Source organism: Staurois parvus, unplaced genomic scaffold (assembly GCF_062004578.1).
Source record: "Staurois parvus isolate SC_StPar_1 unplaced genomic scaffold, SC_StPar_1.0 ptg000009l, whole genome shotgun sequence".
NCBI classification, from domain to species: Eukaryota; Metazoa; Chordata; class Amphibia; order Anura; family Ranidae; genus Staurois; species Staurois parvus.
In genome coordinates, this window is record NW_028317805.1 from 8842544 (window position 1) to 8914632 (window position 72089).

Genomic DNA, 72089 nt, shown 5'->3' on the forward strand with positions numbered 1-72089 from the left:
CCATATAGTAATTCATCCCCCATAGTAATTCATCCCCCATAGTAATTAATCCCCCATATAGTAATTCATCCCCCATAGTAATTAATCCCCCATATAGTAATTCATCCCCCATATAGTAATTCATCCCCCATAGTAATTCATCCCCCATATAGTAATTCATCCCCCATAGTGTAATTCATCCCCCATAGTGTAATTCATCCCCCATAGTAATTCATCCCCCATAGTAATTCATCCCCCATATAGTAATTCATCCCCCATATAGTAATTCATCCTCCATATAGTAATTCATCCCCCATAGTAATTCATCCCCCATATAGTAATTCATCCCCCATAGCAATTCATCCCCCGTATAGTATTTCATCCCTCGTATAGTATTTCATCCCCCGTATAGTATTTCATCCCCCGTATAGTATTTCATCCCCCATATAGTATTTCATCCCCCATATAGTATTTCATCCCTCATATAGTATTTCATCCCCCATATAGTAATTCATCCCTCATATAGTATTTCATCCCTCATATAGTATTTCATCCCCCCATATAGTATTTCATCCCTCATATAGTATTTCATCCCCCCATATAGTATTTCATCCCTCATATAGTATTTCATCCCTCATATAGTAATTCATCCCTCATATAGTATTTCATCCCCCCATATAGTAATTCATCCCTCATATAGTATTTCATCCCCCCATATAGTATTTCATCCCCCCATATAGTATTTCATCCCTCATATAGTAATTCATCCCTCATATAGTATTTCATCCCCCCATATAGTATTTCATCCCCCCATATAGTATTTCATCCCCCCATATAGTATTTCATCCCTCATATAGTAATTCATCCCTCATATAGTATTTCATCCCTCATATAGTATTTCATCCCTCATATAGTATTTCATCCCCCATATAGTATTTCATCCCCCCATATAGTATTTCATCCCCTCATATAGTATTTCATCCCTCATATAGTATTTCATCCCCCCATATAGTATTTCATCCCTCATACAGTAATTCATCCCTCATATAGTAATTCATCCCCCATATAGTATTTCATCCCTCATATAGTATTTCATCCCCCCATATAGTATTTCATCCCTCATATAGTAATTCATCCCCCCATATAGTATTTCATCCCCCCATATAGTATTTCATCCCCCCATATAGTATTTCATCCCTCATATAGTAATTCATCCCTGATATAGTAATTCATCCCTGATATAGTAATTCATCCCCCATATAGTATTTCATCCCCCCATATAGTATTTCATCCCTCATAAAGTAATTCATCCCTCATATAGTATTTCATCCCCCACAGTACTATTCCCCCCCCCCCCTTCTAGTAAGCCAAGTCCCCCGTGTCAATTCACTTACCTTTTGCGTTCCTCTCGCTGTCTTCCCGCGCCGTTCGGGTCTTCAGGGCGGACTGTGAGAGGAGCCTAGCTCCCCTCCCCTCACGTTCGGCACGCTGCCCCGCCTACACACATCCTGACAGCCACATCCGCAAGCCGGATTAAAAGGTCCGCGCGGACTTTTGGGGCTGCCAACCGAGAGGAGGCAGGGGAGCGGCCGACCGAGAGGAGGGAGGGGAGCAGGCGCCCGGCACACAGAAGAGCCGCATTAGACTGGGTAAAGAGCCGCATGTGGCTCGCGAGCCGCGGCTTGCCGACCACTGAATCATTAGATTCTAATGATTGGTCTATTTGTGAGCCGAAGCCACATGTTACAGATGAAATTGGAATTTTTCCCACGGCACACCAGACAATATCTCACGGCACACTAGTGTGCCGCGGCACAGTGGTTGAAAAACGCTGGCCTAAGGAACGCCAGCGCAGACGCTCCCAGAATCTGTGCCTGTACTGCGGCGAAGCTGGTCACATGGTGCGTTCCTGCCCGCAGAAACTGAGTAAGTTCACCTCATCTTCATTATCTGTTGGCAATATGAATCCGTCCCAGTACTTAGTTGTTCCCCTCTCCTTTCAGCTTTCAGAAAGGACCGTGGAGGTGACGGCCATAGTTGATTCGGGGGCATGCAGCTGTTTTGTGGATATCAATTTTGCTCACCAGCAGGGTATTCCCCTCCGCCCAAAGGAGAAGGGGTTTCACATCTTTTTGGCTGATGGTTCCCGGATAAAGTCAGGAGTAGTTAACCAGGAGACCCCTTCCATTGTGACTTCCATTGCCGGTCAGCACCGGGAACTCCTCCGCCTGGATGCTATTGCATCACCCCTTTCCCAGTCATTCTGGGGCTCCCTTGGTTGCGGGCCCATAACCCCCAAATTGACTGGGAGACTGGGGTTGTCTCGTTCCCTTCCCCATATTGTCGGGAACTGTGTCGAACTTCGGGCCCGGAGGTCCCCCAGGTCCTCCTGTGCTCTGAAGGGGATGACAGCCTAAAACAAGTGATTCCTGCAGCCTACCATAAGTTTCTTGATGTGTTCAGTGAACAGGGAGCAGATGCTCTACCCCCCCACCGCCCATATGACTGTCCTATTGATCTGTTGCCCGGTTCTGAAATTCCGTTCGGGCGAATTTTTCCCCTTTCTGAGCTAGAATTAGGGGCCCTGAAGGACTATATTGAGGATAGCCTCCGAAAGGGATTCATCCGTCCCTCCACTTCCCCAGCAGGTGCAGGGATCTTCTTTGTAGAAAAGAAGGACAAGACTTTGAGGCCATGCATTGACTATCGGGAGCTGAATAGGGTCACCATTAAAAATCGTTACCCATTACCACTGGTACCTGAATTATTCCAGAGCCTAAAAGCTGCAGTAGTGTTTACCAAGTTGGACTTGAGGGGAGCCTACAATTTGGTTCGCATAAGGGAGGGGGATGAGTGGAAGACGGCCTTCCGCACCCGTTTCGGCCATTTTGAATACCTAGTCATGCCTTTCGGGTTGTGCAATGCGCCAGCCACCTTCCAGCACTTTGTAAACGACATCTTTAGGGACTTCCTGGACATCTTTGTCATCGTCTACTTAGACGACATTTTGATTTTTTCATCCTCCCTGGGGGAGCACAGGGTACATGTAACAAAGGTGTTGGGGCGGTTGCGGCAGCACGGGTTGTACGCTAAAGCAGAGAAATGCTGCTTTGAGCAGGCTAGCGTTACATTTCTGGGTCTGATTATCTCCACCATGGGGGTCGCGATGGACCCTCAGAAGGTTTCAGCGATCCTAGATTGGCCTGAACCCACGGACAGGAAAGGTGTCCAACGTTTTATTGGGTTCGCAAATTTCTACCGGAAGTTCATCAAGAACTTCTCGGGTCTGGTCTCCCCCATCACTCAGTTAACCAAGCTTGGGACGCGATTCAGATGGACGCCCGAGGCACAGGAAGCTTTTGAAGCACTAAAAAGGTTATTTACCTCGGCACCCATTCTGGGTCATCCCGACGCCTCCCTGCCCTACATCTTAGAAGTAGATGCATCTGAAAACGCGGTTGGCTCCATCCTTTCCCAGCGGAAGGGCGCCAAGGAATTACTTCACCCAGTAGCATTCTTTTCACGGAAACTTACCCCTGCGGAGAGGAACTATGACATTGGGGATCGCGAGCTACTGGCTATCAAAACCGCCTTAGAAGAATGGAGGTACCTGCTGGAAGGTGCCTCCCATCCCATCCTGATATTCACGGACCACAAGAACCTGGAATATCTAAGGACGGCCAAACGTCTACGCCCACGACAAGCAAGATGGGCATTGTTTTTCTCGAGGTTCCAGTTCCACATCACATACAGGCCCGGCTCGAAAAACACGAAGCCTGACGCGTTGTCGCGCATGTACGAGGACACCAAGGAGATTCCAGTGCCCGACACTATTCTTCCTGCAGGAAATTTCTTGGCCCTTCAGACAAACCTTCGCTCGAGATCCTGAGAGCGTCCACAGCAATGTCCACCCCCGATGGGGCCCCCCTCCAGAACAAGGAGGGACTCCTATGGAGGGAGGACCGGATTGTGGTGCCGGAGGATGCCCGAACCTTAGTCTTGGGACATTGCCATGACCATCCACTGGCAGGACATTTCGGGCCGGTCAAGACCCTGGAACTTCTCCGACGTTCCTTCTGGTGGCCGGACATGGCCAAGGATTGTAAGAACTACGTGGGCTCCTGTGCCATCTGCCAGCGGAACAAGCCTTCAAGAAATAAGGCGTGGGGCCTGCTACGTCCATTGCCCATCCCTGAACGGCCCTGGCAGAAAATCTCCATGGACTTCATAGTCGAGCTTCCACCTTCACTGGACCACACAGCAATTCTCGTGGTCGTGGACCGCTTGTCCAAGATGGCCCATTTCATCCCTTTACGGAAGACTCCATCAGCAGCCGAGACGGCGCAAGTCTTTATTCGAGAGATCGTTAGACTGCATGGGGTTCCCGAAGACATCGTCTCGGACCGAGGGGTGCAGTTTACCTCGCGGTTTTGGAGGGCATTGTGCAAGGCCCTGGATATCAAGCTGTCCCTTTCCTCGGCATTTCACCCTCAGACCAATGGCCAGACCGAAAGGACCAATCAGACCCTGGAGCAATACCTTCGATGCTACACATCATTCTCTCAGGACGACTGGGTGCCACTCCTCCCTTTGGCAGAATTCGCGTACAACAACGCTTGCCATTCAGCAACTGGGCAGTCCCCGTTCTTCGCCAACTACGGGTTTCATCCTGTCTTCCTCCCGGACTTGGTCCCGGAATGCCCGATTCCAGCGACACAGGATGCACTGACCTTCTTCACCTCCAACAATAGGAAACTACAGGAAGCCATCCGTCAAGCCCAAGAAGACTACAAGAGGGCTTTTAATAGGAAGCGAAGAGGGGATCTGGTGTTGCAGCCCGGAGAGAAGGTTTGGCTGGCTACGTCAAACTTGAGGATGCTCTGCCCGTCAAAGAAGTTGGGACCTAAATTTATAGGCCCTTTTTGCATCAAACGGATGGTCAATGAGGTGGCCTATGAACTTGTTCTCCCTGAGACCCTCAAGATCCACCCGGTCTTCCACGTGTCCCTGTTGAAACCAGTAGTCCCTGATGCCTTCCCGGAACGGGAATCCAGGCCCCCGGAGGCCGTAACGGTTGAAGAGGAAGAAGAATTCGAGGTGGAGGCAATCTTGAAGTGCCGACGAAGGGGGGGCCAGACCCAATTTCTCATCAAGTGGAAGGGCTACGGCCCTGAGGACAATTCGTGGGAACCAGCCCATAATGTCCATGCACCTAGGCTTGTCCGGGGGTTTCTTTGTGATCACCCGTGGTGGAGAGATCGGGTGGGCATCCGGAGGTTGCCCGTAGGGGGGGGGCAATGTCAGGGATCTCCTCGATCCCCGCCGCGTTGGGCCCGGCGCAGGCGCACTGCTCCACCCAGTACACGGGCACTAGGTCCGGGCCGGCCGCGGCGTTCGAGTTCGCGCATGCGCAGTAGAAGCCGCGGCCGCCCGCTGGGCACCAATGGCAGCGCAGGGCGGGATATTTAAAGGTCCCTGAGCTGTCATTTCGTTGCCTTCTGGTCTTACCTGCTTCCTGTGTTCCTGTACCTGTGCCTAGTAAGTTATTGACCCGGATTACTCTTGACCTTGCTGATTTCTCCTGCCCAGACCCTTGCTTGCCTGACCTCTCTCCCTGGATGCCCCTTATTAGATCTGACCTCCTGTTGCTGACCTGGCGTGTGACCCGACGATTCTCTGCCTGCTCCCTTGTACCTTACCGTCCTCTACATTACCGACTCGGCCTGTCTGACTACGCACTTGCTCAGCCATCCATCCATCCATCCCATCGGGGTCACCCGACCTCCTCACATCTGGCTCTCCCTGGTTGGAACCCCTGGAGAACACCACTACCACTGACAGGTGTGCTCAGTAGAGGCGACCTGGTCTCGGGGTACTACAAGTCCATCCCCACCATCAGGGGCCCTGGTGAACAAGTACCCTGGGGCTTAGACTCCGCACTCTGGGCACGCCTGACCAGTGGAGTGCTAGTGGTGCCGCTCGGCGGTCCCTCACAATAGTCTATTCGGCGGACAGTTAGGTAGTCTATATACCACTGTCCACCAGTATCTCTCACTGTCTGTTTCCAGCTTCCAACTCCCCCCAGCGCTTGCTGACTGGCATTGAAAAATGAAGGTGGTAACAAGGGAAAGTTTTCAAATTAGACATTACAAATTTTGCAATACACATAATGGTGTTTTTGCTTTTTGTGCTAGAGTCAAGGAACATTATTGCGGTGAATAAAATGCCAATACTTCACAACCTTCCAATGTGTCTAAACGGTTTCTGGAAGTGCATGGCGGTAACATGGCCTTGTTACTTTTAGTGGTGTTGAGAAAGTGTTCTAGTCAGACAGAGGCAATGATTCTCATTGGAGACACCTGGATCGGGAGGTATACTGTATATTTAATTTATGCTCTAGGGTTCCCATTAGTTTGAATCATTGCTGAGATGTTAGTCTACATCTGAGTTGTGTCATTAATGGATTTTTTTACATCCTGCCTCAAAGTTTGCTATTGCTGTGATACATGGGGGAGATTTACTACAATTACTGCAGAATCTGGTCCAGCTGTACATAGAAATCAGCTTACAGGATTTTTTTAATCAAAGCTTATCTGAACAAGCTGACGTTAAAAGCTGGTTGGCAACCATGCAAAGCTGCACCAGATTCTGATAGTATGTGAACCTTGCACGGCTTCTTATGAAGTAAATACTTACCCCTCCCACATCTTGTCGGGTTGGGTTTATTAATGAGGGTTTGTGGCTACAGACACTACGGCTGTATAGGCTGAAACGCGTAAGTAGTTTGTCATGTTGGGAGTTTTGCGCTGTTTTAATAAACAAACTTTTGTAAGGATTTGCAGCTGAGTGGTGGTATTTTTCTACATTATTCCTAAATAGTCAAATGTTTTCCAATCAGAGCATTGTGATGTCTGTGTATACCCTCTGTATCAGCCTCTCTCAATGTTTTTACCTAGAGGAACCCTTGAAAAAACAGGTCACAGGGAACCCCTGTGAAGATTAGTCCATCAGAGGTCATTAGGAAAATGTATCTTATGTTCATAGTCAGTGGGAAGGATGTCTTCTTACAGTACTGCTAGAATGCAACCCTTGCTGTCAACTAAAACGATTATTGGTATTATGCTACTAGCTCTTCCAAGTGGTGATGATCCTAGCAATATGAAAGCACCATCAGATGGCAAGTCAATTTCCACAGGTCAAGGAGGTCCTAGCAACCTTTTAGGAAACCTAGGGCCCCACAGAATCCAGGGTGAGAATGACTGCTGTGTATCAAGTAAAAATTTGTAGCATAAAAGCTAGACAAGCTCTTGTGACCAGTACCTGGAGCAGTGGACTTGACAAAAGGCTGTTTTAGGAGCTTGGAGAATTTCAAAGGTACTAAAAATCTGTATCTTGTTTATTTGTAAACGTATCTTCAGGCCCCGCTCACATTAGGCGATTTGGAATTGGGAGCAGAAATGGCACAATTCTGCCAGTGATTCCAAATCACAGCAAAACACATGATGTGGGTTTGGGTGCCATTATTCTTAATGGCACCCCAACCATGGTGCAATTTTGCCAGAATTGTTGTGCTGAGAGGAAAAATTTGCCACAGCACAAGGTAAATCTATAAAAGGGTCCAACATTTTATGGAATGATCACATCACAGCATAGGATAGAGATGTCGGATCACAGCATAGGATAGACATGTGCAGGACCCCACATGTCTGATGAAGGTCACATGTCTGATGAAGGTCACATGTCTGATGATGGTCACATGCCTGATGAAGGGATCTTCATGGCTCCGAAACATCACTATCCAATGCTGTAATGTGATCATTCAATAAAATGTTGGGCCCTTTTATGGAGTTCTCTGGTGTGCTGGTGACATATTTTTTACCTTGAAGTCAATATGGTCTCCACCCAGTGGTCACTTCAGGACCCACCCACTCACGCACAACCAGCTATTTTCAGGAACATTGCTTTGGACTTATACCGTACAACAGAACACACAGCAATCATGGCAAAATGAGCATTTAAAATATGGACAAAGCTCATCACACAAAAATGTGCATGAGCTCATCTTGTGCAACAAACGCACATAGGACAGCCCATTTAAGTGAATGCCCTGCCATATAAGTGACATGTGGAATCGCATGAAAAATGTACACACAAAGTTGTGAGCAGGAACGCTCGTTCCTGGGTATACCCTCTATATCAGCCTCAGTCACTGCCTCTGAGTATGTGCAAGTACTTCACAGGATGAAAAGGCACTATATATCCACATAGGGAAATAGGCATGAAAGCTGAACGATAGGTGCTGTCTGTATTGTTCTGTCATGTCCATCGACCATGCCAGAGGAGATGACAAAAGGTACAGAGAATGGCCAATATATATTCATAGATACATTTGGATTTCTAAAGTCTAAGGCTGGCCATACATTTTACAATTTTCTTGAGATTTTTGGTTTAGATTTACCAAAAACCATATAATAGGAGGTAAAACCTAACAACACTTTCAATTGTATCCAATTAGGCAGGCCCTTGCACTACATAGTTGAAGGTAAATCTAAAGGAAATTGGGCAGAAATTGGACAGAAAATTGTATAGTGCAGGGGCGGACTGACCATTTGCCCAGGGTCAGTAGGGGGCCCCATGAGATGCCCCTGGTACCTTTTTCATAGGCTTTTTTAAATTTGGGCAAGGACACGGGCCCCATGATCCCCTATTGCCCGGGGGCCCCATGAGTTGTCAGTCCGCCCCTGGTATAGTGTATGGCCAGCCTAAAGTCAAAGCTGATAAAAAAAATTGGAAAGCTCCTTTACCATTCCCATAATGTTCAGTCCTTCCAGCATCCACTATACAGTCATCTACATTTTATATGTCAGTTCGTTTGTAATTACTTTTCAGAGTAAAAAAGGAAATATATAAATAAGAGTTCCAACACCGTTTGCGCCATTGAATTTCACCTATAGGAATTGAAAAAAAACGATCTTTTAGAATCCTTTAATTTGGTTTCCCAGAATACTCAATAAGCCACGCTACGCTGATTGTTTTATGCTAATTAATATTTTCAAACAGTCCCATAAGCTTCTTTTAAAAGCAGTCTTGCCTTTAGCTAATGATTTCTACATTGCAAGTTTAAAGATCAATGATCCTGCATTCCCCAAAACAACGGATAAAATGCTCTGCTGGTTCAGGCCTGGGAATCCTGAACAGTACCATGCAGATTATTAATAAGAGTAAATGAGCAGTACGGCATGCAGCAGTGATGATGAAGATAGAGGGCTTACCGTGGAACTCTGGAGCGTGCAGTCCTCCTGCCATTTACACAATCCCACTAAAGATTTGCCTTACTGACAGACTAGGGATGGTCCACACTATCCTAAAGTTAAAGAGATATTAAACCCTTTCTTGTATAAAGCACTTTCAGAAGCTGATTTAATCACTTGCTGAGCATGCAGTTTCTTTCTCTTTTAACCACTTGCCTACCGGGCACTTTTACCCCCTTCCTGCCCAGGCCAATATTCAGCTTTCAGCGCTGTCGCAATTTGAATGACAATTGCGCGGTCATGCAACATTGTACTCATATGAAATTTTTATCATTATTTTTACACAGAGCTTTCTTTTGGTGGTATTTAATTGTTTATTTTTGCACTATAAACAAAAAAAACAGCAAAAAAATGAAAAAAAAAAGGTTTTCTTTGTTGCTATTATAAAATTTAGCAAACTAGTAATTTTTCTCTTCCACTGATGTGCGTTGATGAGGCTGCACTGATATGCAGCACTGATGGGCACTGATAGGCAGCACTGATGAGGTGGTATGGATAGGCAGCACTGGTGGGCGACACTGATAGGCGGCACTGACTGGCGGCACTGCTGGATGGTACTGATGGGTGGTACTGATGGGCACTGTTGGGTGGCACTGGTGGGTGCCCTGATGATCAGTGCCAATCTGCTCTGTGACAGTTGCCGGTTATTGGCAGTACATTCCTCATGCTGTGACAGCGTGAGGAAAGTGCAGCTGATAACTGGCAACTGTATTTACTCGGTGATCTGCTGTGTCATTGGACACAGCTGATCACGTGGCAAAAGGCCACTGTGATTGGCCTTTTACCTCATCGATGGGTGCGTGACGCTGGGAGCGCACTGGAGGCCGCATTCCGGGAGGACGTCATAAGACACCCTCCCAGAACTGGACAACTGCGCTGTAGCTGTCATTCAGCTATAGCATGGTTGGCAAGATGTTAATCCTTGCCTATGTTCCTGTTTAGGTTGGTGCCATTAGTGCTGCACAAGGTTTCCTGTTTCAGGGTGAATTTTTTCTCTTGCAGCATCCTATGGAGTCACCTTTGCATGCAGGGACTAGTATTGCATCTGCCTTCACTGCGTTCATCAATAGAAACACACAGCCCCATAGCCTAGGATGGCAAGACACTCCCCCGCTTCTCCTTCCTACTCCCTTCTTCAAGTTAACAGACTAGCTGGAGAACGCACTGTTAGCTCTTCCCTGTGAATTTAAAGAAGTTTACTGGGAAATGTCTCTTTTATTGTGCTCAGAGAGTCAAGCTAAAAAAATGCTGAGAGTTTAATACCACTTTAAAGTGATATTAAACCCGAAAGCAAACATGTATTATATTGCAGCTTGCCAATTCTTAGATGTCATGGCTGCATTAGTTTTCTTTCTTAGTTTTCCTTTCTTTTATCTTCATCTGGTGATCTGGCCAGTAAGTCTGTTCTTTTTCTGAAGAACAAACTTTCTTGCAGATGTATCAGTTACAGGAATGAGACAAACCATTTACCACTGGCAGGGCTGCTTACAATGATCAGTTTTATTTATTTATGTAAAGCCTTTATACCAAAAGGAAAAAAGCTGTTTGCTGTAACTTATGTTATCTGGAAATTGGCTTTAAATTATTAGTGTATTTAAATCTGCTAGTACATCTAACACCTCCCCCAAGACTGACAATGCTGCTGCCCAAAGATGTCTCTGGTTGTTTGTATTTTTGGCAAGGCGGCAGTCATTGGGATTGTGTTTATGCGTGTTCTGTGACCGTCTTCATGCTATGCGCTTAGGGCAGCCCATGCGTTTCAGTGTGGGCTGCCTTATTCATGACACGTGTCAAAGTATTTAATGTACTTTTTTTACGCATTGAGCTATGCAAGTTTTTTAAACGCGTTTTAACACATTTGTTGCTAATGGCAAAAATGTGCATCTTCTTGCCATATTTGGGGAGCCATTAACAATGAATGATACTGCAAGCACGACATGCGTTTTCACGTGATTCATACATGTATGCAAAAACATGTAATTTTGTGCATGTTTATAAAACGCTCAGGTATAAAGGAGGTCAAAGACTGTTCTTTTTTGTATTTACTAATTATAGGTCTGTGATCTCCCACAGGTTATAGTAAATCACTGGTCAATGACCATTAGAGCCATAGAACACGCAGTGAGGGTGGAGGTCAGGTGAAGTAAAATAGGTCAGCATATGTGGCTGAAGATAACAATAATAAATGGATCTCTGCTGTGTAATACATCTTATATCCTATTATAGTCACCATATATATTATGATATGGTAGTTCTGCCACTTTTGAGTTTCTAGAATGCTGCATGGTATGAGCTGAATCTCCCCTTTACTAAGGCTGATTAGTTTGTACATTCACATAATGGGGACGGCTGCTTTCCCTATGTAAAGTACTCTATATACTGCTGATAATGGCCATCTCTGACTCTTTCACCTGTCATGTCACTAGATAAGGGGGTCATTAAGTGAACACACAATACTGTACATGACTTCAATACTGTTTGTTAGAATGGCACATAAATGATTCAACGTATCCATAGAAGAGCAATAACAATGTATCACTGACCGCATGGCCAGCCTATAGACTGCACAATCAGTTGCAAAAGAAGGAAATGAATCATTCTTGTGGCTGTGTGAGATTTTCTGCAAATAAATCACAGACCGGCACATATTTGGGGGAATTAGATGTATCCAAATGACCATCTTGGTGGAACTCGACAGTTGTAAATCTATAAAGCAAATATAAAATGTTAGCGATGCACTAAAAAAAAACCCACCACACAACAGTACACTGTGTGCACAATTATTAGGCAAGTGAGTATTTTTACCAAATCATCATTTTTATGCATATTGTCCAATTGCAAACTGTATAAACTTGATAGCTTATTGGATTAAAGCAGATCAGGTGATGTGTACTTGTGTAATGAGGGAGGGTGTGGCCTAAGGAGATTAACACCCTATATCAAGGTGGGCATAATTATTGGGCAGTTTCTTTTCCTCAGGCAAAATAGGCCAAAAAAGAGATTTGCCTGACTCTGAAAAAGGTCAAAAATTGAAAAAAGTCTTTCAGAGGGATGCAGCACTCTTGAAATTGCTAAGATATTGGGGCGTGATCGCAGAACCATCAAACATTTTGCTGCAAATAGTCAACAGGGTCGCAAGAAACATATTGAGAAAAAAAGATGCAAATTAACTGCCAAGGAGCTGAGAAGAATCAAACGTGAAGCCACCAGGAACCCATTATCCTCCAGTGCTGTCATATTCCAGAACTGCAACCTAGCTGGAGTGCCCAGAAGTACAAGGTGTTCATTGCACAGAGACATGGCCAAGGTAAGGAAGGCTGAAACCCGAACATCACCGAGCAAGACACATAAGTTGAAACGTCAAGACACCAAGAAATATCTGAAAACAGATTTTTCAAAGGTTTTATGGAATAGTGAGATAAGAGTGACTCTTGACGGACCAGATGATGGGCCCGTGGCTGGATCAGTAATGGGCACAGAGCTCCACTTCAACTCAGACACCGGCAAGGTGGTGGTGGGGTACCGGTATGGGCTGGTATTATTAAAGATGAGCTAGTTGAACTTTTTTGGGTTGAAGATGGACTCAAAATCAACTCCCAAACCTACTACCAGTTTTTAGAAGACACATTCTTCAAGCAGTTGTACAAGAAAAAGGCTGCTTCTTTCAAAAAGACCATGATATTTATGCAGGACAATGCTCCATCGCATGCATCAAAGTACTCACCAGTAAAGGCCCTAAAGATGAACGAATAATGACATGGCCCCCTTCCTCACCTGATCTAAACCCTATTGAGAACTTGTGGGCCCTTCCTAAATGGGAGATTTATGGTGAAGGAAAACAGTACACCTCTCTAAACAGTGGGAGGCTGTGGTTGCTGCTGCACAAAAAGGTAATCGTCAACAGATCAAGAAGCTGACAGACTTCATGAATGGAAGACTTATGACTGTTATTGAAAAGAGAGGTGGCTATATTGGTCACTGGTTTTTTTTTTTTTTTTGAAGTGTCAGACATGTTTATTTGTAAATTTTGAGCTGTTTGTTTATTATTCTCACTTTAACAGGTTAAAATAAACAAGTGAAAGTCCAGAATTTGCAGTGTTTTCTGTGCAGAATCGCACCCCGTTCATGTGAACCGCTGAGGGTGTGTACAGTATGTTAACAACACCCCAAAATCGGGCCGCAAAACACAGTGTGATGTGCTGAATCGGATCACATAGATGTGAATACCCATGCTATCCGATTCTAACCATGTGGAAGAAAAATATATTTCAAATATATTTTAAAAATATTCTTCCCAAATATATTGACATATATTTGAAACACTACAATTTTGGCCATATTCAATATATTTCAAAATTTATTTCAATAAATATATATATATATATATATATATATATATATATATATATATATATATACACTGTATGTTGAAATGCGTTTTTATTACAAAATATATGAAAAATATTTTTTAAAATAAATTTCAAATGTACTGTATGTCTTTAAAAATACAAATCTACATTTTTGGAATGCATTTACAAATATATGTAAAAATATATGTTAAAATGACTTTTTTATACGTTAAAAAAAATCTGAAGAATATATTTTAAAAAATACATTTTTCAAAAACTTCAGATTTTTTTCAACATATAAAAAAGTAATTAAAAAAGTAACATATATTTTTACATATATTTGTAAATGCATTCCAAAAATGTAGATTTGTATTTTTAAAGACACAGTATATTTGAAAATGTATTTTTAAAAATATTTTTCATATGTTTTGTAATAAAAAATGCATTTCAACATACACTATACATATATATTTATTTATTGCAATATATTGAATATGGCCAAAATTGTAGTATTTCAAATATATGTCAATATATTTGGGAAGAATATTTTAAAAATATATTTCAAATATATTTTTCTTCCATATGGGTAGAATTGGATCGCATGGGTATTCACATCTATGCGATCCGATTCTGCACATCGCACCGTGTTTTGCAGACTGATTTTGGGTGTTTTGGTGCGGCTGCGGTGCGACTTGAGCCATACATAATGTATGGCTCAAATCGCACCGCACACAATTTGCATGTGATTTGCACAGAAATGCGGTGCAGTTCCTGTGTGAATCACATGTGATGTACCACAACGCATAAGGTGTGAACCTAGCCTAATAGTTGCCCAATAATTGTGCACACAGAGATATTCTCCTAAGAAAGCCAAATCCTCACTTTTGCTTTCTTAAATATTCAGGTTTGAGGTTTATTAACCATTTAGATTGACCAAGAGCTCTGTAGTTGTTCAATAATGAAATGAATCCTTTCTATGGCACTGTCTTAATTAGTGCGATCTGAAGTAGCGCGATTTCATAAATAGTTCCTGCACTTCTTTTTTCCGATTTAATTGCAACTTGCATTGACTTCTGTTTAATGAAGTTGCGAGCCACAGTGAAATCGCAGGTACAAATCGCACTGATCTGCAGCTTTGAAATTGCACTACTTGAAGTGAAGTAGCGCGATTTCAAAGTTGCATTCGGTGTGAGCCAGGGCTTAGTGTGTGTATGGTAAAGTGGAAATGAACTCCAGCAGTGCGGTGGGGGCATCCATCGCTGGCTACTGTCATCTTCACCACGGCTACTGTCATCTTCTGCCGGGTTTTAACCCATTTTTTTTGGCTGGTGGGAATGATGTCATCCCATGCATGCACATCAGACTCAGTCATTCCAGCACAGCCAGAGTGTGCCAGGAATGCATGCAGAGCTGCGCATGCTCAGCTCAGTGTTTATTTAGTAGAAAACTAATAGCAAGAAGGTAAGTGGGTGTTTTTGCAGAAGAGGCAAAAAGAGCTGCCTGCTCCCATTTCTGGACTCCTGGAGCAGGTGGGTACTTTAAACCCTGTTGTGGGTCAAGGTTATGCTGGCGGTGAGCCAAATCTTTGTTTTGTACCACAGTTTATGGACTGTGTGTTTGTTTAAATCTGAAGATAAGCTGTTAAGTTTTTTTTTTAGAAATAAACACTGTTATTTTGCAAATACACGGCTGGCTAATTATTCCCACCCCCAAAATATCACACCACCTAATAGATGACTGCAGCAAAAAAAAAAGGTGACAGCTGAAAATCTGCATATTTGAAGACCTCTCCTCCCTCATTCTGCAGATTGGACAAGACCTCATCCACACTGGACATTATAAAACCGCCAGTAGCGTTAGCTGTAGAATGTCACCTTAAAAATGTGAGTTTTGTCACTTTTTTTGTGTTTTTTAGTGGTTATCAGCCTTTGCGTTTTTTAGCAAAACTATATTCCCACAAAAGCTTGAGACTCACAAACGCTCATAAACGCCGGAGAGCCGCGTTTTGCAGCGTGACAGTGTTTACACCTGAAAAGCTCCTCTTCAAACGCAGTAGTTGTTTTTTTTCCAGCCTGAAAATGCCCCTGCCAAATGCTGATAAAAGTGTGTGCATTGACACACAGGATAACATGATGGGGAGTTTACTGGCTGTAGAAAAAACTGCCTGATGCCCAAAACAGCAGCTGTAAAAACTCCCAGTGTGCTCCTCTGCATGTTCCCAGTGTTTTATTGATTGTGCAGAGTAATAAAGCTCTAACTGGCCCATAGAGTTGCTTGCCCACGTCCCATCTGAGTGCTGCTGTACAGATAATTACATTAAGTTAAAATACAAGGAAATTTGGGTTTTTATATAAGCTGTATTTTAACACATATTTACTGACAATAAAATTGTACTGGATAAAAAGCTGTTCATTTTTACATATTGGTACAGTTTAAAAAGTAACTTCATGTTTGCTGAGTAAAAAACATTCCCCTCTGGGTGACCAATATACATTGCAGGAATTTTAACAAGCTTTGTTGCAGATTCCTACCTGTTTCTGCTTTGAAGACAAAGCTGTTTGTTGTGTGCAGAGTATATCTGAATGGAAGCAACTTTTTCATTGTTAATCATCTAATGCACTTGCAGTGGTCTAATTAGGAAAGCTGCAGGGTCTGCATCCCTTTAGAAGAAATTAACCCCGTGAGAGTATGTCACCAAAAATGACATTTTTCTTACCAGAATACATAAAATCTGATTTGTTTCTTAGTACCGACTTCAGTGAGCCAATCACACAAGCAGAAAATGACATTTCTGTGAAAGTTCTGTACGCCAACTGCGTACAAAAGACCTGCAGGTTGTCATATTGCTTTAAATTTTACATAAAATGACAATACTGCAGATTAAAAAGGAAAGGTAACTGAAATGTAAGAAACGTACAGAAAAAGAACTAGTTGTGGACTCAACCGGAATAGGAAATTTGTGAATACTCAAGAAAAATAATTCAAACAAAGGAGAAGGTGATCAGTGGCGCACGACAACTTCTTTATTACAGACAAAATTAAAAGTATAAAAACAAACACACAAAAAAATTGTACCACGCTCCACAGGGTTTTCTGTAAGTTTCTCATTGGCTTGGTGTCTAGGGACTCCAGGAATACGTATTTTCGTTTGATCGTATATATATTGTTAGGTACCTTGAGGCTTCTTTTTGGAAGTTTTGTAACTCAAATGTAAGCAAAGGGCTTACCTCACTGGATGAGTATCAAAAATTCCCAGATCGCCTTAACCCCCCCAGCGGTATTCCCGAGTGTAGCTCGGGGTAAAGTTTCAGTACCACAAGCGGTAACCCCGAGCTACACTCGGGAATACCATGCGGTGTTGCTCCGGGATCCCTCGGTCACTTACCTTGTCCTGCGCTCCCGCCATGTCCCTCCTGCAGTGTCCCCGGCAATGTCCTCCAGTGGATGCCAGTATCTGTCATCTGGGTTCTGTCCCCTGCGAGCGTCGGGATGTACGGGGGACGAAACGGCGGGAGATTTAAAATGACAACAAGTGACATTCACTAAATACACTAAAATCACATAGTAAAACATTACTGCATCAAACCATTTCACATACATTTTGTCCCGAGTGCTTTGTCCGGCGCCCTGCCTGCATTTTTACTGTTCTTTCTGCCTGGAAACTGAGAAACGTCCATGGCGTCCAAAAAGCGTCCCTTTAGGTCAAAATCGGTTTTAGACCAGCTAGAGAACAGCGATAGTAAATCAGAACCACTTGCAGAATTGAGTGATAATGATTCGTGGGGGAAATTCGTCATCAGACACTGAAAAAGATTTTGCGACTTTGCTCAGTGATGTGCGAACTTTGCGCTCAATTTCGAATTTCACTGTTTTTGGCTTGATTATATTATTGAATTAAATTTATTAATATTATATTATTATTTTTTATGATTATTTATTAAATTATAATTTATGATTTTGTGTTTCAAATTGTAACATACCCGGGATGTTTACTAGACTCTTGTTCGGACAGATTTCAGTGAGTTATTCCTAAAAATTACAGGCCTACAATTAAAAAAATACATATTTCCATGCAAAAAAATGTACCGCTTTGAGCACAGAAATATGGACATAATCAGAACGCTAGGGAGGTTAAGCTCCTGGTTTCGGATCCTCAGAGTCTCCTCTACATCCTTCCTGGCTGGTTCGCCAACTGTTCTGGAAATTTTATAGACAGGCCACTCCGATTCTCAGATTGATTAGTGGTTCCAAATTAATAACTACAGACATAAAAAGATGCATTTAGCATCTTTCCAAATCAATGTTCTGTTTATTCGGCGTAATTGAAGTTTTTTTATATTCATGCTTATGTAGGTATCGCATTAATATTACTATTGTGCATTTGTGGTAACAAGGGGCGCAACATAGGCAGGCTAATTTCTTATTAGGACTCAAAAGAACGCAAATACGTAATCAAAACATTATTAGTGCTGTGTGCAATACCTAAGCAAAGCATTACAAAATGTAATACAGTTTTATACAGAACTTACAATTTCTTTCACAAATAACATTAAAGAATTGTAGGGGGAAAAAAAGTTCCTGTGCAGTAGAGCTGTGTCCACACAGCATGGGTCAACTGCTCGTTTTTGTCTAGGGGTGAGGAGAGGGGAGATATACTTACATAATTCACCAATCCTCTGAGAGCAAGACTGGTCTCTGCTGCTCTTGCCCCTGCACGCTTGCGGTCTTGTAAATTGATTTTTCCTGTGGTCCTCACACCCATAGACTGGCTCTAGACTTGAGGATGGCAGGAACAGTCCACCATTGTATGTGGGGGAGCACTGTTTTCCATAGGATCGAAGGATTGGGTAAGTATAGCCTTTCAGTGCACCCCTGGATAAAACGAGCACTACATGGGAGAAAAAAACATTTTCATGGAGTTCTGCTTTAAGTTACATTGTGGATTGTGTCACAATTGTATATGCTATATTTGTTTTTATTTGCTATATTGTTTTTCCCGCGAAAGTGGAGTTATCCTTTAACTATTGCAGGAGCAGGTTGCCATTTACAAACGTCGCCGCTTCCCTGCCTGTGCGCGCTCCCTAGGAGTGTGCGGTACCCTGATCCAGTGCCTGCTGTGTCCGGAGGACACAGCAGAACACCAATCGCTGTACGGGACCTCTGTGTGAGGTCCCAATCATGTGATCACTGATTGGCCAATCAGTGATCACATGAATAGTAGTAAGCAAGATGTCACAAGGTCGGGTGGCCTTTTATAAATGGCCTGCCTGCACACTGCTTGTGCACGCTCCCCGGGAGCGCGCAGCACTACGATCCAGTGCCTGCTGTGTCCTCCGGACACAGTGGAACACCGATCATTGGACGGGACCTCTGTGCGAGGTCCCGATCATGTGATCACATGCAGAGTAGTAAGCAAGATGTCACTTGTGACATCGTTGCTTACTACGTGTGAAATCTGTGAATGATCACAGAGGTCACATGGTACAGAGCCATTCACAATAGCCTTGTACCATATGACAAGGTGTGACCAATAACAGCTCACACAGTATTTCTTAATGGCTGCAAGAATGCAGACAGAAAGAAGGAGAAATAATTGCTTTTTCAGCCATTATGGGTGTAAAAGCAATCAGTGTAAAAAAAGAAAAAAAAAATCTTTATCACCCCCTACAAGTAGTATAGTGTCTCTATGGTGACACTGTACTGCTAGGGTGACAGTATGTTAAAAAAAAAACAGATAAATAATAATATAAAAAAAAAATAAAATAAAAATGTAAAAAAAAATTTAAGAAAATTATAATTTTTGGTTATAAACTAATTTGGGTTATTTTTTTTTTTACTAAAAAGATAGATAAATACATTTTGGCCAAGATTTATGAAGAAAGATTATTTATTTGCAAAATGTTATTAGAAAAACACTTTTTTTTTAAAATGTTTGGACTTTTTCATTTATATAAAAAAAAATAAAAATTCCAGTGGTGAATAAATACCACCAAATAAAGTTTTATCTGTCTCAAAAGAAATGCTAATTCATATGGGTACAGTGCTGCATTACCGCGCAATTGTCATTCAAGGTGTGATAGCGCTGAAAGCTGAAAATTGGCCTGGGTAGGAAGGGGGTGAAAGTGTCCGGACTGGAAGTGGTTAAGCGCTGCCTCTGAAGGCCATGAAGATAAGAACTCTCCATTGTGTCCTTTAATCTTGATAATCATGACCTGTTCTCTCAACCTGTACAATGGCACTTTTAAAAAAATCTAGAGTAAAAAAAATGTAAGGGAGGGCTTCTTCCACCTTGAAATTTAGACATCCACACTTCATATGTGGGATTTAAAGTTTTGGTTTGGTTAGGCCATAGTTGCTTGGCCCCATGCAGTAACCTCTCCGTGTTTAATCTAGTTTTCCCTGGCAATAACAGTAAATACATACGACAGGCAGTTATAGGATATATAAGTGCAGACAGACACGGCTTTATTAACCAGAAGTGGAAATAGGTCACTTCTGCTCATCAAACCTTGAAAAGGGTTTCGTTATAGCAATTTATCCGTACAATGTAAGATAATGAAGATACACAGAGTGTTGTATGATAGAGTGCTTTCACTTGGTCATAAAAAGCAATATGTGTTGCTAAGTGGCACACTAGATATTTCCCCTCTGAGGACCGGAGACGTAGGGAGGTTGCATGCACTTATTATCCAGCACTGAATGCCCACTCTCTGGGGTAAAATACAGTGCAGCTCAACTAAATAAGAGATTTCAGTTTAGATGGCCTATGCCGCTGGTTGACTGAATAAGAAAAACTGGTAAACTAGTATAAACTGCTAGCACAGTGGCCAGCTGTCCCTGGATTCCAAAGGCTTTTCCTGATTTTTCCCTGGAGGAGTCTGTCCCTGGAAATGTCCTCAGTTTGCAATACAATACAATGGAATGTGAAAGAACAATAGATACAATACCTTTTCTTTGCAGGTTAATTCAGTTTGTATTTTTGGTGTTCTCTGGACTAAAAATGTAGAAATTGTCCACTGCATTGGGGAACGTCACTCATCTTCGTCACCTGCCCAGACCAAGCTGCCATATACTTAAAACCCAAAAACAAAAATGTAATATATTGCAGCTTACCAACTCTTAAACAGAACTCCATTCATTTTTTTTCCCATGCAGTGGGGGTTGTCCAGGGGTGCACTGAAAGGCTATACTTACCTGATCCTTCAGTCCTCCCAAAAATGGTGCTCCTCTACGTCCAGCAGTGGACTGTTCCTGCTGTCCCCATGTCCAGAGCTGGTCTATGGGCGTGATGACGTCAGGTATAGTCCATGCACAAGACCGCTATCGTGGGTAGGGTCGGCAGGGACCGATCTTGCACTCAGCGGATTAGGTAAGTATATCTCCACTCTTCACACCCCTAGCCAAAAATGAGCAGTAACCCATGCAGTGAGGTCACAGCCCCACTTTATGGGAGAAATAAAAATGTCCTGGAATTCGTCTTTAAAGTGTTGCTAAACCCACAACAGTAAAATCAGTCTGTATATGCAGTAAAGCAAGCTTGTTCTACTCACTGTGGAACCTGCAGGGTCAATCCTCTGCATTGTGTAAAAATGCTGTTTGATCCTGACTTCTCTGATCCTCCCCTTCTTCCACTGCCCCCCTCTTATCTCCTGATAAGACATATCATGTGGAAACACTCTGCACATGCTCAGTTTGGTGTGTACTGCTAGAGAGGTTTGGTTTTTTTTTGGGAGAGTGCATGTGATCAGCACAGGGACAATCAGCACTGTCCAGACAAAGGTCAGGGGTTCTGCGTCCTCCTAGAGCAGGATGAAAATTCCTCCTACAAGCTTTAACCAGTGTGCTGCTGGTTACTGATAGAAGTCACAAGACCGCTCTAACTGCTGATGAGAAAAGGTATTTAGCAGTTTATATTTACTAAAATAATTGCATTTCCATGTTGTGTGTACTGTGGGAGACCAGATATAGTGAATGCAGGGTCCTGGGAGAACAGATATAGTGAATGCAGGGTCCTGGGAGAACAGATATAGTGAATGCAGGGTCCTGGGAGAACAGATATAGTGAATGCAGGGTCCTGGGAGAACAGATATAGTGAATGCAGGGTCCGGGGAGACCAGATATAGTGAATGCAGGGTCCGGGGAGACCAGATAGAGTGAATGCAGGGTCCTGGGAGACCGGATATAGTGAATGCAGGGTCCGGGGAGACCGGATATAGTGAATGCCGGGTCCGGGGAGACCGGATATAGTGAATGCCGGGTCCGGGGAGACCAGATATAGAGAATGCAGGGTCCGGGGAGACCAGATATAGTGAATGCAGGGTCCGGGGAGACCAGATATAGTGAATGCAGGGTCCGGGGAGACCAGATATAGTGAATGCAGGGTCCGGGGAGACCAGATATAGTGAATGCAGGGTCCGGGGAGACCAGATATAGTGAATGCAGGGTCCGGGGAGACCAGATATAGTGAATGCAGGGTCCTGGGAGACCAGATATAGTGAATGCAGGGTCCTGGGAGACCAGATATAGTGAATGCAGGGTCCTGGGAGACCAGATATAGTGAATGCAGGGTCCTGGGAGACCAGATATAGTGAATGCAGGGTCCTGGGTTTAGTAACACTTTAAGGTCTGGTTTACACCTTTGCATGTCACAATCTCAAGCAGGACAAAAGTCCCTGATCCTTACCAAGAATGCAGCAGCTGAATACACATAGATGTGAAGTGTCCCATAGGAAACCATGTTAAATGGACTGTAGTGTGTTCCTGCAAAAAGCACTACAATATGCATAGGTGTGAACCAGGCTTTAAAATGAAGGCTGCATTTGTTTTCTTTTTAAAAACTTTTTTCCTTTTTACTTTAGTAAAATAAAAATAGCTCCCACAAAACATGTAGATCTAATGTAGACAAAACCACTAAAAGCAAACAGGATACAAACCGCTATGAAACTCAAATCAGCAGCCGCCACACTGATCCTGATGTGACGGAGTGACGCCACACAAAGCTCCACCCAGCATGTTATGCTCCACCATGTGCAGTGGCACGAAACGTGCTTGGTGGAGCTTTACGTGTGGTGGCCACCAGGGGCGGACTGACAACTCATGGGGCCCCCGGGCAATAGGGGATCATGGGGCCCCTGTGTCCCTGCCCAAACTCAAAATAAGACACTTCCGGTTAGCGTGCGTGCGTGATGACGTTACTCCCCTCCCTAAGGGAGGTCATCACGCACGCACGCTAACCGGAAGTGTCGCCGCGGCCATTTTGTTGGTTGGAAACATATGGTTTTCAACCTAGGATTTAAAAGATTAATGCTGGAAGCTGGATATCCTTATTTTATATGTAAGTTTTGATTAAAATCTGTTCCTTTTTATGGATCCTGCCTAAAGAGCCTTTCTTTACTTGTATGAGGAATACCCCTGAAAAAGAAGGATGGAGAAATACCGTTTCCTTATGTCAGCTTATGCCTGAAAATATTGGAAGAGGGTAATGGTACTTGGTATCACTTTTGGCTGGAGTTTAAGGGTACTAGTACCTAGTATCACTATACACTTGTGGTTGGAGTGATCACGATTTTTTCACGGTTTTTGGTTTTATTTTATTTTATTTTTATTCTATTTAATTTTACTTATTATTTATTTGGATTGATATTTAATTAATTTAATTTAAATTTTAATTTAATTTTAATTTGCACAATTTTGATGTGTTTTGTGTTGTGCACAGAGTGAAGTATATAAGTTTATTATATTTTAAGGGTAATACACTATGAATTTTTTTCTTTTCCTTTTTCTTTGAGGTTATCACGGAGTATTTTTATCGGTTTTGCTTCACTGGATTTAAAAGAAAATACTTTGGAATTAATTTTTGTGACTCGGACACTTTGGGATCTATTTATATAATTTTTAAGATATATTTATTTTATTTACTTGGAATTATGTGTGGTTTTATTTGAATATATCATATTTGGAGGTATTTGGGGTTTTAGATGTGTATCACAAAAATAATTTATTAGATTGTATACTTTCTAGGGAGAAAGTAGTGTTTTGTGGTAGGGGTGCAACTAAGGAGTTTATTGATTGATTCAAACTCAAAATAGCCTATGAAAAAGGTACCAGGGGCATCTCATGGGGCCCCCTACTGACCCCGGGCCCTTGGGCAGTGCCCGAGTTTCCAAATGGTCAGTCCGCCCCTGGTGGCCACTGATGTGACTTTAATAACAGCTTGTATTGTGTTTGTTTCTTTATCAACAACCAATCTGCTAAAAAAAACCAGAAGAGAATCTGTCCTCTTTGGCTTAGTTGTATTGGATAGGAGGGTAGTAGGATGTAAAGTGCCAGTGGAGTCTGTTTACACCCGGCTGCCCGTAGAGCAGAGAGAACTCTGGCCATGTGTACTCTGCAGAAACTAAGTGGACACGGACTTCTGCTCTGATCAGTAGGGGATCTGTGAGCTGAACTGTTGATCAGAACAGAAGCCGCCCCATGTGAAAGGGGCCTACCAGTTTGTTTTATTTAAAAATCAGCCACAGACTGAGTAGAAAAGCCTGTCCCCTGCCAGCATGCTGCAGAGAAGGATCTCTGCTGTTTACAAAGAAGAAATGGTCTCTTTAACCAGTTCCTGACTGCGCCATAGCCAGAAGATGGCTACAGCATGATCGGCTAGTTCTGGGAGGGCATCCATGGACGTCCTCCCAGAACCTCACCCCCCGCGTGCTCCCTGGGGTGCACACTGCACATGATCAGTGATTGCTGTGTCCTTCAGACACAGCTGATCACATGACTAAGGAACGAGCCAGTCACAGCCGCTTTTACCATGTGACCAGCTGTGTCCAATCACAACTGATTACCGGGTAAATAGGAAATGCCGGTAAGGAGAGGAGAGCAGGTAAGCGGCATTTCACAGGGGGACATCTACACTGATTATCAGGGCACTGATCATCAGTGTCCTGGTGATCAGTGTAGCCCCATCAGTGCGACCAATAGTGCCCATCTGTGCTGGCAATCAGTGCCCATCAGTTGAATCAGTGTCGCCTATCAGTGCCACCTAACAGTGCCCATCAGTGCCACATATCAGTGCCCATCAGAGATGCCTAACAGTGTCCATCAGTGCAACCTCATCAGTGCCCATCAGTTGAATCAGTGTCACCTATCAGTGCCACCTAACAGTGCCCAGTGCCACTTATCAATGCCCATCAGTGCCACATATCAGTGCCCATCAGAGCTGCCTAACAGTGCCCATCAGTGCAGCCTATCAGTGCCCATCAGTGAAGGAGAAAAATTACTTATTTACAAAACTTTATAACAGAAACTAAGAAAAACTTTTTTTTTTCATAATTTTTGGTCTTTTTTAGTTTGTTTAGCAAAAAATAAAAACTTCAGTGGTGATTAAATACCACCAAAAGAAATCTCTATTTTTCTCATTGTCATTCAAAGTATGAGAGCGCTGAAAGCTGAAAACTGGTCTGGGCAGGAAGGCGGTAAAAGTGCCCGGTAGCCAAGTGGTTAAGAGGGCCAACATGCCCCCTGAGTCAGAGCCAAATGTTTCCAATTTGTGGTCATCCAATGAGCTTTGCTGCTAGAGGGCTATAGACCTGGCACAGCAGGGTACACATCAGATCTCTGCAACAAGAGCATTGCTTTCCCACAGAAAGCTAGGATCCCACCCTTCAGCATGCTGGCAGGGGACAGGCATTTCTACTCAAGCTGTGGCTGCTTTATAAGGGCTCTTTCAGACAGAAAGCAAACTTTACCAACCTCTGAAAAGCGATTATTGGTGGAATATTATTCAGAGGGTGTACAGCAGTAGTTGGCAGGCGTTCAATAAGCACTACTGCTGCTTCCTGATGTCTATTTTTTTACATTCCAGGATCATGCCACAAGTGTAATCCAAGCGTTTAGTTTGCAGTTGCAGTGCAGCCCTCATGGATCCCAATGGGGGAGTTTGGCCTATCAAAATGCAGTACTATTTCATATGGGGGGGTTGCCATAAAACTTCAGCTCAGCCACCTGTTTTTACCACCCCCTGGCTGCATTATGTATGTAGCTGATTTAAAATAAAAATTAATCTTTTAATTCCTGCACTAGTATAGAGCCCTTTAGGATATTTTTTTATGAAGAAGGCCCAAGAGGTAGAGAAAGGTGGTGGAGGGATGAAAGATGTACAAAATAAATACACTGCCTATGAAACTAAAAGATGGGCAATCAGTGAACTACAAAGTGATGTACTGATGGCCAGTGCTGCAAGTAAGTTGTATCTCTATGCCAAGTCTAATTACTTTAATATATGGAGTGGCATGGCTTCTAACCTGACCCATTGCACCCAGAACAAATTGCTCTTCTCCTTCTTCCACCCCCTCCCCTGTATTTCCCAAATGAGTTCACCAGGGCTGAATTAGTGCCATTCATATCAAAGATGTTCAACATTAATTACTTCATTAAGTCCTGTTTAATTCATTTGGAAAGTGAATGGGAAACCCGGAAGAAAGCCAAAGTTTTTTGCGCTTTAATCGGCACGTGGATTTATCAACTTAAAGGGGACAGTTTGTTCTCAGTATTACTGGGGATATCCATTTTTACTGGACATTTCAAACTACTGGCCTATCTGCCCATTAATTGGTGGGCTCTATACCTTCCCAAAGACCACTTTTGAACAACAGCAAGTCCCTCTTTTCTCTATTGTATATACTATTTGTAGGTCTGAAAATTGCCCTTTCGGAAATGATGCACTCATAGGACCATTTCATTTCAGACTGTAGCAGCAGTCATACCAGATTTTACCAGCAGGGGTGCTGATGAATGAATGACCAGAATGAGGATTTATGGCAGAGAGACATATGAGAAGCCAGGGGCTGACTCACCCAGCAAATTCCACCTATAACTAAAGGAAGAACCCTCATGATCTTTTAGAAATAAAATACTGGTCCAAAAACTCATGATCAAATACACTAAATTGTTTTATTTAATAAACCACAAACATATTTTAGAAGAAAACTCCTTATTATTCCTTTTTACCTGCAAAGCAGCCCTTTGACAAATCGACTGTTTTATGAGGAGTTAAATACAGCGAGGTGTCTACCACCTCATGGACTTACAGTATCTAATTTATTTACTATTTATAGTTTTACTGAGTGCAGGGAGTACAGCTATATCTATATTCCCAGCGCTATGACAGGAGAAATGCACTCTGCTACACCGCAGTCCCTCTGCCTGCTCCTCGCCTCTGCTTTCCATTGGTAGAATATTTTATATTTTGTGAATGGATTCACGTAATACAAAGCTTTCTGTGATTGGGAAAAAGGAGAGGTGAGGCAGGTGGAGCAACTGCAAATAACTGAAGCTTTTGAAGGTCCAGTGTTGGAGTGCTGGGAGCATAGCAACAGCTATACTCCCTGCGTTTAGTAAAAATGTAAATAATAGTAGATAAAAGAGATAGGTGATACACCTCTTAACTTCTATAAGCCAGTACATTTTTTAAAAAGGCCACAATTCCCAGAATTCCGCTTTAAAGTGGAGTTCCACTCACACTGTAAAAAATAAAAGTCAGCAGCTACAAAAAACTGTAGCTGCTGACTCTTAAAAAACAGCCACTTACCTGTCCCACGATCCCGCAGTGCGCCCCCCCCCCCCAGCCCATTTTACCGGCTGTCCTGATTGGCTACCATGCACAGCTGCACCAGATTCTGAGTGCTCCATGTTTAGTAAATCCCCTCTCTTGTGTCTTGCTACAAAGTTACAATGTATAGACTGATCAACTGGGTGAGAGGAGATTGAGGAAATGCTTCCTCCAGCCTGCAGCAGGCCGATGGCATCATCTCAGCCTTGGTTAAGTTGAGTGCAGCTGACTTTTTAAAAACTAGGCTTTTTTTAATGATTTTTTTTTAAATGGTACTGACTGTAATATATCAGGAAAATTAATCATGCACTAAAGTTACTAAAAAGTTTATTTTATTAAGATTATTTACAGTCAGCTGATCTCCTTCATCTAAACATATTACAACACAAAATACTATAATTTTCTCTCTAAAATCTTCAATTGTGAGTGGGGATTAGTTTATGGTCCATCTAGCTGTCTTTAGAATAAGAGGGTCCCTGTTCTTTGGGCGTTGGGGTCCGTCTTTATAAATAAGCCATTTACTTTAGTGTTGGGTTGGATCAGCTAGTTGCACCCCTCTTCAGGTTCTTTCAGATGGGCAACTGGGGGTGGTAAAAACTGGTAGTAAAGCCATGGTTTTAATGCCCCCCACCAGAGGCGGACTGACAACTCATGGGGCCCCCGAGCAATAGGGGATCATGGGGCCCCTGTGTCCTTGAACAAACTCGAAAAGGCCTATGAAAAAGGTACCAGGGGCATCTCATGGGGCCCCCTACTGACCCCGGGCCCTCAGGCAGTGTCCGAGTTTTCAAATGGTCAGTCTGCCCCTGCCCCCCACCCTAGCTGCCTGCCCATATCCTAACAATGTAGTTGAACACAAAGTCAGCAGCTACAAAAAACTGTAGCTGCTGACTCTTAAAAAACAGCCACTTACCTGTCCCACGATCCCGCAGTGCGCCCCCCCCCCCCCCCCAGCCCATTTTACCGGCTGTCCTGATTGGCTACCATGCACAGCTGCACCAGATTCTGAGTGCTCCATGTTTAGTAAATCCCCTCTCTTGTGTCTTGCTACAAAGTTACAATGTATAGACTGATCAACTGGGTGAGAGGAGATTGAGGAAATGCTTCCTCCAGCCTGCAGCAGGCCGATGGCATCATCTCAGCCTTGGTTAAGTTGAGTGCAGCTGACTTTTTAAAAACTAGGCTTTTTTTAATGATTTTTTTTTAAATGGTACTGACTGTAATATATCAGGAAAATTAATCATGCACTAAAGTTACTAAAAAGTTTATTTTATTAAGATTATTTACAGTCAGCTGATCTCCTTCATCTAAACATATTACAACACAAAATACTATAATTTTCTCTCTAAAATCTTCAATTGTGAGTGGGGATTAGTTTATGGTCCATCTAGCTGTCTTTAGAATAAGAGGGTGCCTGTTCTTTGGGCGTTGGGGTCCGTCTTTATAAATAAGCCATTTACTTTAGTGTTGGGTTGGATCAGCTAGTTGCACCCCTCTTCAGGTTCTTTCAGATGGGCAACTGGGGGTGGTAAAAACTGGTAGTAAAGCCATGGTTTTAATGCCCCCCACCAGAGGCGGACTGACAACTCATGGGGCCCCCGAGCAATAGGGGATCATGGGGCCCCTGTGTCCTTGAACAAACTTGAAAAGGCCTATGAAAAAGGTACCAGGGGCATCTCATGGGGCCCCCTACTGACCCCGGGCCCTCAGGTAGTGTCCGAGTTTCCAAATGGTCAGTCTGCCCCTGCCCCCCACCCTAGCTGCCTGCCCATATCCTAACAATGTAGTTGAACACAGGGGCGGACTGACAACTCATGGGGCCCCCGGGCAATAGGGGATCATGGGGCCCCTGTGTCCTTGCCCAAACTCAAAAAAGCCTATGAAAAAGGTACCAGGGGCATCTCATGGGGTCCCCTACTGACCCCGGGCCCTCGGGCAGTGCCCAAGTTTCCAAATGGTTAGTCCGCCCCTGGTTGAACAGGACTGTATACATGCGTTGCTTTGTGATTGTAACATTTTTAACTCGGGCTGCAGAGTTTGATAAGCGGCACCGTCTGTCAGACCGACCCATTGAGTTAAATGGGGCCATGCTTGCGGCACAGTACTAGGGCATTACAGGGTTAAATCAAGCAGAGTTAAACACATTAACATGTGTTGCAGTAATGGATGTTAAAATGGAAATTGTAATACATCTTAATGCAATCATAAGTGTCAATCTGGCCTGGCATGGTGACACCATAAGAAGGATAGTGATCCAAACGAATGAATCACAAGCATCCACCCATAACTAAGCTGTGCTTTTTTTGGGTGGATTGAGCATTTAACTGTTACTGTCCTTGCTAAGATCCGATTACAACAAGCCGAAAGTATCCAGCTAAAGGGACAGCGTACATTCCTGAATTATGTTTGGGAATGAGTTTTCTAATCTTGCGCGGAGCCTTCCTAAATGACTCCATGTTTGGATATTATGAAAGATGCAATTTATCTAAAAGCAATCAATATCAGGAGCATTCCAACAAATGTTCACTTTGCCAGTTTCATATTTTTTTTTATTTCTCCTTAGAAATCATTTTATCAACAGCTCGACCATTAGACATTCATCAAAAGTATAAATAAAAAATGCAAGCAAAGGCTGTGAGTACGCTGAGAGCAGAGGAAAAAAATAAAAATAAAAAAAAAGGAGCGGCAAATGAAAATGTATTTAGGAGCTCAGAAAAAGATCTATTAAATGATGGAGCGATGATAAAAAAAAAAGAACATTTTAAGACACGTTTCACCTCTAGCAGATTTACAAGAGTTAATAAGTGCATTTCATTTTATTCCGGCGCTTGTAAAGAAAAAAGAAAATCCATATTAAATTAAAGAAAGAAACCTATGTTGACTTATGCATTGCAGTTCTTTTTATGAACTTTACAATCAATACGTTTATTAACATCCCTCCAAACATAATCGTATACGTAGATTCCTATACATTATTAAAGAAGAACTCCGCTCCATCACATATAATCTAATTGCAGTTTCAGAAAAACAGCAACTCTGTTATATTAGAAGGATTATTAAAGAGGAGTTGCACCTGAGAAAAAAAAAAAGTCAGCATCTACAAAAACTGTAGCTGCGGACTTTTAAAATACAGACACTTACCTGTCTCTCGGTCCAGCGGTGTCCTAACCACCGCTGGTTTCACCAGCCGTCTTCTCCCCCTGGCGCCGGCATCTTCAGTGTGGGCACCCGGCTGTGACAGCTTGCGGCTTCACAGTCAGGTGCCCACTGCGCATGTGCGAGAAGCGCTAGTCTTTGTGATTGGCTCCGTAGTCTTCTGGGACATGTCACATGTCCCAGAAGACTACAGGGAGGGAGGGTAGGACGACAACTTTCGCTTCCGATCGCCTAGGCCAGGGGTAGGCAACCTGCGGCTCTCCAGCTGTTGCAGGACTACAAGTTCCATCATGCCTCTGCAAGTCACAGCTGTAACTGTCAATTTTGCAGTGTCTTATGGGAAATGTAGTTCCACAACAGCTAGAGAGCCACAGGTTGCCTACCCCTGGCCTAGGCGATCACAGCGAAAGTGGGAGCGGGTACCTGTCAAATTCAGGTACCCGCTCCCCCCCCAAAGGTGCCAATCCTTAATGGGGAGCACGGGACAAAGGTTTAAAGCGGAACTTTCGGTGGAGCTCTGCTTTAAAGGAAAATCCCAGGTATGGATATTTTCTGCAGCTTGGACCAGTGTACCTATGTATATACCATACCTGGCTGATGCTCATGGAAGCTGGAAATCACTGAATTAGACACCACTACTCCAAAGATCTCCACATGCTTCTGGGTCACATGATGAATGCTTTGCATTTTCTCAATAAATTCAAAGTGCTATTATTATTATTATACAGGATTTATATAGCCCCAACAGTTTGCGCAGATCTTTACAACATGATGGCAGTTACAATGCAACTCAATACAGGAGGATTCAGAGGGCCCTGCTCATTAGAACTTACAACCTAAAAAGGAGGGTCAAGTGATACAAAAGGTAATAACTGTGGGGGATGAGCTGATGGAGAAAGTGGAAATACAGTTGTTAGGTGGAGGTGGGATAGGCTTCTCTCAAGAGAAAGGTTTTCAGGGACCACCTAAAAATGCAGAGTAGAAGATGGAGGACAGATTGGGGTAGGGAGTTTCATAGGTGGGGAGAAGCTTGGGAAAAGTCTGGAGGCATGCATGAGAGAAGGTGACAAAGGAACTAGAGAGCAGGAGGTCTTTGGAAGAATGAGGAGAATGTTTTGGTTGATATTTTGAGACTCAGTTAATGATGTAGTTGGGGGCTGAGTTGTGGATGGCTTTGTAAGTTATTGTTAGTATATTGAATTTAATTTGTTGGGTGAATGACAGCCAATGAAGGGATTGGCAGAGAGGGGTAGCAGACACTGAGCGGTTCATAAGGTGGATGAGTCTTCATGATGGACTGTGGAGGGGATAGCCTATGTAAAGGTAATCCAATAGGAAGAGAGTTGCAGTAGTCGAGGTGAGAGATGACTAGAGATAGAATGAGAAGCTTTGTGAAGTTATTAGCTAGGAAGGGGCGTATACTGGAGATATTGTGGAGGTTGAAGTGGCAAGTGTTGGACAGTGGTTGGATATGGGGCCGAAAGGATAGTTCAGAGTCCAGGATTACACCTAGCACACTGGCACGGGGGGATGGGTTGATGGTTATGCCACTGATCTTGACAGAGAAGTCAAGATCAATGGCACAAAGTTCTCTGATTGGATGAGCTGGAGAGGCAGAAGCAAGTGGAGATCGCTGTAATAGGTGTGACAAATTTAATTCCCAGAAATAAATTCCCTTAACCCTATCAAACACCTCTGCCTTCTTCAGAAGCTGGATAAAATTTGAAGACGATGTGCTTTCTGATCTTCTGTCAAGATTCAAGGCACAATCTTTGCAGAAATCTTTCTCATCCCCAAATCCGCTGTTAGAATCTGCCGGACTGTTTCCCTGTTCATGTTCAATTCTTCTGCCATCATTTGCACGCTCGGTCTCTGATCTGAGTGTACGAGGGTTCACACTTTGTCCACATTTGTATCTGTCCTTTGTGTTTTTGGCTGCCCACTTCTTGCATCATTATCATGGACATCTTCCCGCCCCACCTTAAACCTCCTATGCCTTTCAAAAACACTTGATTTCTTCATGGACTGTTCACCATAAGCCAGTTGTAACAGAAATAAAGTTTCACTCACACTTTTGCCAATTGTCACGCAAAAATTGATGTAAATCCATTGCTCCAGATTCCTGTCATTCATTATCTGCCAACAGCGCAATGCACACGTGTTATTCCTTCTACAACTTGGTAAACTGGTCCGCAACCCAGGCGAGCGCACGTTAGAGCATGTCAGAACACTTTCGAGTGCGAATGGCTGTGTGACTCACCACCACAGTGCTACGCCACAGGCAATCCGGGAATTAAATATATATACTAGAAAAATCTAACCATGCATAACATATCCATTCCTCTTTAAATTCTACGTTTAGTCAAAATAGAAAAAAAACACAAAAAATCAGCACAAGAGCCATCACTTACAGTCAGTATATTAGGAATCGGCCTCCTAGAATCTCACGAACAGCACCCATAGGCATGGAGAGAAGCCACCATACTTCACATCACAAGGCCTTCCACATCTAGGGGGGCATTTAGGGGGGCAGCAGCAGCAGCAGGACACCTAACCACCCTGAAAAACATATGGTCAGTAAACTTTTCGTTTATAATCTTTCATGTACCCCACACCAACCAACCCTGAATAAAGGTATCTAAAGCAGTATCACACTATGAGGTCTCTTATTGGGCACTCTGTGTGAGTGCCATCATTCGCAGTGCCCATCTGGAGAACCCAGGACCATGGTGGTGATACCTGTAGCGGTTTCGGATGACCTTACTTCTGTGGAGCCGGGATGGTGATCTGGGTGCAATCTGATCTGGGATCTGATGATCGTTCTATGGTCTGGTGACGCAGGATACATATTGCGTATATTAAACGCACATCTGGTGAGTGCGTTTTTCACCTATTTGTGTGGTTCACACTTATCATCACACCTTGGATCAGAATGTCCACTCACCTTGAATTAGGATCTCTCCATGATCCGCACTATTATAATGAACTTTTGTTTTTATGGATCACCATCAGAGTGATATCACACATGGGCATATAGTGTGTGTATATACTGTGTTCCATTGTTAAGCGCTGCACCATTTTATTTGATATATACGTTTGATTGGAGGTTTTTGTTTGGTTACCTTTTTGGTGTATCAGCTGCTAAGTAGTGTTGTTGTGTATATCTATTTATACACTTTTCATCTAAGTCGCGCTCACTATAACATCTTTTACTACATACTTCCATATCATGACTTGCAGGCTCTGTTCCTAAGAGGGTTCTATACCGCAGCAGGTGCCAACATGGAGACCTTGCCACTAAATGAGGTGCATGAAGTATTAAGCTACCTCTCCCTCAACAACCAGCGTCACCACTTGCTATGCCAGCTGGTCTCTTTTACATGTTGTAATACTTCACACTGCTTACGTCTTAACCCGGAGGTTTAATTATGGCTTTACCTGCCTGGACTATTGGTCTCTGAATACACCATTAATACAATTGATTCCACCATTCAAGTAAACAAGACTAGGCAACATCTCCTTTAAGCAAGGACTTGCTTTACTGGATGAATTTGTACATGACATTTGGAGGTAGTATATAACATTTCTTATTACAGAATTGTTGCATATATTTAAATGGCGGTGCATTACATTGCATTTAGTTGTACAGTGATTGGCTGTGCCATTCCCTTAATGGTGCTGTGTGTACCTGGGAGTTAGGAAAGTCCATACACAGAAAGTCCATCCGTATGGTTGCCCATAAATTGGTCCCATTAAAGGGGGTCACTGCCGGTAAAACAGTTTATATAACACAGAAAGCCCCCTGTGCATGTATGTGTGTATATATATATATATATATATATATATATATATATATATTATACAGGATTTATATAGCGCCAACAGTTTGCTCAGCGCTTTACAATAAAAAGGGAGACAATACAGCAACAATACAGTTCAATACAAGATGGATAGGAGGGCCCTGCTCCTTGGAGCTTACAATCTAGGAGGGAGGGGTTAGTGGTACAAAAGGTAATAACTGAGGGGGATGGACTGGTAGGAAGATATATATATATCTTCCAAGAAAGGAAGTAACACACATACAGGAGAAGACATGTGACACAAATACTTTCACCCGCTGCATGCATCAGCCAGCAATTAAAGAAACATAACACATAACTTTATATATACACCTGTCTACAAGTAGGTGGTGTCCCTTGTGCTGATGCCTGTCCAGTTAGGCGAAATCCTCCTCTATCAATGCCCCCCCAACCTCGACACCACTCAGTTTTCCTGAGGGTTGACAGTATAACTATCACTACACTCCTGGCGCTCTGACAGGAGAGATATAGCTGCTATGTGACTGCCCACCCCTCCTTTCCACTGTCCATTCTTAGAAGGCTTTGTATTTTATGAAAAGTGTTCTATGATTGGGTAAGAGGAAAAGAGGGGAAGCAGTTGATTCTGTAGCTGTTGTATAGGAGACACAAAGCTTCAGTGTTGGAACACTGGGAGAAAACCAATACCTGTACTCCTGGCGCTCAGTAAAACTGTAAAGTGTAACTTTGGAACAAAAGTAAAAAAAAACTCCCTAAATATATTGCTGTGCGCACATGTTACAGTACAATGAATTGTGAATAAATACACATTCATAAATGAAAGAACAAAAATGAGCACACAATGAATCACATGAGTGAAAAAAACTAATTCAAATAAAAGTCCACAAGCTTTAAAGACATCAAATAGCAAACAATAAAATACAAATCACAAGAGTGCACAAACTGTTAATGTGATACGCTATATCAACAATAAAAGTCATCAAGTCCAAAGATATTCATTCCAAAAGTGCTTTAAAAAGATTCTCCCATGGACCAGAATATGTGAATGTAACACTCCGCTAGCCTAGTACACGTGATCAGAAAATCGTATGGAAAATACTGCTTATGAAGCGATTGTATGATAATTTGAAAGGACAAGCATGAAAGTTTTTCTCATAGGATACCAGATCATACGATTTTCATTTAATCAGTACAGTTTTCATCCGAAAATACAATACAAACACATTACATCACTTCCAAATTTCCTTTCTGTCCTACAAGAATTTTCGTAACTTTTGTAACCTTTTCACTTTCGATATGAGACTAGCATGCAAAGAAAAAAGGAATGGTCATTCGTCCAATATTCTCAGCATGTGTAGGGGTATTACTGAACACAATGACCACCATTAGGCTGTCAAATGAGCTTAGAATAATGCATCATCCACCTCCTCTCCTCCATCAATGGAACACATATGCCACATGGTATATATACTGCTCAAAAAAATGAAAGGAACACTATGAAAACACATCAGATCTCAATGGGGAAAAATATCATGCTGGATATCTATACTGATATGGACTGGGTAATGTGTTAGGAACGTACATATGCCCCATCATTTCGTAGAAATGAAAATGATCAACCTACAGAGGACTGAATTCAAAGATCAAAGTGAAAAAATTATGCAGCAGGCCGGTCCATTTTGCTGAAATTTCATTGCAGCAACTCAGAATGGTCCTCAGTAGTTTGTATGGCCCCCACATGCTTGTATGCATGCCTGACAATGTTGGGGCATGCTCCTAATGAGACAATGGATGGTGTCCTGGGGTATTTCCTCCCAGATCTGGACCAGGGCATCACTGAGCTCCTGGACAGTCTGATGTGCAACCTGGTGGCATTGAATGGACCGAAACATGATATCCCAGAAGTGTTTTATTGGATTTAGGTCAGGCAAGCGTAGGGGCCATTCAAATGGTATCAACTCCTTCATCCTCCAGAAACTGTCTGCATACTCTCGCCATGATGCCTGGCATTGTCATGCACAAGGAGGAGCCCAGGACCCACTGCACCAGCATAGGGTCTGACAATGGGTCCAAGGATCTCATCCCGATACCTAATGGCAGTCAGGGTGCCATTGTCTAGCCTGTAGAGGTCTGTGCATCCCTCCATGGATATGCCTACCCAGACCATCACTGACCCACCACCAAAACGGTCATGCTGAACGATGTTACAGGCAGATTAACATTCTCCACAGTTTCACCAGACCCTTTCATGTCTGTCACATGTACTGTTAAAAGAGCAGGGCTCCAGTGGCGGACCTGCTAATTCTGGTGTTCAATGGCGAATGCCAATCAAGCTCTATGGTGCTGGGCAGTGAGCACAGGGCCCACTAGAGGATGTCGGGCCCTCAGGCCACCCTCAAGAAGTCTGTTTCTGATTGTTTGGTCAGAGACATTCACACCAGTAGCCTGCTGCAGGTAATTTTGTAGGGCTCTGGCAGTGCTCATCCTGTTCCTCCTTGCACAAAGGAGCAGATACCGGTCCTGCTGATGGGTTAAGAACCTTCTACTGCCCTGTCCAGCTCTCCTAGAGTGTCTCCTGGAATCTCCTCCATGCTCTTGAGACTGTGCTGGGAGACAACTTCTGGCAATGGCATGCATTGATGGGCCATCCTGGAGGAGTTGGACTGCCTGTACAACCTCTGTAGGGTCCAGGTATTGGTCTCATGCTACCAGTAGTGACACTGACCCTAGCCAAATGCAAATCTAGTGAAAAAGAGTCAGAAAAGACAGGTAGGGAAAACAATGTCAGTGGCCTCCACCTGTAAAACCATTCCTGTTTTGGGGGTCGTCTCATTGTTGCCCATCTAGTGCACCTATTGTTAATTTAATTAACACCAAAGCAACTGAAAACTGATTAACAACCCCCTCTGCTACTTAACTGACCAGATCAATATCCCAGGAGTTTAATTGACTTGATGCTATACTCTGAGGAACACATTTTAGTGTACAAGACATGTATTAAAATAAGCATAAAAAGAACTCACACATTAAAAGATGGTAACAGTGTTGCTAGCAAACACAAATCTGAGATGACACTCAGACAAACTCTGAACAGCCGATCACCATGTGTGGTGACATCAGTACGTCATAGCTCTTCCCAACGCGTTTCATCATATGTGACGTCATCAAGGGCATAGACACACATAGTTTATCACGAACCACGCACAAAAGAAGGGCAGAACCACTCTGGTCTAGATTAATGAACCATTATAGAGACACCCTGTAGTGGCAGTATAAAGAAAAAACATTTGTTCCACATTTTGGTTTGATCTAGTACCAAGATCCTGTGTTGGGCACTTCCCAATATACTGTATGTGCTTACTTTAATATTAACCCGAGCGCAGATTATTTTAACATTTTAGCTGTAAATTATAAATAAAAATTATCAGTCCATGAAGTGGACTTAACCTATTGTAAGCCAGCACATTTTAAATAGTGAGTTAATTCCTGGAGTTCTTCTTTAAAGACCCCCCATCACATAGTGCATAGAGTAACACAGCTACTGTAATGCACCTATACTACACTTTGAATGGCAGCCCAATGCATTGTGACAGTAGCAGACAATGCACCTGCACTGCACCACAACACACGTGTCCAGTCATGGTGCTCTATGGTAAACAAAAAGCACATGTTCATTTTTTTCCTGCACTGCCAGTCTGTTTAATGGTGGCCATACTTATTGATTTATTTTCCAGTCGATTTCTCTGGATAGGAACAAACAATCTATAGTCATCAACACAATCAATCGATATACCATACACAGGGAAATGTAATAGATGGGAGATACAAGTGTAAATTATCCACTCTATCTCTGTTTCCGCCAGGCAGCCTCATAATCCAATCAGTGCTTCCGAGTGATGAAAAGCCATTGATCATTTTCCACCCTGGCTGATTGACCCAATTTGATCGAATACGATCTAAACTGAGTCTAAATCGATTGAAAGGGAAGTTATGGCTGTTCAGTCGTTCTCAGATTCAATTGTTTTGATCAAATTATACACCAATAGGATAATAAAATTGAAGTGTGTATGCCCACAATATGATGAATGGGCTGCTTTAGCATGGTGTGTCTTAAAGTATACATGAACCCTCACTTTGTAAAATAACCCATTCAGTTTACAATAGAAATGAAAGGCAAAACATTTGTGTATAGATATAAAAAATGTAAATACCTTTTTTTTTCCTTTTTTTATAAGTTATCACATACCCTCTGCTCTCAGCTGCATAAGGGGCTCAAAAAGCTGGGGGAAGAGAAACAGCAGCACACTAGTCTTCCCAGTGAATGGCTGTCCAGGGGGGAGGGGGCTTGTCAGCACAAAGTCAGATCATTGAAGAGAGAGAAGAGCACACGGAGTGGATGGATAACCAGGTATTTCACACAAAGAAAAGCAATACAAAGAGAACAGGATACATTTCATATGAGTACATGGTACAGCAGGCACACATCAGGAATATGAAATGTTTACATATTCTTTAATGCATGGTAACATGTTGTGTCAACACATTCATTAAAGGGATCTGAGTCTCTGAATCTACTGATTGTTTGGGTTTTCACTGACGGTAAGCTATGATTATGCATTTTTCCTTTTATTTCTCCATTTAAGTTGCAAAGGATTGTGGCGGCTTTATTTAAACAAGAAAGAGCTGTGGTTTTCCTGAAATCATTGTGGGTTATATTAAGGATGTCAGTTATAGCTCATTGGCGGTTGGCGAGTTCTCTGCACCTGTATAACCAGCAGCTGCTGCACAGTTCGAGCACTGCAATTCCACTATAGTGCTTTGTGTTACATACAAACTCAGCTAAACATGAAAGCAGACGTCCCATTGGTTGCCATACCTGAAACATTTTACCCTGGCTTTCACAAACCTGTCCTATTGTGAGACAAACACTTCTTGTTTCAAAACCATGTTTGAAAATAAATGTTTTAAAATCATTAAATAGATCTGATTTATAAAAACTTGGAGCAGATGTGAAGCTTGCATATACCACCCAACGTTTAATGGGAAACTATTTTTTTTTTATATTCTAATAAATTTTTACTTTAGTACATTTTTTTAGTTTATATGGTTTCTAAACTGATTTATGTATGTATGTATTTATTTATTTATTATATAGGCATTGTTCAAATAAACACATAATGCAGGACAAAGAATTTCAAGAGCACTATGGGTTAGCTAAAGAGACAGAACATATACAGCTTGCGTTGCAGCTCCATCGGTTTAAAAGAAATGACCAACTGAGCTGTCTGATAAGGAATATTCTGGTCTGATGACATGCGCATGCAGCTTTTGGCCAAAATTAAAAAAAAATAACTACAGTGGTTTTTTGTTGTTTTTGGCCCATGCACCTGAAATCTTGAGCAGCTAACAGAGAGTTTTGTACAGGCCTGCAACAGATTTAGTTGAATTCTATCCTGTATTATGGAGGGAATGTGCAGATCAATGTACCCCAAAGTGATGGATATCTCCACCAGGTGAGGGTTGTGGCTGGTCTTACTGATCAGGTTTTACTGACCTTTAATAATAATATTTTATATTTAAGTTGCTGATATGTCGACTAAGTATAATTGTGTTTTCTATCATCAAATTTGGAGGTCTTATTTAGTTAACCTATTCCCCTTAGAAAATAAACAATAATTTGTTAAAAACATTAGAAAAAACAATGTATATAATATAGATAGATAGATAGATAGATAGATAGATAGATAGATAGATAGATAGATGGATAGATAGATACATGATAGATAGATAGATAGATAGATAGATAGATAGATAAATAGATAGATAGATAGATAGATGGATAGATAGATACATGATAGATAGATAGATAGATAGATAGATAGATAGATAGATAGATAAATAGATAGATTGATAGATAGATAGATAGATAGATAGATAGATAGATAGATAGATGATAGAAAGATAGATAGATAGATGATAGATAGATAGATACATGATAGATAGATAGATAGATAGATAGATAGATAGATAGATGATAGAAAGATAGATAGATAGATAGATAGATAGATAGATAGATAGATCGATCCAAAATAATGATAGCTGTGCAGCTACTGACATTCTTAAGAGTAGAATTGTTACCGTTTTCATTTCCCTGCAATTTCTGAAAAAATCTGGGAATTTCAGGCATTTTTCCCATTTTGGAAAATGCCTTGGAATCGTTAGGGTAGGTAAAATCGAGGTGGTCTGTTGGTGATTTTTAGGGGTGCAATGAGCTTTAAAGGCTTTATCTTTAATTAAGAATTTACGGGCTTTAAGTTCATCTTTAATAAAAATAATAAATGCACATTATTTTGCAGGTAAAAAAAAATGTGCATTTATTATTTTTTTTTTCTTGAGAGCTTGTAAAGCATTGCACCCATGGTCAGCAGATCGCTGGTGCAATGTCAGGCTCTTGCAGACTGTCATCGCACTGTCTGCCCATACCTAAGGCAGTTACTGAAGTCCAGGAAGCTCGATGGACTACAAGAGCGATCACCAGTGACCTTGCAGTTCATTCAGAACTACAAGCTGTCAGCTGCAATGACTGACAGTAATTGTGGTTTCTGTGACAGCTCATGCATGGAGAAGGTCCCCGGCCTGCTGTCACAAGGAGGGGGCAGATTGGGGGTGGGGGGCAAATGCTCAACATGTTTCATGTTACACCCTAAATACGGGTGTAACACTTAACATGTTGAGAAGAAGAACTTATCCTTTAAGTGCCGGTTCACACTGATGCGGTGCGGAATTCGCACAGGTTTCTGTGCGATTCCCACACCACATCAAAGTCGTACCCCATTCATAAGAACCGCTGCGTGTGTATGTGAAGTTAATGACACCCTGAAATTGGTTTACAAAACACGGTGCGATTTGCAGAATCAGATCACATAGATGTGAACACCCATGTGACACGATTCTGGTGCCAGACTAAAAAAGGGTCCTGCTTGATTTTGTGCGAACGCAGTGCGATTTGAGCCATATAAAAAGTACGGCTCAAACTGCATTGCACAGAAATCACATGTGGTTTGCACAGGAATGCAATGCGATTCCTGTATGAAGCACATGCGATGTGCAGTATGAACCGGCACTTAAGGTCTCCTGAGGGCTATGGAAGTTCCTTTTACTGATCCTGAACCTGTAATAGTGCCAAAAAACACCTCCTCATTAGACTTAATTTTTTTTTTCACAAAAAAAAAAACAGACGGTAAAAAGAGTAATATGAAAAAAAGAAAAAATAATAGCGAAAAGAGTAATATGAAAATTTTAACCAAAGATACAAATAACAATAAAATACAATAAAAATGTAAACATTGGGAAAACACAAATTGAAAGAACACTATATGAAATAAACTAAACTGTCCTAGACATACCTCTCCCGCCAAAAAAAATCTATCCTCTAAATAAATAAATACATTTAAAGAAGTTTTAATTCCAAGAAAATTTCGCCATAGCAGCTCAATCAGCAAAACTGAGTTTCTGCTTAAGAAAATTTTATCGACAGTAAAATTGATCATTTCATAGTGAAACTATTTGCTGAAATCACTCCACTCGTCCCAATTTCTCACAAAGAATACATCCTTCCAATCATGTACAGTATCAACACTGTAGGGGAGATTTACTAAAACCTGTGAATACAGAGTCCGCTGCAGCTGTGCTTATCGACCAATCAACTTTTACCTTCAGCTTGTTCAATTAAGCTTTGACAATCACACGTGGAAGTTGATTGGTTTCTATGTGGAGCTGCACTAGATTTTAGCAAATTTCCTCTAATATGTCACAAAATAAAAATCAGCATTGACTAGATAGTCATTTAAACGTATTTTATTTATGTTCACAAAAATATTAGGAAATTAGATAAAAGCAGTAAAGGCTTTAGACCATTGTTACAGCTGTGTTTAGGGTCGCATACAGCAATCCTCCTAAAATTATTCCTCCCAAAGACACCAATAGATGTGGCACTATTCCTCCCACTGACATCAATGATGGGGCACTATTCCTCCCACTGACACCAACAATGTAGCACTATTCCTCCCACTGACATCAACGATGGGGCACTATTCCCCCACTGACACCAATAATGTAGCACTATTCTTCCCACTGACACCAATGATGGAGCACTATTCCTCTCACTGACATCAATGGTGAGGCACTATTCCTCCCACTGACACCAATGATGGGGCACTAATCCTCCCACTGACAGCAATGATGGGGCACTAATCCTCACACTGACACAATTGATAGAGCACTGTTCCTCCCACTGTCACCAATGATGGGGCACTATTCCTCCCACTGACACAATTGATAGAGCACTATTCCTCCCACTGTCACCAATGATGGGGCACTATTCCTCCCACTGTCACCAATGATGGGGCACTAATCTTCCCACTGACATCAATGATGGGGCACTAATCTTCCCACTGACATCAATGATAGGGCACTAATCTTCCCATTGACATCAATGATGGGGCACTAATCCTCCCACTGACATCAAGGATAAGACACTATTCCTCCCAAAGACACCAATAGATGTGGCACTATTCCTCCCACTGACATCAATGATGGGGCACTATTTCTCTGCACTGACACCAATAATGGGGCACTGTTCCTCCCAATAACATCAATGATGGGGCACTGTTCCTCCCAATAACACCAATGATGGGGCACCATTACTTCCAATGACACCAATGATGGGGCACTATTCCTCCCAATGACACAATGATGGGGCACTATTCTTCCCAATAACACCAATGATGGGGTACTATTCCTCCCACTGACACCACTGATGGATCACTATTCCCCCCTTATTATGAATGATAAGGCATTGTTTACTCCCACTGACGTCAAGGCACTTTCTTTTCCTACTGACCACAGTCCGGGCCCCCTAAAGCTTGAAGGATAGTAAAATGGCTCTTTGTTTAGAAATTTTGGAGACCCCTGGATTATAAGATCAGTGTTGCTGCATTTACTGCTTTTTTGCTAAATTTGTAAATACTGGTCTTCAAGCTCAAATACATATAATGCCACATCCCAATAATGAATACAAATCTGTAAGCATACTTTTCTTTTAGGACGAGGACGTTCACAGCACCATGGTTAAACAATATCTTTTAAAATAGAATTTTATTTGTTCTTATCTTAAAAATAGATAAAACAAATATCATATATGAAATGACATCATGGTATATACATAGGAATCAATAACAGCAGAAACTGCTTCATCTGTACTCAGGGGAATTATCTCCAAAATTGATATAGCCCCAACGCGTTTCAATTCACAATTTGATTCTTCTTCAGGGGGGAAAAAGGAGAAATACAGCAGAAGCTTCTACAAAACAGAGTCAAATATAATATAAACAAAATATTATAATATAAACAAGTTAATCTTTACATAGTAAAGATTTTTGCAAAATATGAACTGTCAATTAAAAAAACACAAAAACATATATACCTGAAATATATTTATCCAATATAATGATGGTAATACTGTAAGTACAAATGTAGGTATTCGAATTAAACTCTTGGATTAAAATCTAAGAAACACAATACCTGCATGCATATATATTACCATCATTATAATGGATATATATATTTAGGAATACCTGTGCTTTTTTTCCAATAGACTTCTGGAAAGTTTTACCTCCTTTATGACCAGGGCATTTTTTGCTGTTCAGCACTGTGCTAACTTAAGTGGCAATTGTGCGGTCATGCAACGCTGCCCCCACCCAATTTTTTTTTTCACACAAATAGAGCTTTCTTTTAGTGGTATTTGATCACCACTGTTTTTTTATTATATAAATGGAAAAAGACTGAAAATGTTCAAAACAAAACAATATTTTCTACTTTCTGTTATAAAACACATCCTATAAAAAAATAAATGTGCATATTAATTGGTTTGTGTGAAAGTTATAGCATCTACAAACTATGGTATATACAGTATATACTGGAATTTACACAGCTATAGATGCTATACTTGTAATAGCGGTGGTGAGCAACTTATAGTGTGACTGTGATAGTATGGCGGGCAATCTGGCACTAACAGACAGTGACTGGAAGGGATACTGACACTGACATTGCTAGTGAGATTAATACAGTGATAATACTGTGCAATGTACTAACAACACTGGTGGGAAGGGGTTAACAACAAGGAGCAATCAATGGGTTAATTGTGTGCTTAACAAGTGTAATGTGTGTTACTATTACTCACAGATCTGGCTGTTTTTTCTCCCTGCTTTTCAAAAATCATTGGCTGGAACCTATCGACAAACTCATACTTTGTCCAATCACAGCAAGACCCAAAAACCCAGAAGCAGGCAGCAACATATCTACAGATCTACTGGTAGCAGGCGGCACGTGATTAAAGTGGTTGTAAAGGCTTGAAGTTTTTCATCTTCTATGCATGACGGTAAAAACCCTTCTGTGTGCAGTAGATCCCCCAACCTACCCTAACACTTACCTGCGCCCCATCATCACATTCCAGCAATGTGCATGCCAGCCTCAGGTCTCCTGGGTCTCTCTTTCCGCATTGGCTGGGACAGCAGCGGGAGCTATTGGCTCTTGCTACTGTCAATCACAGCCAGTAAGCCAATATGGAGTGAGCAAGGGACTGGGTCGAGCCCAGGCTGTGTGATTGGACACACAGAGGAGTGGCTCGGGAGTGAGTCTGCTCGAGTGCCCACCTAGCAAGCTGCTTGCTATGGGGGCACTTGGCAGGAGGGAGGGGCCAGAAATGCCCCCAGGGGGGGCCTGAAAAGAGGAGGATGCAAAACCATCACACAGAGCAGGTAAGTACAACATGTTTTTTGGGTTTATTTTAAATACCTTTACAATTGCTTTAAAGTGCATCTAATCTCAAAAACCAAAGTATAATATTGTAGCTTATATTCCTTAGATGTGATGACTGCATTAGTTTTCTTATCTAGCCTTTTTAAACTTTAATTTTCACCTGGTGATCCTGCCAATAACCCACTTTTTGTCCCTGAGTGTCTACGCTCACTCCTCCACTGTATCTATGAAAGGTGCCATGCCTGCCTCCCAGTCTGGACCAGGGGCGGACTGACCATTTGGAAACTTGGGCACTGCCCGAGGGCCCGGGATCAGTAGGGGGCCCCATGAGATGCCCCTGGTACCTTTTTCATAGGCTTTTTTGAGCTTGGGTAAGGACACCGGGGCCTCATGATCCCCTATTGCCCAGGGGCCCCATGAGTTGTCAGTCCGCCCCTGGTCTGGACTACAAACCTGTCATCCTTTGTTCATCTCCATTACATTTGGGGTGATGGGAATAGACAATTACACCAGAAAGATAAGATTGTTTTGCTGTCTGTTCAGCTCACAGGAGGTGCCAAAGACATCGCATTGCTGATAGGAGTAACAGGTATTTTCTATACTTGTTGAAAATGTTCTTAGCCTGAAAAAAAACAAAGGTTTTCTGCTGAATCTGTTCCTAAATGGAAAAGGATTTTACGGTGAGTACAAAAATCCTAATTTTCTATATTTACTGAAAATCTTCTTAGACTAAAGAAAGAAAAAGAAGGCAGTCACCACCAAGGACTGATATGCTTCAATATAGTCATTTTTGCTATTTGCTTTACACTTTAAGGGCCAGTTCACACTGCATGCATTTCAGTTGCTTTTTTTCTGCATCCACAATGCACAGAAAGTAGGTTATATGGTTGTCAATGTCATAGTTCACATCAGTGCTTGCAGTTACAGTGCTTTCTGGAGGCAGAAAAAAAAGCTGCATTTTTCCTGCACGGATCTGTACTGGAATGCGGTAAAACGCATAAAAACCGCACCGAAAACACACTGGACCACACATGTATTTCATATGAAGAAAAAGAGGGGAAAAAATTTACCAGAAAGCATCAAAATGCGTCAAAAGCGAATCAAAACTGCACCGGAATGCGCCAAAAACGTGTCAAAAATGTGCAGAATCGCATCCGCAACGCAGCTGAACTGTGTTTCTATAGTGTGAATCGGCCCTAAAGGCTTTATCTAATTCTATAATATTTGGTTGTATTTTTGTAGTCAAAATATTATTATTATTATTGTTATTATTGTTATTATTGTGTTTATAGTCAAAAATATTATGTTTGTAGTCATAAATATTATTATTATGTTTGTAGTCATAAATATTATTATTATGTTTGTAGTCATAAATAAATGAACACATTGAACAACTTTAACTATCTTATCAGTGCTGTCTATAGTTTAAAGTAGATGTAAACTCTTACTGCTAAAGTGCTATGTATCATAAATAATTGTCTTTTCTATTTTAAATCAAAGGCTTTGTTTCACGTTTTTCATCCTTTGTTGCATCTCAAACAAATGACATTTTTATTTTTAATTAAAGGCTTTTTTTCACTTTTTTGCATTTTTTTGTTGCATCTCAGTGCTGCTGATCTCCTGCAGCCTCTTTGCAGCAAATGCACTCCAGAAATAGTTGCATGATATTTCCCTGGCCTGGTCCCCTTATGAGGACAACGTTGAACCATCTCCACATAATGTGGGATGAATCGGCCACTTATAATCTCCATGGGAAGCCGATGTGACAGGCTGACAACACACAACTGGGAGCTGGTTGATGCACCCTGGGGTATTTGTCCAGCTCTTCTCAACAGCTTTCTCCTTGCACAAAATCAGCGTAAAATACACCTACAGCTGCGTTTTGCAAAAGCGTTTAGGACATCAAACGTTTTGCCGTTTATTCATTCAATTGGCCAGAATATCAGTTTATTCTGGCCATTGAAATAAATGAATGCTCAGGAGCTAAACGCACGTACAATTTAGGCGCGTTTACACATGTTTAGGCATACATACATAAAGGTGCAGCGCTAATAAAAGAAAAAAGAAAACCAAATAACAAATATGTGAATATTATTCACTTTCATACAGTCCAGCATTGCAGTGTCCCAAAAACAATCTGTGTGTCAATGATGACCAGCAATGAAAATGTCCAACATATTGTGTGAACCGATAGTGATCAATGATTGTCACAGAAGTCACTTTTTATCATTGATCACTATCGGTTCACACAATATGTTGGACATTTTCATTGCTGGTCATCATTGACACACAGATTGTTTTTGGGACACTGCAATGCTGGACTGTATGAACGTGAATAATATTCACATACAGTGGCGGACTGGCAACTGATGGGGCCCCCGGGAAATAGAGGATCATGGGGCCCCTGTGTCCTTGCCCAAACTCAAAAAAGCCTATGAAAAAGGTACCAGGGGCATCTCATGGGGCCCCCTACTGACCCCGGGCCCTCAGGCACTGCCCAAGTTTCCAAATGGTCAGTCCGCCCCTGTTCACATATTTGTTATTTGGTTTTCATTTATTAATGCTGCACCTTTATGTAGTGGAAGCAGAGGGTTTGCCGCATTGTGATAGCTGCTCATATACTTCTTTGCACTCACATTTTTTATACATGTTTAGGCATATTGGACATTTTTTATGCCCAAATGCTCCTCTCCTGAATGCACTAATGTTTTTTTTTCTGCCTCTAAACTCCTGTAAATGCATATATGTGTAGGGACACCCGGGGGGAGATTTACTAAAACCGGAGCACTCACAATCTGCTGCAGCTGTGAAAATAACCAATCAGCTGCCAACTTCAGCTTGTTCAATTAAGTTTTGACAATAAAACCTGGAAGCTGATTGGTTTCTATGCAGAGCTGCTCCAGATTTTGCACTCTCCAGTTTTAGTAAATAACCCACATAAGCGAACATAAAGGGGTGTTTAGGGGCAGAAAAAAAAACGCCAAACTCCCTTAAAAGTGTCATTTTTGATGCCCAGTGTGCATGAGACCAATAACAGGAAATGCCCGTACAAGGACTTTACTGGCAGGATCATCAGGTATTATTTTGAATCCAAGAAGAAAAAATAAAAAAAAAACCTCTTACACTCAAAGGACCGGATATGGAATATGTGGAAGGATCTTCATAGACTGTAGCATTCAAACCAATACGGCAGTGCTGTGCAGCCCCCTAAGGCTGGGGTAGCCCAATATGGCACTAGAAAATAAGAACGCAAAAGGGGTGCACAAGCTTTGCGCATCACCTCAAAAAAAACTTTTAACATATAAAGTAGCACCTGTATACTCATAAACAACAAATGTACACAGGCATAACATGACCGGTCCATAGACTGAAATGGTGCATGGAATAGGCTCTGATGAAGAGGGGATCGCTCCTTGAAACGCGTCAGCCATTCTCAAGCGTCCTTTTTACATGTGGGACCATTTCAGACCATGGACCACTGTCGGTCATGATATGCTTGTGTACATTTGTTGTTTATGAGTATACAGCTGCTACTTTATTTTATTAACGCTTTTATTGAGGTAATGCGCAAGGCTTGTGCGCCCCTTTTCCTTTCTGATTATTTTGAAACCTACAGATCCAAAAGTCACCTTACACGCTCCAATCTGCCCATACAGTCTTTGGTACAAATTTTATAATAATATACTATAATAATAAGGTCCTATCTAATCTATTCAATCATTATGTATCCAATCATGCAATACATAATTGTTGGTAGATGTAAAGGAGATTGTACAATCAGACTGTAATGAGCTTAAAAGTATAAAAGTGTCTTTAAAAATCACATAAAACTGTTAACGATTGTATGAGATTTTTGTGACTTTTTCAAATGAGATCTTTAAATATATTTAGCTCTTTTTAGCTATTTTGATTATATATTTATTTTTCTTCAGGCTTTAGAACTGCCTTAAGCTATCAAAAGTTAAAAACAAACGGTAAAGCTGTTCCCTATTGCAGCCAAATTACATTACGTGATGGGTCATAACATCCAACAACTCCAATTCTATTTTCTTTTCTATAAATGAGCCCCTAGTAGCGCGCCGCGTCTTGTTTCACCTGAAAACTTGGGAATTAATATATTCAGGGAAGTCCGCAGGCCTGGCGATGTTGATGAAATCCTTTTTTTTTTCTCCAGAAAAATCAAAGTAGAACGGAATACAAAGTCATTTTAAGGACATGTAAAATAAATAAATAAAATGACCATTTTGGCTTTTGTAATGATTTAGATAAAATGGCAGAGACATGAGCCAAAAGCAGAAGTTGGCAGAGTTATTAGTTTGCTTTTTGCAGGTAAATTCAGTCCAAGGTTTTCGTAGATTTTTTTTTTCTTGTCCTTTTTTTTTTTCTTTTAGTTGTTCTGGCCAAGTAAAAATGAGACTTTTAGCTGCAAGCGATAATGGAAAATGATGCCATTTAGAAGGCTAAGAGTGCCATCTCCTGGCTGAAGTGAAAATCGCATGAGCAATGCCAAGGCAAAACTACAAGCCAATCATTGGAACTTATACTAAGCCAGCAACAAAGATCCAACTAAAATAAACTTTAAGAAATTAAAAAACATACTTTAAAAAAAGTTGTTGCTTCAGCTGAAAGTTTTCTGCTACAATAAGTGCCGCCTAATCTGGCAATGCTGACTTTTTCTGGCTCAACATGTGTACCTTGCTGATCTGCTTCTGAAAATGCTAGTATCCTGGCTGTCTCTGGTTTCAAGACACCCTAAAATACAGACTCAGGACAAGTGAGCTGAAAAAATATTGAAGCCAGTGGATCAGTATCATTGGGACACCATTCATAATGATTAACAATGGAAGTAAATAGCTGGATGACAATACTTTTTCAATGGTGTATGTGTTTTATTTACTATTTACATTTTTTTTTGTAAAAAACTAAGCAAGAGGTGCTATGTACCTCTTTACCCATTTATGTGGGGGGCAGATATTGGGGGCCCTCTTATTTTAAAGGGGAATTCCAGATTCCAATAAGTCCCCTCTTCTGCAGACCTTCCCTTTAACCAGGCCAGGGATGTGGAGATGAGGTCTCATTGAAGACGTATTCTATTTAGAAAAATGCCCCCCAAAATGTATATCCAACATCAATCTCATAATCCAGCGAAGTGCATATTTTATCAATCACAATGAGGATGACCCAACAACCCACCAATACAAACATGATGACCCACAACCATCCTGACCCCAGCTGGTTTGTTGGCATTTAGCAGCAAGACATGGAAGTGAGGGGGGGAGAGGATTATTGTGGGTTGTCCTGTTTGTGTTGGTGGGTTGTTGGGTCATCATTGGCTGACACCATTGACTACATACGGTCATGACCACGTGTAGTCAATGACGTCACCTGGGATCCCATGGCTTTTTTCCTTGGAAACATAAACAGGCTGAGGATTGAAACTGTCATTAGCCATGGTAGTTTTTTTTTTTTTAATGTCATTTTAAATTTATTCTATCTGGATAAGAGAAGCTTACGAGGAGATATGATAGTGATATACAAATATCTAAATAATGATTCTAGCGTAGGGAGGAAAGTATTCAGTCTCAGGGAGCTTAGGAAGACACATGGTCACACAATGAAGTTGGACAAGAAGCCGTTTAACCTTAAACTGCGTAAGGGGTTTTTACTGTTAGAGTGGTAAGGATGTGCAACTCCCTTCTAAGGTTGATGTTGTCAGCGGGAGTGTCAATAAATTCAAAAAACTTGTGTGTTTCTTAGAAAATGCAATATACAAGGATATGGGAAATGATACTGACATAAACTCTCACATGTTATCGGGGTTGGGTGAATTAGTTGGTCTGAATGCACCCTTATGCCTTACACCAAAGCGTTAAGATTTTATACTCCCACAAAGACCAGTTGATGGTGAAAAGTAAAATGAAAAAGAAGAAGAGAGGTGTCCTCTGAGAGCAGTATGAAGAAAATATTTAATTAACCACAATCATAAAACTCTACCATCTCCAGCAGCGCGGAACCCTGTCACCATCTAAAGCGGCCAGCACCCTACTGGATGGACCCCTGCAGGGCACAGAAATGGTTTTACTGATGGGCTTTTTAAACATCTTCACATTGTGAGAGTTTTATAATTGTGGTTCATTAGATATTGCCTTCATACTGCACTCAGAGAGCACCTCTCTTCTTCTTTTTAATTTTGCATACAGAGTTGGCTTACTCTGGGATGGCTGCCATTTGAAGCGGTTACTAGCCATAGACTTTATTGGGACTTATTGACATATAACACTGGACATTAGCCATTAGTGCGCTGAGATCTCTCCTCTATTGATGGTGAAAAGTAAAAATCTGCAAATGCTGAATGTAGTGCCTGAAACCCAATGAAGTCTATGGAAGCCAAATGGGGCCTTTCCAAGTCCAATTTTTTGGTAACAAAAGAGTATGGGTAACTGGGCACTACCACAATGAGCTTGTACCAAACTAAATTTAAATTTGATAAATTTATGATTTTTTTTTCTCAAAATACCGCTCACCAAGGATACACCACTCTCCACATACATGTTGAAGTGGATGGACTGGTGTCTTTATTCAACCTTACCCACTATGTAACTACAATGTAACTATAACTTTTTCAGGAGTAAAACCTGCAGGTGTGCCAATTCAATAAAGTATGTTTTTGAAAATTGTGCATTTTTAATGTTGACCTTTAAGCCACATAAAAAGACCTACTCCTTGGAGAGCAGTAGTTTGAGAAAAAATTCATAAATTCATAAAATTCAAATTTATATTGGTACAAGTTCATCGTGGTAGTGCCCAGTTACCCATACTCTTTTGTTACCCAAAAATTGCAAGTTGGCCTTGGAAAGGCCCCATTTGGCTTCCATAGAATTTATTGGGTTTCAGGCACTATATTCAGCATTTGCTGATTTTTCCCTTTCACCATCAACTGGTCTTTGTGGGAGTATAAAATCTTAACACTTTGGTCTAAGGTATAAGGGTGCATTCACACCTGTGAATTCCCCCAACCCAGATTACATGTGAGAGTCCCAACAGGGGTTCCCAGAGATTAGCTGCAGGAGATGGCCCCATTGAAAGCCATGGGAGGCTACTGGCTCCCACAGCTAATTGTGCCCACTCGTATGTAATGGCTCATGCAGCAATCGATGTGAGCAGGGGCGGACTGACCATTTGAGCACTCGGGCACTGCCCGAGGGCCGGGGGTCGGTAGGGGGCCCCATGAAATACCCTTTATAGGCCTTTTTGGGTGTGCTTTGAGTGTGGGAAAGGACACAGGGGCCCCATAATCCCCTATTGCCCGGGGGCCCCATGAGTTGTCAGTCCGCCTCTGGATGTGAGTGATCAGCCCTGGACACAGGTAGGCCAATCACTCACATGTGATCACTGCATAAGAGATTACATTCAATTGGCTATGATTAGCCGTGGGAGCTGGCAGCCTCCAATTGCTTTCAATGGGGTTGCCTCCTGCAGCTAATTGCCAGAAACCCCTGCTGAGGTTCTCGTATGTAATTGGCTTTGGGTGCGTTTGCAGGTTTGAATGCACCCTAAAGGATTATTATCAAAAGCTAGGATGACCAGAAGCTCTAAAGGTAATAAACCTACTCACTGATAGGGGAAGGGGTGCAAAGGATGATCCTGAAGCATGAACTTGTGCATCTGAGGTCAGCTCTTCTGTAACGGAGACTCAGACAACCCACCTAGTGGGGCCCCTTCCCATGCTATGGCCCCATGGCAGCCACAAAGGCTGCTATGGATATAGTAATGCAACTGGCAGCAGAGAATACTGCCATGTACAGGCTAGACAGTTAAAAATTGGATTTCCTCTAAGAAAATGTTAACCACTAAATGGTGGCATACCTCATATTACAACCCTCATACATTTTTTCCCAAAAGCATATTTATCAAACATATTGCACGGACCACCTTAGATTCCATGTGTTTACTACATCTCAGCCAAGACTGCTGTAAGCTGCACTGTTCATAATGTTAAAAGTAATTGAATGGGCCATTCTGTTCTGTGTAAATGAGAGCTCTGTTCCTTATAGCTCAATCTTTGGTTATAGTAAAATCTGGAAAAAAAAATTAGGTAAGACTTAGCAAAATAAAGAATCATCAAAAAACGAGGCAAACAAACATGCTAAATACTATTAAAGTAGATATAACCCTAATCATTATTAATATTATTATTCAGGATTAATATAGGGCAAACAGTTTGTGCCCTGCTCAAGAGAGCTTACATTCTAATAGAAATTATAATACAATAAAGCTTCATATAATCTTTAACATCATAATATGATTCCAAATGTCGTTTTCAAACTTTTTAAATCGAAGACACCCTTAAGCCAACCAGCAGCCCATTCCTTCCTGGCTGGAGACAGAGCACAGGGAGAGGAGAGCACAGAAGAGGTCTATGATTGGCTGCAGCCACAGCCTTGGACTCTGATTGGCCGCTGTGTCTTTTTAAATTGGTAACTCCAATACCAATCAGGTGGAATTTTTTCAGTCCCTGTTACGCTCTTTGGCCAAGGAATTTGAGGGTGATGTAATTCTGGCCGGTGACTCCAATTTAGCACTGGACCAGACTCTGGATCGTTCCCAAACCGTTACGCTTCAGCCCTCTTCTAGACGGAGCCGTAAATTGGCCCAACTATTATATCGCTATGACTTTATTGATGCGTGGAGAGAAGCTAATCCAACTTCTCAAGATTACTCCCATTACTCCAGGGCTCATAACAGTTACTCCCTCCCACATTGATCATATATTTCTTCATACACATTCACTCCCCAGACTTCTTACTGCTAAAATTTTCTCCACGCCCTGGTCTGACGACGACCCAGTTTCTATAACTTTGTCATCCGGGACACCTGGTAAGACGGCTTTTCATTGGCGTCTTAATGACTCAATCTTGGGTAACCCCTCTCATTGTCGGGAAATCTCCTCACACTTGCAAGCATTTTTTGATCTCAATAAAGTAGAGGACACGAACCCGGCGGTTAATTGGGCAGCTCATAAAGCCTCGGTCAGGGGATGTTTTATTCAACTTTCTTCTCGACTTAAAAAAGCTCGAAAAGACCTACTTACCACTCAAACATAAATTTACGATGACCTGGTTGCTCAACATAAGCAAAATCCCAGTCCGGATTTGTTACTTAAACTTGACCAGGCCTGACTGGAACTTAATTTATGTCTTACTACCATTGCTGGCAAACAGCTTAGTTGGTCTGATCATAAATTCTTTACTTGGAGGGACAGACCTGGCACTTAATTAGCACGGAAGCTGACTCCCAGGCATTTCCAGACGGCTCTCCCCAAACTCAGATTGGATAATGGTTCGCTATCCCAGGACCCTGGTAAGATCCTCCACAAATTTCAGTCTTTCTACACTAAACCTTATAGCTCGCCCCAGGGGGGTACTTCTTTATCTATTGACACCTTTTTGGGGTCTGTCTCGCTTCTCCCCTTTCAGGAGGCCCATAGGGAGATGATGGAACGGCCAATCTCAGGCGCCGAAATCAGGAATGCTGTAAAATCTCTTGCTCCTCATAAGGCCCCAGGACCGGATGGTCTTCTCATTACTTATTATAAAGCTTTCCCTGATATTCTGATGCCCCATATGGCCCTCTATTTTAATTATTTGCGGGATGAGGGTATGGTACTCCCGGATGAAAAAAGGGCGTTCATCAGTGTCATCCCCAAGCCTCTCAAAGATGCCTCTATGGTCTCCAATTATCGGCCAATTTCCTTGATTAATTGCGATTTAAAGATTTTTACTAAAATCTTGGCCCTACGTCTTCATAACTTTCTGGCCCTATATATTCATGATGACCAGTCTGGTTTCATAAGCGGTCGACAAACATCAGATCAAATTCGTCGGACTCTAACATTACTGTCAGCTGTGCAGCCCAATTGGGATGGGTCATCACAAAGGGAAATTCTACTACTATCACTGGATATTCAGAAAGAGTTTGACAGTCTGTCTTGGGACTACTTGTTTCAGACGTTAGACAAGTTCAGGTTTGGCCCTCATTTTACAAAGCTGTTACCGGCCTTATATTCTAATCCGTCCGCTCAGGTTTCCATTCGTGGACATAAATCAGCCCCTTTTTCGATAGAACAAGGAACTAGACAGGGATGTCCTCTTTCTCCATTATTGTTTGCTTTGGCAATGGAACCACTTGCGATTGCTATCCGCGCTGATCCCACTATCTTGGGCGTCTACTGTGGTCAACAAGATCATAAATGCACCTTATTCGCTGATGATGTTCTCATGTATATATCTAATCCTCGAACGTCTCTACCTGGTTTCTTCCATTTGTTTCATCGGTTCTCTGAGGCCTCTGGTCTTACGCTTAACTCGTCTAAAACGGTTGCCCTAAATATCTCGTTACCCGATTCGGAGGTTCATTTCCTCCAGGAAAATTTTGATTTTCAGTGGGCCTCTGGTTCTCTCCCCTATCGAGGGATTCATCCCACGAAATCTATCTCGACGTTATACAAGACTAACTATCTCCCGCTTTTCAAACGACTTAAAAATGAATTACTAGACTGGCAGGATCTTCCACTTTCCTGGTTTGGTAGAATCAACTCTATTAAAATTTTTACCGAGACTATTGTACTATTTCCGGACGTTACCAATCATGGTCCCCAAACGGGAACTGATATTACTGCAAACTGCAGTGTCTAGATTTATATGGAGGGGAAAATGCCCTAGGATTAACGAGTCTACCTTATTCTCCTTGAAGAGGCATGGAGGTTTGGGACTCCCCAATCTCTTGGCCTACTTTCAGGTGGCTCAAATAGCACAGTTATCATGTACTATGGCCAGGGGGTATCCCCCAGTGGGTTGGGATTGAGGCTCTATTGTGCCATCCATATGCTATCGGTACTCTCATGTGGCTTCCCAGTGGATTGCGTCCTCCTATTTTGTGCCCTGCTCTATCTTATTCGTTATCGGTGTGGGATAGATGGTGAGCGCGCAAACCTTTCTCCTCTCCACATACCCCATTAGCTCCAGTATTTGGTAATCCTGAGTTTGCTCCGAGTCTATCTCCATCGGTGTTCCAATGGTGGTTGAATAAGGGTTTGTTGCACATCGGAGACTATTTAGATGGTTTTGCCCTCGGTCCCTTCAACATTTTTTGACAAAATATCCGATGCCTCCCGGAGAGATATTTTGTTATCGCCAACTTCAATCTTTTATCACTAGCAAACTTAGATTACTCCTAGAACCTTGTGCGCTTACTTCTCTTGAGGTCTCCTGTGGGGCAAGTGGGATGATGCAAGGTCGTTTATCCATTATTTATGCATCCATTGTTGATCCCCTCACTAAATTATCCTACATGACCCAATAGGAGGGGGATTTAAATAGTTCGTTAGATCTGGATACATGGCAGAATGCGGCTCATACTTTATCAAAGATCTCGATTAACACTGATCTTATTGAAACCAATTATAAAATGCTACTTCGCTGGTATTTGGTTCCTACTCGCCTAGCCAAAATGTACCCCTCAGTATCATCTAGCTGTTTCCGACGCTGTGGTGAGGAGGGTACTATGTTCCACGTTTGGTGGAAATGTCCAGTAGTGAGTAGATTCTGGATCCGCATGTTTAATTTTATATATTCAGTAACAGGAATTAATATCCGTAGATCACCAGAAGTGGCCTTGTTTCATATACTACCCGCTCACGTTCCCACAAAATCGACTAAACTAATTCTATACCTCTTGCTGGCGGCTCGTATTACCATAGATAGAAGTTGGAAACAATCTTTGATCCCGTTAGACTGGGTAAAACGAAAACTTAATTGGATAATGGTGAATGATAAACTTACAAGTATTGTCAATAATGATGTATCCAGATTTGAGGGAACTTGGGAGCCTTGGATCAGTTATATTTCTATATCATGAGTCTTACAGCTGACCCCCCCCCCCCTTTTTTTTTCTTTCTCCTTTTACCTTAAGAGTTGTTTCCTCTTTCTTCTCTCTCTTTCTTCTTTATTGATTGCTGAAACTTGAATATCTTGATGGTACTGGCACTCTCTGGGTATATCACTATAGCCATTCCTAGCCACTTTTTTTTGCGTGCCTATCTGTGTTCTGATCGTGTTCTATATATATCGTTCCGCCATGTGGGAGGACTTTATTGCCAGCTCATTTTATGCTATTGTTTGCTTGTTTCTCAATAAAAATATGGAAATATAAATTGGTAACTCCTTTAAGCCGACCAGCAGCCCATTCCTTCCTGGCTGGAGACAGAACACAGGGAGAGGAGAGCGCAGAAGAGGTTTATGATTGGCCACATCCTTGGACTCTGATTGGCCGCTGTGGTAGGATCTTTAAGCCTGCCCTTAATAATAGGAGTGGAAGGGAGGGGTTCCAATGCTTGCTGAACAGCAGGACTAAAGACCCCTCCACCACTCTGAGCTATGGGTAGAACTGTGACCCATAGGAAGAGCCTGTGTACAGGGCGTGAGGACAAAAGTGCTATTGGGTGCCTGAGATAGAGCAAGCACTAGGGATAGAGCTGGATAGTCCACTAGAGAGACAGGGCAGCCATGAGCCTGTGTTTACCAGGACATGAAGCTGTTACTGATGCAGGGAGAGACTCATGTGCTGATGCATGCTCAGCTAGAACTGCTGGGGCACATGTCTGGTGCCTTAGGACTTTGTGGCTGAGGTTGGCCCTCAAGTTGCTATGAGACCAAACTGAAGAGAGAATCCAGAGCTACAGAGAGGGGCTGAATGTTGCCACTCAGGCTGAGAATTACGTTGCTTGGACCTGGTTGCAATGAGTGGACCATAAGCCAAGGTAATCTCCTCAGAGATCAATGTAAGACTGTGTTATTGTTTCATAGACTGTCATTCTTTTCCAGAGACTGTGCTGCTGTTCCAGAGACTGTGCTGCTGTTCCAGAGACTGTGCTGCTGTTCCAGAGACTGTGCTGCTGTTCCAAAGACTGTGCTGCTGTTCCAGAGACTGTGATTCTGTTCCAAAGACTGTGCTGCTGTTTTAGAAACTGTTCTGCTGTTCCATAAAGTGTGGTATTGACCCAGAAATGCTACTCTTCCAGTGTTTGCTTCAGGATCTTTAATAGGCAGTGAAAGTGTAAGATTGGGAAACAGCTCTCATTGTTTGAACACTGTTTGTGTGGAAGTAATTTATTGTGTGGAGTAAATTAAATGTTTTGACTGACATTCTACGGTTTAGCCACAAGATGTCACTGTTTTTCTAACACAGCCTCAGACTGCATAGATATTTGTATATTCATGAAGAGGTGGGGTTTTTCACACAGAGAGTGGAGAGAGAACAGGAAGGAGAGGGAGAAGCCATGTTTTGGAGCATGGTGAATAAGGGGCCCTGTGAGCTGAGAATCTGATGACATCCAGGTGTGAAAGCATCCCCCAGTAACCAGAGCTGCAGCTAAGTGAAGCTGATTGTGTCCAAGACCCTGATCCTGTTCAGAGAAAGGAAGATTGCTGCCAGGAATGCTGATGAGAGCAGAGGAACTAAGCAGCATATAATGCAATACCGCATGCTTGTTGGAGAGACATTTGTTCTGTTCAGAGTCACCAGTGGATGCAAAGCAGAACCGGGTCGGTAAGATCGTGCACCTCATTTCAGTGTTGGCGCCTAGAGACTGAGGCCATGCCTATAGTTAGTTAGTTAGAGTCTCTGTTTATGTCAGGCCACAAGTGTTGTTACTGATAATTGGAAGGACTCCACAACTTAAAGTGACATTTCACATTGGAGAGCTGATAAAATCCCACAAACTCAAGCCAGCCTGGAATTTTGCTCAGAAGGAATACTCAGGCACGTGCTACAGGAGCAGTTATGGGAGGGGGAATACTGTAGATTTGCGTAAGATTGTAAGCTGTTGTGCTGCACTGCAGGCTAGCCCATACCGTACACCCATACACTGATTCTTGCTCTTTTAGGGTAATAACAGGTAAGGTGTGGCAGCTTAGTTGTGCCCGCCAGTAGGTAAATTACTTCACTTTTTACCTTCATCCATCAGAAGGCGCCGTGCTGTGCAGCACAAGGGTCTCAGCCTTTGGGCTGGGTGTATGTAAATTTATTGTATGTTTCCAGCATTTGTGGTTGTGTTTATTTGCCACATCTAAGTAAAATTCTGTTGTGGCAAAAGCTGGTGTTGAGGTTGCTTTCCTCGTTCGTGACTTCACTGTATCGTGGGGAATCCACCCCGGTACACGGCTTATAACTTGGCATAGTCGGCAGGATACAGCAACCGTTATGGACGGGAATGCGGCAGGAGATCTTCCCTCGGCGCCAATGGCACCGGTCCAGGACCCAGCTCAGGGTGCGCCGGTGCAAGACCAAGTTGCCCCAACACTGCTGATACAGCTTGCCCCTGCCCTGCCCGTACCAGTAGGGTACATTCCCGTGGGGGCGCTGTTGAGTCACCTGCCAAAATCTGACGGTAAAAATATGACGTTGCAGGACTGGACTGAAAGAGTGCGAAGTGTGATTAAAATGTGTAACCTGACGTCCGAGCTGCGGGCAGAGGTTGCATTGGGGGCTCTAGAGGGTGATGTCAGACGGACAGTGATGGTAAGGCCCGAATCTGAGAGAGACACCCTAGAGAAAATATTCTCCCTGCTGGAGAGAGTCAAAGGGGGGCATGCTAAAGTAGTGCAGCTGCGGAGCCACTTCTTCAACCGACCACAGCAAGAGGGCGAGACCCTAATGCAGTACTCCAATGCCCTACAGGAGACGCTAAATGAAATACAGCGGCGAGATCAAGAGGCCATGGGAGCTTTCCGGGAGGTGGACTGGCTACTACGAGACCAGTTCATAGTGGGGCTCTCCAACAAGTTCTTACAGGACAAATTGCAAGAGATGACCCGGATGGCGCCCAACATGACATTCTAAGCATCTACTTAGCCGCTGTGGAGAAAGAGGAAGAGTGCATACCTGTGGCGGCAAGAATAGTGTGTAGTACCCATGCTACAAGAGGTCAGTCTGCATCTGAAGATTCAGAATCCTTAAAGGATGTGGTCCAGGCCCTGCAGACAGAATTAAGAGAACTTCGGCTGGAAGTGTCCCAGATGAAGGCGGAATCTCCCTGGTCTCCGAAAATGACCTCAGCACCCCGTGCCACTCCACCCAGGATAGCCCAGCTGCGGGGCACGTCAAAAGGGGATCCCTCTGTTGGGCTTGTCGACAGTACAGCCATATGGTCAGAGAGTGCCCAAAACAGATGAAGTCTGAGCCGACGTTAAACTTCCGACCGCTGCAGTAGCTGGGCGTCCTGCGGCGGTACACCAGAAGCTAAGCCCTAAGCATGAGGAACACGACCTGTATGCCAGCAGCCCCGTTATGGAAGCCGAGTTGGAAGTCCAGAAGGTACGCTGCCTAGTTGATACAGGGTTGGAGTGCACCCTTACGCCTCTGGAGTTCTTCAAAAGACACTTTGGACATATGATGGAGCCGGAAGACGGGAGCGTCATCAAGCTGTTGGCTGCCAATAACAGAGAGATGGACGTCCGAGGAATAGTTTGGATGCGGGTCCGGCTGTGTGGGCAAGACATCGGCAAGAAGGGGGTCGTGCTGGTGGATCATTCGTCCCGGAGAGGGATGGACGTGACACTAGGTATGAACATGCTGAGAGACCTAGACCACCAACTTTATGCCAAAGAAGGGCCGAGGTATTGGCAATGGGTCACCACAGACCGGCCAACCCAGAAGGTTCTACAGCAGATGGTGAGGAGCTGTAGTCTGCAAAAGGGCGACATGTCCGGTCAACCTATTGGACATGTGAGGGTGCCGCGGAGGACCCGGTGAAGATCCAGCCTCGACATGAGCGAATATTGATGCTGCCAGTTGTGGCTGGACGACGACTGAATGGACTGGAGGTCCTGATCGAGCCCGCTTACCAGGAAGAAATGCACACTCATCCACTGGTAGCCTGGGCCCTCGCTATTGTGAAGGATGGATGTGTGCCTGTACGCTGCCTCAACGTTGAAGACTGTGAGTTAACCGTCCTTGGGAATACCTTGCTGGCCAAAGTTTATGTATCCGAAGGGGATATTCCTCGACGGAGGAGCTTCACGCTACAGCCAGATAGGAGATCAGCCTGGACCTATGCTGTAGAGGTCCATCAAAGGGAGATCTCAAATTCGAGTTGGTATTGATATACCTGGACAATTTAGTAGTGTTTGGGGCCTCTTTTGAGGATCACCTCCAGAAACTGCGACAGGTCTTAGGACGGCTGCGAGACCATGGGCTCAAAATCAAGCCCAAGAAGTGCCAACTGTTTCGACAGCAGATAGAGTATTTGGGACATTTGGTCACCCAGGAGGGGGTAAAGCCAACCCCCGATAAGGTGGAGGCTGTCCAGAAGTGGCCCCAGCTGAGTACACTACGAGAGGTGTGGGCGTTCATTGGACTGGGCCTGCTACTACAGGAGGTTTATACCAAAGTTTGCTCATTTGGTGGGCCCGTTAAACGAGTTATTAAGTGGCACTGCAGGGGGCCTGAAGAATCGTCCCATCGAGTGGGGACCCCAGCAACAAGGGGCCTTTGAAGCAGTGAAGGGGCGCTGATCAGTGCCCCGATTCTGGCATATGCGCGGTTTGACACCTCATTTCTGCTGTACACTGACGGAAGTCTACATGGTCTGGGGGCTGTGTTATCCCAAGTCCAGGATGGACGTGAGAGAGCCATTGCCTATGGCAGCCGGGCTCTGAGGGAGTCAGAGCGCAACCCTGACAACTACAGCTCCTTTAAAATTGGAACTACTGGCACTGGTGTGTTTCATGACCGAAAAGTTTGCAGAGTACCTGACCGGTGCAGAGGTGACCGTGATGACGGACAACAACCCGTTAGCACATCTGGAAAATGCCAAACTCGGTGCGCTTGAGCAGAGGTGGTTGGTTCGCCTTTCTAAGTACCAATACCGCATCAAGTTCCGGTCAGGTAGGGAGTACGGCAACGCTGACGCACTCTCCCGAGTCCCTGTAGGGTTGTCTGCTCGGAGTGCTGATGAGGAGCTAGAGGACACAAACTCCTGACCTTGGTCGATTACCCATGTTCCAGGACGTGGCACATTCAAGTGGGGTGGCGTCTGGGATACCAATGGTGCTGGGAAAGACGTTGACTGATTGGGAGAGGGTCTAGGATAGCTGCCCGGACCTGTGGAAAGTGAAAGAATGGATCCGGACCAAGAGCTGGCCTCAGTCAGAAGAGAGGGCTCGTCTGACTCCCGAGGGCCAAATGTTGTTGAGGCAGTGGGATAAGCTAACTGTTACCCAGGGCCTCCTGTGTCGAACCATATACTTGCAGTCAGAGTTGCAGTACCAGCGACAAATTGTCATCCCCATGTCAATGGGACTGGAGGCTGCCCGGGAAGCCCATGAGATGGGTGCCCATTTTGGGAGCGATAAAACGTTCAAGTGGCTCCAACGGCTCGTGTACTGTCCCAATTTGGCAGACATGGTGGCCAAGGCATGTCTTAAGTGTCGGCCCTGCGGGCTGAGTAAGAGTACTGAACAGCAGGCTCCTGTCCAGGCCATCCGGACATCAGCACCCCTAGAGCTCCTTATGATCGATTATGTACAGATTGGGTACTCTACCTCGGGACACTCATACTGTCTAGTCATGACAGATCATTTCACAAAGTATGCGGTGGCTGTAGCCACCAGAGACCAGACGGCAGAGTCGGCCGCTGAAGCGGTCTGCAAACACTTTATACAGGTGTTCGGGTATCCACAGAGAATACATTCGGACCAGGGGGCATGTTTTCAGGGTACTCGAATGAGTTGTGCCAACTGTATGGGATCGAATGTTCCCGCACCACCCCGTATCACCCCCAGGGAAACGGGGCGTGCAAGCGGTTCAACCGCAGCTTGCTCCAGATGCTGCAGACTCTGGAGGACCGCCAAAAAGCTCGGTGGCCCAAATACCTACCTGAACTGATGTGGGCCTATAATAACAGGGTACACAGTACCACCGGATACTCCCCACATATGCTCATGTTTGGGAGAGCCGGACGGGAGATTGAAGATCTCCACATGCCCGAGTTGATGGAGCCACCACCAAGAAATACTACCGCATAGGCGCAAGAGCACCGCCACCGGCTGAGAGCGATCCACAAGGTTGTGGGGGAGCGCCTTAGACAAGTGGTATACCCCAATCCAAGACCAGTGTAGAAGGAGGGGTATGCCCCGGATGATCGAGTGATAGTCAAAGCCAAGCGGCCGTCTGGAAAGTTGGATGGGCGATGGGAGGCGGTCCCATACACGGTGAAGAGGAGGGTAGATCCTGCCATCCCGGTCTATGGGGTAGAGCCCATAGGGACTGGGGGGCCCTCACGAAACTTGCACCTTAACATGTTGAGGGGTTGTATTTTGATGAACCAGTGTGTGTAGAGGGGATGGCTCCTCCTGCTCAGAGTACAGAGGAACTCTCCTTAGAGGAGGGGGAGGAATGGTGGGTTGTCTCTGCCCCGGTACCCACAGAGGCTCCAACCATAGCAAGTTTGCCACCAAGGGAAAGTGTTGAGCGGTTAGCAGCTCCTCTCCCATTAAATGTGCCTGACGTCCCCAGTGCTTCTGAGCCTGTCACTCTACGTAGGTCAACAAGGCCCAATGCTGGTGTGCCCCCACAGCGTTATGCCCAGAATGAGTTTGTATGGGGAGGGTTGCCAAGGAAGACAACCTCTAGTGGGGTGGCATGTGAGATGGGGAAACAGCTCTCATTGTTTGAACACTGTTTGTGTGGAAGTAAATTATTGTGTGGAGTAAATTAAATGTTTTGACTGACATTCTACGGTTTAGCCACAAGATGTCACTGTTTTTCTAACACAGCCTCAGAATGCATAGATATTTGTATATTCATGAAGAGGTGGGGTTTTTCACACAGAGAGAGGAGAGAGAACAGGAAGGAGAGGGAGAAGTCATGTTTTGGAGCATGGTGAATAAGGGGCCCTGTGAGCTGAGAATCTGATGACATCCAGGTTTGAAAGCATCCCTCAGTAACCAGAGCTGCAGCTAAGTGAAGCTGATTGTGTCCAAGACCCTGAACCTGTTCAGAGAAAGGAAGATTGCTGCCAGGAATGCTGATGAGAGCAGAGGAACTAAGCAGCATATACTGCAGTACCACATGCTTGTTGGAGAGACATTTGTTCTGTTCAGAGTCACCAGCGGATGAAAAGCAGACCCGAGTCGGTAAGATCGTGCACGCACCTCATTTCAGTGTTGGCGCCTAGAGACTGAGGCCAGGCCTAAAATTAGTTAGTTAGGGTCTCTGTTTGTGTCAGGCCACAAGTGTTGTTACTGATTATTGGAAGGACTCCACAACTTAAAGTGACATTTCACATTGGAGAGCTGATAAAATCCCACAAACTCAAGCCAGACTGGCGTTTTGCTCAGAAGGAATACTCAGGCACGTGCTACAGGACCAGTTATGGGAGGGAGAATACTGTAGTTTTGTGTAAGATTGTAAGCTGTTGTGCTGCACTGCAGGCTAGCCCATACTATACACCCATACACTGATTCCTGCTCTTTTAGGGTAATAACAGGTAAGGTGTGGCAGCTTAGTTGTGCCCGCCAGTAGGTAAATTACTTCACTTTTTACCTTCAACTATCAGAAGGTGCCGTGCTGTGCAGCACAAGGGTCTCAGCTTTGGGCTGGCTGTATGTAAACTTATTGTATGTTCTCAGCATTTGTGGTTGTGTTTATTTGCCACATCTAAGTAAAATTCTGTTGTTGCAAAAGCTGGTGTTGGGGTTGCTTTCCTCGTTCGTGACTTCACTGTATCCTGGGGTGCCCACCCTGGTACACGGCTTACAAAAGCACAAAGGAGTTGTGCTAAAAGGGGATTGTGCCAATGTATCTTACATACACTCCCAGTTGTGAATAAGTACTCTTACAAGAAATCCAAAGGCTACTGGCTTTAACATGCCTCTATGCTCATAGATAGACCATCCTCATTTCAACCGTTATGTCACCATTACATTTTTCTGACACTGCATTGTATTTTGTCTGCCTAACCGATTTATTTTACAGGACTTTAACCCATTTAATAAAGTCCATTTAAACATTCCAGGGGTGTCTGTGCCACTCAAGGTACAAGGTACAGGGTGGGTCATCACTGGAGCAGGACAGGAGGATCCAAACATATCCAGTGGCTCCTCACACACACCCCTGACGGAGACTAAAAGGGGTCATGTGGATGCATATTTCCCAGACATGGTGGGGTTTATTTACTAAAGCTGGAGAGTCCAAAATCAGACTCCCTTCTGCATAGAAACCAATCAGCTTCCAGGTTTCATTGCCAAAGCTTCATTGAACAAGCTGAGGTTAGAAGCTGATTGGTTTCTATGCAAAAGGGAGTCTGATTTTGGACTCTCCAGCTTTAGTAAATAAACCCCGGTGTGACTTCATCACAATCAGGACGATTGTCCAGAGTAAAATGTGCAAATGTGGAAACAAGCATTTAAAGAAGAAAAAAACACGGCAATTGTTCATTGTGCACTGTGATTTAGCAATGTAAATGTCGTTCAGTTGACATCTTCAAAAAGACACTGTCAGGTTGCCCATGCAGACCCCTTGGCTCCCTTATACTCACCTTGCATTCTCTCCCATGCTGCACCTTCCACCACAGCTGGCTGCTCTCTAGAGCACCGTAACAGTGATTTTGCCTAGCAGCCAAACACTTGGCCCGAGGATTGGCCCATGTTTAACATCACCAATGCCGCTGATTTCCATGTTGGCTCTGGAAGCTGCAAGGGAGCACAAGCATGATGAATATAAGGGAATCAGGTGCCTTTTGTATAGACCAGGGGCGGACTGACCCTTTGGAAACTCGGGCACTGCCCGAGGGCCCGGGGTCTGTAGGGGGCCCCATGAGATGCCACTGGTACCTTTTTCATAGGCTTTTTTGAGTTTGGGCAAGGACACAGGGGCCCCATGATCCCCTATTGCCCAGGGGCCCCATGAGTTGTCAGTCCGCCCCTGGTATAGACACTGTCATTTTATCCTTCATGGACACGGTGTCGGTGTCATTTTAAGCAAGTAAATAATTTTTAGCCGATCTGCTACAAGAAAAACATGTGAAACTGAAAAACTTGAGATTTAACTGCATTGGGGTTGATTTACTAAAACTGGAGTGCAAAATCTGGTGCAGCTCTGCATGGTAGCCAATCAGCTTCTAACTTCAGTTGGTTCAATTAAGCTTTGACAAAAAAAAAACTGAAAGCCGATTGGCTTCTATGCAGCGCTGCACCAGGTTTTGCACTCTCCAGTTTTCGTAAACCACCCCCCTTGGTTTGCTCAAAGGTGCCAATTGAGCCGACAAACTTCACAGAAGACTTTGAAGCTTCTGAGGATGCTCATTGTACTGATCAGTGCAGTCTACTTCCCAATGATTGTAGGGATGAACTGCTATACCATTAACATCTGAATTTGTACAACTTGATCATGTACCCAAACATCAGTACAGTGCGTTCTTTATGGTAATCCCTCTTTAAGTGATAAAAGCCAGTCACAGTAATGTCACCCCGGGGAAATCACAAGACTCAGGTAGCTAATTGTGCATCCGTTTTACATGTCTCAAGAGTTAATAGAGAAGCCAATGTTTGGCGGTGTGCTGGAAATTAATAAAAATGTCACTGCATAATTTAATATGTAAACCTAAAGACCGAACATGTGCTTCTGTAACCTGAAGAACTGCAGGTTGTTCCACCTAATACAAGAATAACAGAGGTTACTGTGGAGGTTACCTCCACTCTTCTCTTCCTACCACTGGTGGTGCATCTTGGATGGGCTTTCCTCTGTCTGCTTCAAGGCAGGAACTGCAGAGCATTGGCTGTGAGATTTCCCTGACATCTACCTCACTATTGGGTGGCTCTGGATGAAAGCTTCTTTATACTAAATATTATTTCTAGACCCCAAGCACAAGAGATGTTTTCTTAGTTCTGGCTACCAGCGATGCCTACAGCGAAAAGAACCCAAAACATTGGGTTCTTCCTCTTCCCCCTGATTTTCACTAGGGGATGGCTCTGCTCTCTCTCCTTCTATCTCTTATTACTCTATAATGGGTACTAACTCCTAGTCTGTATTTATGAACATCAGCCACTACATCACTAAGTGCTGCTCACATTACCTATGTATAAGCATGTATTCTTTTAGATATAGATTGGAATTACCAGTGTAGCAAATATTCTTGCTGCATTTTGCTTGATATGATATGACATACCTGTACTTGAATACTGGTAGCTATCGTGCTATAGAGATTCTATATATGTTAAATGCAACCTTATTGCAAAAGCATTCTTTGGACGTTGTGTGCTCTTGTTGCCAAAGATATGTTTGCCCATTACATCTACACTTTATGGCCAAAACTATATGGAAAACTGCCTATCAAACCTGCACTGTATGGCCAGAACTACTGTATGTCAAACCCCCACCAAATCATTGAGGTCAAGTGTTTCCAATGTTAGATACTGTTAATCCTACAGCATACAAGGGCATTTAGACAACTGTCCACACCCAACCTTGTGGCAACAGTTTAAGGAAAGCCTTTTTCTGTTCCACCATGATTGAGTACAAAGCCAACTCCACATAGACATGTTTTGATGAGTTTGGTGTGGTGGAACTTGTGTGGTTTTTCAAAGACTGAGGAGTCCTAATGAAAACCTTTGGAATGAATGAAAACTCTAATTTTGATCAAAATGACTAGCATGATTACTTTAGTAAGGCAAAAGAAAGTTTGTGGGAAAAGTTAAAGAGCAGAATTCAATCCAATGTTGTATTTAGAAAATCTTGTTGTATTTAGATGCCTGTAAAACCTATACATATTCATCAATTTTCATGTTCTTAACAAACAGTCAAAAATATTTAAAACAAGAACTCACTGACCCCTGTAGCTGAAGACACTGTAGAGATAATTCACCCTCAAAGTTCACAAGAGATCCAGTATAGTCAGTCAAGTAGGGTCTCAACATTCTGTACCTGTGCACCTGCTCTATGTTTGCATTACAAATTAGAGGACTTTAAAGCTGCTGAGTCACTGCTGGCAGACAGGTAGGAAAAAGATCTACATAGAGAAAACTTTACTTTACTGTTACTTTAGAAAACCCACAGTGCTCTGAGAATCCTTTGTCTTGTATGAAATGTTTACACTGAAAAAATATTTGGACGCCTCTCCAAATATCTGGGTTTAGGCATTTCTGGTAAAGGAAACTCAATACAGACAACAAAAAAGAAAAATTCCTAGCTTTAACTAGCCAGCCAGCCTGCAAACAAACCGAATTAATCTAACAGTATGCGTTTAAAACAGGGGTTTAGTACGCACACATTTGCAAATACATGCATAAACTACAGAGCCTTGTCATGGCACCCCAGTATTCTGTAGTTCCTAACTCTACAAATTTTATGAGCCCCCATAGAAGCACATGTATTTAATGGATAGACCAAGGGCAGGTGGATCTGAGGGGGCCTACCCCTCCTTAAAGGTATAGGAGCGCACTGGACACCCAGCATGTAGCACAGTGGCAGTTAAGGTGTCCAGTGTGCCCCCTCGATTGTCAATGCCCCAGCATACAATGATATTTAAGACAATAATGTACTTCCTACCTTGTTTTGTCATGACTGTGCCCCTGTGCACACAGCCAGCTCAATAAAGACATGTTTTAATGAGTTTAGTTTGGAGAAACTCAAATGGTCTTCACAAAGCCCTGACCTCAACCCAGTTGAACACCCTTGGGATGAATTGGAACATAGATTGGAAGCCAACATCAGTGTGTCAGAAACCTTGTGCAGAAAGTGCTCATTTTTATGTGCATGTGCAGGGATGGGAGCATAGAAGATGTGCAAGGACACATACACACAAGGGCCTCGGTGCACACATACATGCACAAATGCGCCCACAGATCCTGGCGCCTGGCAGTTATTTAAACCGGAGGTCTGTCTAGCCTCATGGATTATCTTCAGTTCTGAATCAGGGGCAGACTGACAACTCATGGGGCCCCTAGGCAATAAGAGTTCATGGGGCCCGTGTCCTCGCCCACACTCAAACCACACCCAATAAAGCCTATGAAAGGTACCAAGGGCATCTCATGGGGCCCCTTACTGACTCCGGGCCCTCGGGCGGTGCCCGAGTTTCCGAATGGTCAGTCCGCCCCTGGTTCTGATCCCTGTGTTCTTCTGAAAAGCTGCTGAGCTTGCTAATGACCTTGCTACCTCTGACACTTCTCTTTGCATTCCTCTTGCCTGTTATATCTGGTACTGATCCATGTTATCAACCCTGACCTGGACTTTTAACTAATATTCTACCTAATTTTGTACTTTGCTACCAGCACATTGCTGACACTTGCCTTCTTGGACCTGGATTCTAATTGCGGTTCTCAGCCTACCTGTCTGGCTGTTGCTAAACTTGGCTTGTTACCCGACTCCTCACTTCTGCTCATCCAGTCTCAGAATCTCCAAGTTCAAATTTGCTGAACCATCTTCCTGATACCTGTGCCCTTCAGTTGCCCTAGGGGTGCTTGGACGTGTACTGTGCAAGAAACCATCCTCATCATCTCGTTTTCCATTGTCAGGTAAGTTGCACAGTGCTTACAAATACTTTTTTGGATGGATACACATTCCCGCAAACACACCACAAAAACTTGTGGAAGACCTTCCCAGAAGAGTGGAGGCTGTTATAGCCACAAATAGGAGGGCAACTCCTCATGCCTATGGTTCTTAAATGATATGTCCAACAAGTTCATAGAGGTGTGAGGGTCCAATTCCATAAACGTTTGGCAGAATAGCATTATGTCTTTAACTATTGTCTGGTAGCTGTGGAAGCACTGCATAGATCTAGAAGGTCTAGCCTCGTATAGCTGATATGAGGTCTCTCTTCTCACTTCATGTTTCCAGTACCTTGAACCTTTTCACTCACTTATACTCAGCTGGACTCCATGAAATATCTAGCTGGTGTTTACAATTTCTGGGTATTCTAGGTATGTTCCACTTTATCTGAATTTCAGAACAGAATGCACAGGTCAAAATGTGCCTTTGGCAATAAATTAATGGACAGTTTAATTGAATTTCACATCAAAGGTCTGATTTTATTATTTGATCAGCCAAATCATCCACTTCTGTTTATTTATTCTAAACCAGTATGCAAACAGGTTTTTCTACTTCTGTGTCCGTACCATGTCAAAAACCGATTGTATGAAAGTCAGCATTATGACATTTGTAACTTTGAGTTCCAGCCTTAGAACCTGTCGCTTGCACTGTTTGATGGTTTGTCTATATTTGGGACCCTTGAACATCTCTGTGAGTTTGATGAAGGGTGACACAAGCATTTTGTTTATTATAGACACTTGAAGAGAAGAATACTTGCTACAGTAAATGCCAATTTACAAATGAAATCCTTTATTAAAGCCTATGGGATCCAAGCAATATTTGTATGCATTAAAAAGGTACACAACCTGAGGGGTCCATCTTGATGTATTTCCCTTCATAAATTCAAAAAGACAACATGTAACCATAGCAGGCCTGTACTAAATTGGCCTTTTCTTTCAGAGTTGCCAAGCGTCCATAAATTTACGGACAGTTTGTAAATTCCAACCGATTTGCAAACTGTCCGTAAAAGTTCGTTACAGGCAGCGACCGCCTGCAAAAAAAATTGGCCACGGACTGATTTTGGAACTGCACATGCGCAGTTCCGAAGCTAGCTGTGCTCGGACATGCTCAGCTTAGCGTTGTCATTTTTGTCTGTTCTTAGGTGGGTGGGCGCATGCTCAGTGACACCATTTATGAATGAACAACAGCTGCACCAGTGGGCACTGGGCATGACCAGCCGTCAGTTGACAGAGCCCCCCCCCCCTGCTTCCATGCACTGGCCACTGAGGTGCCTGGTGGCGAACGGACGGCTTCTAATACACAGCACAACCTAGAAGGAAGGAAGCTGGAACTACATGCTCCAGAGGAGACGTGGCAGGCAGCGATGAGATTTTAACCATCTCCTGTATCATGTCCGCAACCCCTAACCATCTCCTGTATCCTGTCCACAACCCCTAACCATCTCCTGTATCCTGTCCGCAACCCCTAACCATCTCCTGTATCCTGTCCGCAACCCCTAACCATCTCCTGTATCCTGTCCGCAACCCCTAACCATCTCCTGTATCCTGTCCGCAACCCCTAACCATCTCCTGTATCCTGTCCACAACCCCTAACCATCTCCTGTATCCTGTCCACAACCCCTAACCATCTCCTGTATCATGTCCACAACCCCTAACCATCTCCTGTATCATGTCCACAACCCCTAACCATCTCCTGTATCCTGTCCGCAACCCCTAACCATCTCCTGTATCCTGTCCGCAACCCCTAACCATCTCCTGTATCCTGTCCGCAACCCCTAACCATCTCCTGTATCCTGTCCGCAACCCCTAACCATCTCCTGTATCCTGTCCACAACCCCTAACCATCTCCTGTATCATGTCCACAACCTCTAACCATCTCCTGTATCATGTCCACAACCCCTAACCATCTCCTGTATCCTGTCCGCAACCCCTAACCATCTCCTGTATCCTGTCCACAACCCCTAACCATCTCCTGTATCCTGTCCGCAACCCCTAACCATCTCCTGTATCCTGTCCGCAACCCCTAACCATCTCCTGTATCCTGTCCGCAACCCCTAACCATCTCCTGTATCCTGTCCGCAACCCCTAACCATCTCCTGTATCCTGTCCGCAACCCCTAACCATCTCCTGTATCCTGTCCGCAACCCCTAACCATCTCCTGTATCCTGTCCGCAACCCCTAACCATCTCCTGTATCCTGTCCGCAACCCCTAACCATCTCCTGTATCCTGTTCGCAACCCCTAACCATCTCCTATATCATGTCCGCAACCCCTAACCATCTCCTGTATCCTGTCCGCAACCCCTAACCATCTCCTGTATCCTGTCCGCAACCCCTAACCATCTCCTGTATCCTGTCCGCAACCCCTAACCATCTCCTGTATCCTGTCCGCAACCCCTAACCATCTCCTGTATCCTGTCCGCAACCCCTAACCATCTCTTGTATCCTGTCTGCA